General features: G+C 43.6%; 1 protein-coding gene across 1 annotated transcript; it reads left to right on the top strand.

Annotated features, from left to right (window-relative positions):
* Nucleotides 1-34,411: 34,411 nt before the first annotated feature.
* On the top strand, nt 34,412-62,285 carry zc3h15 (zinc finger CCCH-type containing 15). Its single transcript, XM_055637835.1, has 10 exons — nt 34,412-34,732; nt 47,574-47,675; nt 47,973-48,081; nt 50,874-51,026; nt 54,885-54,970; nt 57,602-57,781; nt 58,722-58,868; nt 58,960-59,058; nt 59,131-59,284; nt 61,527-62,285. The coding sequence occupies exons 1-10, from the start codon at nt 34,661-34,663 to the stop codon at nt 61,697-61,699; spliced, it is 1,275 nt and encodes a 424-aa protein (XP_055493810.1). The 5' UTR covers nt 34,412-34,660; the 3' UTR covers nt 61,700-62,285.
* Nucleotides 62,286-72,089: the final 9,804 nt, after the last annotated feature.

Below are 72,089 nucleotides of genomic sequence, written 5' to 3'. Positions count from 1 at the left end.
CAATTCACTGGATGTTTTCAAGAGTTAGATATCGCTCTTAGGGCTAACGGAATCAAGGGATAAGGGGAGAAAGCAGGAACGGGGTATGGATTTTGGAAGATCAGCCATGATCATATTGAATGGCGGTGCTAGCTCGAATGACCTATTTTCTATGTGTTTCTGAAACATTGCACTATATCAGAGAGTTCAAGTTCTTGATCTCAGAAAAGCAGCCCAAACAAGGTTTTTAACAGAGTTGGAACGTTGTTCATAGGAATAACGGAGGACATACAAATATGCCGGATTAGATCTTTGTTGCACCTCCTATCAGTAGTTCACTTCCAGAAAATAATTTATTCTGTGCCATAGAGGATCTAATTATATTAAAAAAAAAAGCATATTCAATTCTAATTGTCAAAAAAGAATTGGAAATGCACCTAAAAATAAAACAGGATTGAAGAAATAGACAGATGGTGCAGGGTGGAACTAATTGGATAGCTCATTCAAAAGGCACTTATAGGCATCATGGACTGAATTAGCTGGTGCAATTTTAATAGAAATAAAATGAAGGTATATAGAAAATACTGTGCTTTGAAAGCAATTATAACACTGATTTTTGAAACAAAAATATATACTATATAATTTCTCCACTGACAGGAAAATGTTACTGCAATCAACATTTTAGACTTTAAAAGCATAAACTGCTACAGTGGAAGAATTTTTTTTTTAGGGGGGGAATTAATTATTTAGTAGGAACTGCAAACCAATCTAAATTTATAACTTGAAGTGATGTGAATTATGTGACATGTCAAATTAATCAACTCCTAGCTAATATTCGGCCAATTTAGACCACTCTGTGTGTGACTGCCCCTTAAAATGAGAACATTAATGCAGATTGACATGGAATGTCCTTTCAAATATACAAAACTTGATGTCCTCTATGCTTCCATGTATTTCGTCTTACAATTAATGGTGAATAGCCACTGTATTCCAAAATCAAGGATAATGATTCATAACCGAGGCAAAAAAAAACTACATTTCCATCCCAATGCCAACCTATTTCTTCAGATCATCAGGTTTGGAGGGATATAGCCAATGGGACTAGTGTAGCTGGGACAAGTTGGGCCAAAGGGCCTGTTTCCACGCTGTATCACCTTATCATGGCATATCAACGTACAGACTCAATGCAGACTCAGCTTCTTGCCACTACAACGTGTAAACAATGCTATTAGATCCGAGGGAAGTGGGGAAGTACAGTTGACCGTGCTGGCGAATCACTCGTGTCCAAAATGGAGAAAACAGGATTAAAACAGGACCACAACTCCCCCCCCCCCCCCCCCCCCTCATCCCCACCTTGCCCCCCCAATAATGCCTATGAACCGCAGTTCATTATGTTGGATCATATACAATGGTGAGGGGGATGTTAAAATGTCCCTTCCTTCCACTTAGATATGTGGACACTTCCTGGAACATCTTGATGACATATCAGGCCAATTTAAAAATGGCCTTTTGTCTAAGAGAAAACACCTGCTCAGAGACTAGGACTTGCTGCCATCAACCTACCCTTACACTCCAATTGCCATTTTAAGATTAACGACCAGGAAGGATAATTTATGAGATGATTCTTCCAGGGTGATGAGACAGTGGTCGATTCATGTTTGTCATTGTTTGCCACCATCCAGCACAATTTTGGCCAGTTCTATCGAAATAAATTCTGATTGATGGAAACTGCATTCTTTAAATTTCTGTATTTCTTTTGACTGAAAGCCAGCAAGTAATAAAACTTGCTATATGCTAACAGTGTCATCAAGATCCTATCTATGATTCAAGTCAGGATAACCTTGCTCACTTGGAATGTACTAGACATTTTCTGTGGGCAGATAATAACAATTAAATCAGTCCGTCTTAGCGAAGTGACATATTATGTATTTTCCTGAATTCAAATGTGAACTTTTCATCTGTCGTTCTGACACCTAATTTATTTTTAATGCATTGGTGGAAGATGTTTACTTTCTTACTTCATGGAGTCGATCGTGTAGATTGTTTATGTAAAGTAACAATTAAAATGAAACTTTATTTCATATTTCACATTTGACTCCTTGCTACAATTGAAGGAAGTTTGGAAAATTGTTTCTGAATGTTTCTTGCCTTTGCTCTACAGGATATGACAGGTTTGAAGAATAGGTTTCTTCCATATACCCACCTTTCTAGCACTAGAGGCAAGCGAGAGCAGTAATAAGTGACAGGGAAGAAAAATGCCCCACTGCTTCTGGGCTGAGAGAATTTGACAGGTTTACAGTTTTGACAGTGTGTGTTGGCGGCAAAGGGAATTAAAGGTGAAGTATGACAAACATTTGCTGGTCTTGAAAAGAAAACAGATGCTGAGAGTCTGAGTTTCTGAAGTAAAGCAAAATATTTAACGAGAAGCCATGCAACAATTAATACTTCAGAGAATCGATCACCAAATTGAGATATAAATGTCTTTGCAACTACCTTTGATTCGTCAGTACTTTCTTAAAGATGCTAAGAATGTTGTTGTGTTTATGCCTGCTTTTATTGTGAAAAATAAGTATAGCTTGTCTTGAATACAGTCAGTTTCACAATGGAACAATGAATAATTTATGTTGCAAAATAAGCAGAGAATTTATAGTTTATATATTTGGCTTTAGAAGGGGAGACTGTTGAGAATTGTGATTTTTATTGTTGTTGTTGATCAAGAATCATGTTTTACCGTCAAGTATATGTGGAACAGTTATAGAAAGTCTTCAGCTTCAAACATTTATCCTTTAGGCATATCTGGGGCACCCAAAATAGTAATTAAAAGTTACGATTTTAAACAAAACCTTAATTAAATTAGCCAACAGGGGATATTGTTAAGGATGATTCATTCTTGCAGGTTCATCCGAAGAACCAATTCACTTAAAAGCCGCTAATGTTTAATATTTGATTTGTGTAGTATGAAAGTAAAGCTAATGTTTCAAGGAAAATGCTGAACAAGGTATTTTGCACCAACTGAGTTTGAGTGGAAGTAGATTAGTGCTTACATTAATGCATAAAGTGACCTGTGTCACCCAGCACTTGGCCAAACTGGAAAATAAACCTTCTCAGAAAGAGTCTGTAAGTGGTTAGAAGATCGATTGGAAGATGACATGCAGACTTCAGCCTTTCAGTTTCATTTTTCTATTTTTTTCCAAAGAGCTTCACGTTTCTAGTGAACTCTTCTCCAGAAAAAGATTTGTTGGAACAAAACCCAGCCCCCTCCCAATAAATGCCCTCCTTTTGGGAAGACTGTAGCTGCATGACTGAACACTTCCAAAAAAGATAACCAACAAAGCACTTCTCATATAATTGGAACATAGTTAATGACCTATTTTCTTCAGAAAGTCACGTGCCGTCCATATTTGCTCTGTTAGAAAAATAAATGAAGCAAATATCAATTTGTAAAAAAAAAAAATATCTCATGCTTTTGGATTCTGATTTTTAAAATATGATAAAAGGCCCCACTGTTGCAGTTAGACACAAACTCAGTAACTCAGCAGGGCAGGCAGCATATCTGTCCCACTGAGTTACTCTAGCTTTCTGTGTCTATCTTCGGTTTAAACCAGCATCTGCAGTTCCTTCCTACCCACTGTTGCAGTTATTCTTTTTGGTTCATCTTTTATTCCTTAGAAATTCAAGGGTTTTTAACTACTTTGTGTGATGGAGATTTATGGGATCCTTTAAGGTTTAAACTGACAATTAAGTTTTAATTGACACATATAAATACCTTTTATGCAGAGTGGGTGGGGAATTTGCCCTAAGAGAAAAAAGGGATGCATTGCCACAAATTATAAACTTGCACCTTCCAACCATGCCTAGTGACTCGTGTTGTATCTATCCAATTGAACTGTGAGATAGAAACAATTAATAACATTGCACCTTCATGGTTTCCTTTCTACCTCTCTACACATACATTTTCGCCATGGTAGGTCCAAACTTTCCTCTAGATTTCACTGCCATGTATTTCTTCTCCTCTCTGTTAAAGGCATTATCTTGTAAGTCTCTTACGACAGTGTGCCACCCAGTGGTTATGGTGTTAAAGTGGGTGATGTACTAACAGTTATCAGTTAGCAACAAATTAAATAATAGGTTCATGAGTATAATTTGCCCATATCAAAAATGTATGGAGAAATGCTTGATCTTTATCATGTGGGTCCTTCTGTTTACACGCAGATCAATGAAGAAAGAACCCTTGTTTGTAAGAGCTTTTGACTGTGTGGCCATTTTAAAAGGTACTCAAATGTAGTTCACAGAGTTGGTCAACAATTATTGGAAATGGAATAAAACATAAAATGTTATAAATACACAAATCAAATTGAGTTCATCAGACCATAAGACATAGGAGCAGAAGTAGGCCATTTGGCCCATTTAGTTTAATCTGTTGGTACAAAAAAATGCTGGAGAAACTCAGCGGGTGCAGCAGCATCTATGGAGCGAAGGATATAGGTAACATTTCGGGCCGAAACCCTTCTTCAGACGGAGGTCTGAATAGTTTAATCTGTTATTTGATGATGGCTGATCTATATTTCCTTCTCAACCCCATTCTGCTGCCTTCTCCCCATTACCTATGACACCCTTACTAACCACTCTCCGTTTAAAAATACCCAATGTCTAGGCCTCCAAAGCAGTCTTGTGACAATGAATTCCACAGGTTCACAACCCTCTGGCTATAGAAATTCCTCCTCATATCCTTTTTATTCTGAGGCTGTGCCCTCTGGTTCTAGATTCTCCCATTACTGAAAATATCCTTTCCATGTCCCCTCTATCTCAGCCCCTCATTGCCCCATGCGCAAGCACGGTGAGGTACAGATACAATGAAAGATCCTTGCTTGCAGCAGCATCACGGGCATATAGACGCAGCCAAACATACAAATGTAAATTATAGATCAAAATTAAATTATATATAAAATTTCAGTGTAAAATATTCTTTTGGATCAAGCAACATTTGTGAAAATGTTTTCTAGCTCTGATGAAACTTCAAGTTTAAAGGAAGAAGTGTCTCGACCCGAAACGTCACCTATTCCTTCGCTCCATAGATACTACCTCACCCGCTGAGTTTCTCCAGCATTTCTATTTACCAAAGGAAGCAGAAATGTTTGTTTCTTAGCAAAATTAGTCATACAACTCTTAAAAAAGGAAGTTTAGGCTGTGTATATTTTTCTAACCGATCTTGACAAGTCAAAATGGTTTCCACATGGTGCTGTGGATTATGAATCTGACCAACACTGCAAGAAAAGATTGGACACGTTTGACATGGCACCTTTCGAGACTTTGGGTGTTGGTAAATACCCAATAGAGTACTATATTAAAGTGTAAGTACCACTGAAACAATTGCTTTCAAATTTACTCACAGCCACTTCCTACAGAGAATCATCTTTAGTGATGCTGACAGTGGAATAAATATTGGCCAGAACACCAGCTGTAAGTCAAAATTGGGTTATGGCATTTTTATATCCACCAAGCATCTTGACCTCATCGTGTTTCTCTTTACAGCATGCCTGTGCTCAGCGGAGAGATGAAGCTGGATTAATTTTTAAGATACGCTGACTCCGGCAGGTTTGTGAAGGAGTGTTTTGTTGAAATTTCCCATTACTGTGTAGCCACTGCTCTCTGCTGGAATGTCATATCAGTTGCACTATTCAAAGATGCTTTTTGTGCTCCGTGTTTGATTAGTAGCAAGAAGCTGAGAAACCGTTGGATAAAGATTGCCTTCATTTTGTTTAATCATTAGGGAGGTTGGAATTAGCAAAGTCATTCATTTTTAATTCACTGAAATAGAGTGGTGTCACCTTGTCAATAGCCAATTGAAAACAATTCATTAAGAACACGTTTTAAGAAGCCGTTAAACCAGAATGTCTTGACAAGCTATTCAGTGTGGAAATTGCTGCTATTGAAACTTCTTCAACAGTAAGCATTCTGGTCTTGGTGTGAGATTTGAGTGCCTGATTTTAATTTGAATCAGAGAGCTTATGGGGATGGGAAAGCATTGTGAGCTGAGGGCCAGGGTCTGACAGCAGGATGATTCTGCACCATCTGCTTACTGCTATTACACTGTGCTGCTGCCACAGTCTTGGACAAATCAAGGTCACAGATGCTGATGCAGGAAAGGTTAAGGGGTGAAATTAGAGAGTCTCAAAATGATCAAACGGGGGACAAAGACTCAGCTCCTCATTGCAATCATCAGATCCAGCATATCACACAGAACATAACTTGAACTGTAAAGTTGAGCTGTCGCACTTTACAACATGGCATCTGAACTTGCAACCTGTCAGAAACTGGCACCACCAGACTGCCTCATCCTGGGAGGAACTGCTTTATTGGTTAATCCCACTGCAGCATGATTTATTCTCAATTCTAATGCACTGCTATACTCCAAGGTCTCCTCACAAAACCAAATGGGGCTAATCTACTGCCAAGATCCAAAGTGGGGGCAATTCCTGAGGAAATGGCTGTCAGGAAGCATCTGCTCACTAGATATTGTTAATCACCAGTCAATGTGACATTTTTGTAATTAATCAGAATAAACTTTAATTCAGAATAAAAAGAACTGTTCAAAAATTCTTCCGACATTCTCAAAGGCTATACATACATTCATTGGCATTGTATCATAGTGTTCACTGAAATATCATTTTACTTCAGAGTCACATGAGTGACTATGTGAAGAAGCCCCGCCAGTTCGCATGCGCGTCATTATCGTCATTCGCATGGCGAAGCTCCGCACTGGCAGACACCTCGCTCCTGCCAGCGGTAAGTTTAAACTTCAGGTAAGTTTACTATTTCTTACCTGGTTTTGATCCCGTGCAGGAACCTCTCTTTACAGAGGTTTCCTGTTGGTAGTTCGCGAAGCCAACAAGGGAACCAGCTACGGGCTGTGGGGAGACCCCGGTTCCGACCGCGGAAGCGGGTAGCTGGAGAAGTCGGGTTCATGATCCCAGTCACTGACAACATGGTCAGTGACTTCCAAACGCTGGGGAAATATCCCAGTTGGGTGGCAGTGCAGAACAGCATTAGAGTTGCTGCCTTGCAGTGCCAGAGACCCTGGTTCAATCCTATCTACGGGTACTGTTTGTACAGGATTTTTACGTTCTCAGAGGACAATGTGGATTGCCTCTGAATGCTCTGTTTTAGAACGGTTAGCCCTATTGCCGGGAAGGTTCCCCTCCAGTAATATATACAGATGCTGGGGTTCTCCGCAGTGGTAGGGTAAAACCGATTAGAACGGTTAGCCCTAGTGCCGGGAGGGTTCCCCTCCGGTAATATATACAGATGCTGGGGTTCCCGGGGAAGGGAAATCCAGCAGCAATGCGGCTCCCAGGATATGGGGTAAAACTAACCAAAAGGGTCAGCCCTAGTGCCGGGAGGGTTCCCCTCCGGTAAGGTATAAAAATTTGAGGGTGGCCAGGATGGAGCTCCTAATGGAGAGGATGCTCCATCTAGACACACTAGGGAGTTGTGTCAGTGCAGGCCTATGGGAGAGCCCGCGCCAGCAGCGCCTAGGACAGGGCTGCTTCATGTTGATGCCTAGTCTATGGCAGCGCCGGCCTATGGGAGAGCTCGCGCCAGCAGCGCCTTGTAACAGGGCTGCTTAATGTCTCCCTCTGGGAGGAGGAGAGCACAGCGGGTCAGTATAAGTCTGATGCCGAGTCTATGGCAGCGCTGGCCTATGGGAGAGCCCGCGCCAGCAGCTCCTTGTAACAGGGCTGCTTAATGCTTTCCTTTTTGGAGGAGGGAGCATGCTGAGTCAGTATAAATCTGACGCCGAGTTTGAGGGTAGAGCTGTGGAGCATACCCCAAGGGATGAAGGGCACGTGTCAGAAGTACCATTCCTGGCAGCAAGGTTTGCCATCCCAACACAATGCAGTGAACACTGCTCAGGGGGACATTAGAGACTGCCGCCGAATCTTCTATTCAGGTAAGACCTATTCAACACCTGGAGGACGAAGCACAAGCTGTTGGACCAATCAAGGCCAAACAATGAGCAAAGCTTGATCGTTTCGGCGACAACGCACCCCACGTCTTCATTGACAGTAAGCGGTTCACTGAAGCTGATGGCAGCAGGAAAGCGGGCCAAAAGCTCCACGCACTCTGCCAGTTCTACTCTACAACTAAGGACCACTTACAAGTTGGTAAGATTTACACTTGGTTGCACAATACACAAAGGATTATGACATTATCATCTCCTAAGAGGCATCTAACCATGTAAAAACTGGACATTACTAGCATTCCAAGCAGGTTGGAATTCGGCCAGAATTGTGTTTTGAGGCTCATTATTTTTGGCCAGGATTGCCTTCGAAACAGGCTCGGGAAAATGGGCAGAGTTGTCTTTTCAAGGCAGGTCCAGAATTGGGGCCAGAATTGTCTTTCGACACAGGTCCAGAATTATGGCCAGAGTTTTCTTTTAAGATAGGGCAGAATTATCAGATAGGCTCAATATTATGGCCAGGATTGTCTTCCAAGACAGGCTCGGAAATCGGGCCAGAGTTGTTGTTTAAGGCAGGCACAAAATGATGGCAGGCGTGGCCTGTTCATTATGAAAGATGGCTGATTAACAACTGATTTTCATAGGATGTTCCCATTTACAGGGATCATCGGAGATATTTGGAGGAGTCAATTGCTATGATGAGGCAATAATACCAGTATGATGACAATAAGCATTCAAAGCGGACTAATCAGAGTTCAAAAACACTGTTATGTCTTGTCTGGATGATATTTTAACGCTGTATTTTTGCTAAAATCTAGTTTCAGTCTCAAAATATATTTAAGAAATTGGGCTCCTCTATCCAGACAGATTGGAGTTAATAGAAACCTGTAACAGCCTTGTTGTTATAATCAGCCTCTATTCATTAAGGCTAATTGGCAATATAATAGCTGTGATTCAGCTGTGCAAGTGGAAGAACTGACATCATGCTAAATGGGAAACTCTAAAAATGCCATGTAGGTCATTGTTAATACACCTATGCTATTACTAGCTGAAGCTACCAAAGTCACAATGATGGACAAAAAGTATTCAGAATTGTTCCAGCAGTTGGTCAGTAAATATTTCAGTTATATCGCAAAATAATGCTAATGGCCTTAACGTGGGAAATTGCTGAATGGTATCTCCAGTTTGGAGGTGGACGAGATTTGCATGAGTTACCAATTCTTCAGTTATTGGTATCAACTATCTATAGACCCTACATGCATTCTATAGGTTAAAGAATGAGCGAATATGCATAATCTGCATGCTCAACTACAGGTTGATACACTATGATGGTGACATATGTTAGTCACATGAGTGCAATCAAATAAAAGTATCCTGTAATAGTTTACCTAATCTCATTTGCCACTGGTGTATCATCAAATACAGATCAATGACAACACAGAATGGGTGTTGGATCACACAGTATTTATGAATTTCTGATTCAATGGAACACTGAGTGTCGATATGTTGCTTTCATGCTTGTTCACAGGTTGCAAAAATATGTGGCATAACAGTGGCGAAAGATACATTCTCGCTACAAGGAGGAGAAATGGTCTTTTATATCTTCCTCCATTTTGCCTCATCAGTCGGGTCTTCAAATAATGTCATCAAGATCCCGCTTTAGGTTTTTCCTACTGTCTGATTGGCCTATGCAGCTTAGATTCCCAATTTGTCTGGAATAATAATACAACCTTATACGGTTATGCTAAACGTAAATTTTTGCTGGTTCAGGCTGTGGCTCGGGGAAAATCAGCCGTTGCATGATAAAATCAATTTATGCTCTGCAGATTCTGAATAGACTGCCCTACGACTTGGGTTGTCACACTTATCCAGGTATGTGTTCACCCCAGAGTGCTGAGATAGCACCAAAAAAGGAAAAAGCAATAAATTTCTTTTTCAGGAGATGGGAAGTGTTGTTTAATGCTAATGTTACATTTAAAATGGTACAGATTACTGACGTCTTACAGTTCATTTTAAATGGTCCCTTGACAATAATTGAGTTATAGGGCCATTAACTGTGCCAACGTGCTTTCGCATCATATTTGCTGCAGCAAACGGGACCCACTCTGTCGGGTTCACCCCGGATATCGAGTTGTAAAGGATACCTTTAACACAAGTTCTCCCAGGACACGTACAATGCAGTATGGGATATTGACATTGTGTTAACACTATTACACGAGGGGGCTTCAATTACATCCTTAGTTTTGGCCGGCTCTCATAGGGTAGTTATCCCACTGGCGCTGGTTTAGCGCAACAGGTTCAGTCGCTACATATTGCAAAGGGACAGGATGATTACATCTGTAATAATATATATAATAATTTATGTTTATAATTACTTAAGCACAGCAGAAGGGGTGTCAGGTCTCAAAATAGTTCAAGGCATACCCAGGGACCTTTGGCTATGTGAGGGCCCCACATAAACAACAATACATCAAGGTCAGCAAGAGCCTTCAAGGCTCTGAATTTGCAATGCTTGTTAGTACAAAACTTTATAAAAAAGTATCCGGTCAGACCATTTCCAGGTGATAAAACAGGGCTGATTTATGCAGGAGTAGATACTGATTCCAGATCTCACTGCACCAGGGCTGCTACAACATCAGCAGCAAGGGTTATTTACGTTCCGCTGGGCCACATCCTAACGGCTGCAGCATGGTCAAACGAACGATTTTCCAAACGTTTTATAATAACCCATTGCCAGACCAGGGGTATTTGTCAACTCTATTTTACGTTTTATTTATAGTTTCTAACTAGATGGGAGGTGTTACTATTATTATTACTTCATTGAACAGCATCAGCACGTTTTAAATCTATGTCATGACTGTATGCATTATGAATGTTTCCCTCTTTTGTCAATGAAGCAGTTGTGGTTGTGTAGACTCGTTTCTCATGGCATGAAATCACAGAGCTTTGAAATCTTCACATAGTCACTCACGTGACTCCGAAGTAAAATAGTAAAATTGAACGAGAACTTACCAGTTTAAAGTTTGATCTTTATTTTATGAGGAGTTACGATGAGGGATTACGTGCCCTCCGCTCCCACCCTCATGAAGGTAATCTGGTAGTTCTAGTCTTCTCTAATCTTACTATGTCACTTCAATTATTGTTATCTGTGATTTCACACCGCTGCTTTGAAGATTGACGCGCATGCGAACTGGCGGGGCTTCTTCACGTAATCCCTCTTCGTAACTCCTCATAAAATAAAGATCAAACTTCAAACTGGTAAGTTCTCATTTAATCTTACTATTCTATCTGGCACCCTTGTCACCTATGTGGCCCCCTTGGTGATATCCCTTCCCGTCTTTGAAGGGCGTCTCCACCACGCCCGCAATGTCCAGCAGCCCTCGACTGTGGTTCTCCCCCACAGAGTCTGGAGCGGGCTAGTCAGTAACTTTCCCCAACGGACATCTCACTCAGTTGGGAGGTCAACAAGTTTCGGGCAGACCAAAGAGTGACTTTCACCGAGTTGATAACCTTCCAGTAGTACTTGACGTCTGTTTCCGAATGTGTTTCTGGCTCAGATTTAACAGTTTCCAAGATGGGAATTCCACTTGCTGAAACTGTGCCAAGTTGACCTGGTAAAACCACAGTTAGCCGGTTGAAATAAAAGGGAGAAATAGGCTGCTGGTGTAAAGGTAAGCAAAGCATTGGATTTAATTTAATAAGGGTTATTTTAATACTTCTAAGTGTTGTGTGTATATGTGCCTGTGCGTGTGTGTCTGTGGTATGTAGGTGGGAACATGTGTTTGTTAATGTCTTCAGTGATTCAACACAATGTGGTTATGAATAACATTCAATTTAGATGCAATCCCTAGAGATTGATTATGACTCACTTCTGCTGCAATTTTGTGGGCCTTGAAGTAGCTAATGAGGCAACTGCAGGCTCGTCCACAAATAAGGCAGATGGTGAATGACGGGATGGGCAGGTGGCTTGTTTGTGAGGCGGTGCAATCCTTCCATCACTGACGCAGAGCCCCTGTGAACTCCTGAAGCATGAATTCATTCTGCACGGTGAGAGACGTTGTGACTGTAGACCAGCTGGTTCTTGTTGATGGCGTTCTGTAAAGACAGCGTCCTTCTTTAGGTTTTCCCCTGAAGGTGCTCTCACCTCCTTATTCTGCAAATTGGCCTTCACCTGTCAGGTCTCACTCAGTGTGATGATGTCAATGTCGGCCCATCCAGGTTCTGGAGCTATAACTGAGCAGCGTTCAAATCTTTGGGAATGTCCATAAAGATCCTGACATTTCAGGTCATGAACATATATTGTGGAGTGTAACTTGTCCATGCATGATTTGTTTTAACATGAGGTGGCCACTGCATATCAGCTACCACACTGGCCTCACAGATCTAGTGGTAAAGAATGTTTTGATAGGACGCTCTGTGTGGGCATTATTGTTCATACATCAGTGGGCAAATGTACAGGTGTTGCCCAACATGGGCATATTCATACACATGCACAAGTATACGGATCATGCATGAGAGCCCATGCCAACTGCCTCCCTCCTAGCTCCTCAACCACCTTTTACTCATGACTGATTAATTAATTCAAAGATTAATTGAAAGATACAGTTAAGGAAACAGGGTCTGCAGCCCCTGAGATCAGCTGTTTGATCTGATTGAATAGCATGCAAAACAAAGCTTTCCACTGTATCTTGGTTCACGTGACAATAATAAACCACACATGTTCTATGTTATCCCACTTTTGCATCTACTCCCTACACTTTTGGGGAAATTTACAGAAGCAAATAAATCTACAAACCTGCACGGCTTTGGAATTTGGGAGAAACCGATGCACCCAGAGGAAACCCACACAGTCACAGGGAGGAGGTGCAATCCAAACCCAGGTTTCTGGCAGAGTAGGGGAGCATCTCCACCAGCTGTGCCACCGTGCTGCCCCCTCCCAATACCATGGTCCTGTCGCCAGCTCAGGGTACCAGCTCCTGATTCCAGTGGCATACCAAGTCCTGATTGCAGCCTCTGCTTCCTAACCCCATCCACAACAGGCCTGCTCTGACTGCTCACCTAACTATGCAGCCTGTCCCGCCTCTGGTCACATACCTAATCCATTCCCCATCCCTGCCTTCTCCCCATAATCCTTGACATCCTTACTAATTAAGAATCTGTCAATCTCCATCTTAAAAATACCTAATTACTTGGCCACAGCCATCTGTGACAATTAATTTCACAGGTTCACTCTCTGACTGAAGAAATTCCTCCTTATCTCCTTTCAAAAGGTACCTTATTTTATTCTGAGGCTGTGCCCTCTGGTCCTAGACTCTCCCACTACGGAAACATCATCTCCACATCCACTCTATCCAGGCCTATCACTATTTGGTAAGTTTAAAGGTCCCCCCTCTTCGTTCTAAACACCAGCGAGTACAGGCCCATACCTGTCAAACACTGTCAAGATCATTTAGCAGTAATCGCTCAACCTGAAATGTCACCCATTCCTTCTCTCCAGAGATGCTGCCTGTCCCATTGAGTTCCTCCAGCATATTGTGTCTATCTTTGGTGTAAACCAGCTTCTGCAGTTCCTTCCTACACAAAAAATAGACCGTAAGAAATATCTGCTCCTTTACAAATTTAAACATACAGGAGCTCCTTTCAAAATTACAAACTTATTTACAAATTGGACTAAAACTATCAGTATCTGGTTGTGACTGGTTAAAATCTAACCTATCTCAGGGTATGGTTCTCAAAAATGATTACTGTCACAGTATCATAGGGTTGTACAGCACAGAAACAGCCCCTTCAGCACACGCAGTCCATGCCAACCATCAAGTATACATTGAAACTAATCCCATTTACTGGAACATCGTCCAAAGCTTTGGGTTGCCAACTTGGCCCTCCATGTGAAAGAATTTGCATCAGTGTGTAAGGGTAAATAGTGCATTATATAGAACATAGAACAGTACAGCACTGGATGATCAGCCAACATAGAACAGTACAGCACAGGAAACAGGCACAAACATGATGCCAAATTAAACTGATCACATCTGCCTGTGCGTGATCCATATGCCTCTATTCCATGCAACTTCATGTACTTATCTAACCATCTCTTTAATGCCACTATCATATCAGCCTCCATCACCACCCCTGGCAATGTGTTCCAGGTCCCCACCACTATGTAAAAAACTTGCCCTGCACAGTTTTGGTTTAAAACTGCAGCTGAAATACGGCACTTCTGATGGTACAGACTGCGCATGTACTAGACAGGACGGTTACCCTGGAATTTCCATCTTAGGTCTCTGATATGGTACTTGAATCGACATCTTCTGTCTCAGACTTATGAGTGCAAACACCTGGGTCACACTTACATGCTATAAATATCATAGAAAAACATATCCAGTTGTGGTGTATGTACATTCAAATGATTATAGTGTGAACACAACATGCAATTAATAAATCGTTAAGCCTATTGAGGACATTCTGGCAAAATGAGAAATGTTTTCTTGAGAGTGTATGTGAGAAACTAAACAAACACACCACATGGTTTTTCTCCTTCATCAGGCATGGTAGGGTGATGAAGTTCATTGCTCACTATGATAGACTTTCCAATGAGGACCGTTATAAACTAGGAAGAGAGTTACGAGTTATCTTATACTTAAGTGACTACTTGCACAGTTAATAGCATTTTTGCTGTTGAACGAGATGGTATACATTCAAAGTACTTTACAGGAACTGAAAGCATAATTAATGATAGCAAGTTGACAATAATGTAATAGTAAAAGTTCCCAATTAAGTTCTCATTAATGAGAGTGCTATTTCTTTGCAGGCAGTTTTCTTGAAGCCAACTGTGCAGGAGACAACATTACATAAAAGTTAGTTTCCATCCCTCTTGCCAAGACCTGACTGCCCCCAGCCACTCTCTCCACCCCCTGACTCACCACTTCATTCCTCCCCATCAAAGCCAGCAGGGAGATTGGATTCCTGCTCTGGATTTTCTGCATTTTGCCTGGCGGGTTGCCATAAAACATAAAGCAAATAGTGAAGCTAGAATAATTCTGAAATGTTCCGCCACCATATACAACTGAAGGATAAATATAAATCACAAATTAAGGCCCATAGAAAAACTTTGTAAGAAAGCAGACAAACGAATACTGACTATGTGTTGTCATAAGATCATAAGTGATGGGAGCAGAATTAGGCCATTCGGCCCATCAATTCTACTCCACCATTCAATCATGGCTGATCTATCTCTCCCTCCTAAACCCATTCTCCTGCCTTCTCCCCATAATGTCTGACACCCGTTTTTTACTTCTGCCTTCAGTATTTACATTGACCATCACTGATCTTGGGAAATGCATTATACACTAATTTGTCCTATTTTATGAAAAGAAAATTGTACCAACATTTCATATTCCTGTCCTGCTTAGCACCAGCCCTCACTGGCAGCTTCTCCAAGTCAAGTCATGTGTGATCCATTGTTGGGTTTGCATTAAGATCCCGGCACGGCGGCAGCGTGGAGTGGAAAGGGTCCACACCAGGTTCCTGGTGCAGCATCAGTGGCAAGGAGGGGAGGGGGTCCACAGCAGGTTTCCTGTCAAGCAGCAGAGCAGAGTGGAGGGGAAGAGGTCCACAGTAGGTCACTGCCACGCAGCAGTGTGGTGGAGAGGAGATCCACAATAGGCTCCCTGTCAAGCAGCCGCAAGGAGGGAAAAGGGCTCTCGGCTTTGTTGACTGAACATAAGAATCTCCACATCACTAAAAGTTTCCTAATGGTGACTTGGTATGTACCAGCAATTGATGGAAGTAAAACTCCAACAATTATTTCTTGGAAATATGACATGTAGCAACATCAGTAGGATTTTATTACTGCTGAATTTGTGTGAAAATCTGTGGACATACTTTCACACGTCAGAGAAACCTGTGTTTTAGACCAATTGTTATCAATGCTCTGGTGGATGAGCGCACTGCATTTTTAACACAGACCTCACATGTTTGCGAACTGCTGAATCATGACCATTGTTTTGTATTGCTTTGGTGATGAACAAAAACAAAACTAATCAGGATGTTACCTAGGGCAAATGCTGAGAATAAAATATTCTTGATTAGTAAAGGTGTCAATGGTTACAGGGAGAAGGCAGTAGACTGTAGTTGAGAGGGAAAAATAGATCAGCCGTGAAATGGCAGAACAGACTCGATGGGCCAAATGGCCTAATTCTGCTCCTTTCCCTTATGGTTTAAAGTGACATTGAATAATAGGCATAAAAAATAGAAACAGGGCTTTCAGTCCACCAAACATGCATCAACCATTTACAACAAACTTACACTTGTCCAATTTTATTCTTTCCACATTCTATTTAACTCCTTTTAAATTCAATCCACTCATCATCACACTAGGGGCAATTTACAGGGGCAAGATACAGAGGCAATTAACCTGCTAACCTACACATCTTTTGGATATGGCAATTAACCAGGCTCCTGGAGTAAACCTACACAGTCCCAGGAAGAATGTAGAAATTCCATACAGGTAACGCCCGAGGTCAGGATTGAACCTAAGTCAATGAAGCTGTGTTACATTACCGCTCCACTGTACTGAAGCTCAATGTGATTTTCTGGAGTTCTTTCTCTAGAGCTGTGGAGCTGCATGTCAAGTTGTATTATATTGATTTTGTTATTAAATTAGTTGTGCCATGTCAAGGTGGAGTCATTGCCTTGTGTTTAAAAACACGTAGGAATGATATTGTGATACAAAGGGAAGAAAAATCCTCTCAGGTTGAAGAGATTTTGTTAAGGAGTTCCTGAATATAGACATAGAAACAATGATGAAAGGTGATATATTTCTCGATAGATGGCATTCAACTTGTACGGAAACATGCAGGTTGGGTAGAGAAACATAGCAAACAAAACCAGGAGTAACCGTAAGATATGTAAAACTTGCTCCTGAATTCAATTTAATCATGGCCAATTATCTAAGTTAATACCATATTCCCACTCTCTCTCCCTTGATGCCTCTTGTGTCTAGAAATTAATGTAGCTCTTTCCTAAATATTTCCTCAATTTCAGCAGCTTCCACAGTGCGCCATGGTAGCAAAGCCATTGACTCGTATCCTCAGAATGAAGAAAATTCTCTTCTCATACCAACGATCTTCAATGATTCAATTCAATGAATCAATGCTACTTTATTGTACCTAGATACAGTGAAATTCTTTTCTTTTTTGACACAATCCGGTAAAATAATACAGCAGACTTCACCTAGGCAGTACACAAGAGTCACCACATTTCTGGTGCTGACAAAGATTCAAAGGTTTTTAGTGAAGTCTTATCTTTACACAGCCTTCGCCTTACCTGCAGCCTGGACTCAGCACCGGGCCTGAAGTTTCCACGCTGCAGACTCCCACTACCCTGGGTTTGACTGCACTGGGTCCCAGTGCCAGTCCCCCAACCCTGGTAACCCCAGTGGCTGTTCCACTGGGTCAGTTCCCCCCCTCAACCCATGTAACCCCAGTGGCCTCACCCCACTGGGTCCTCATCCCCCCTACCCCTGACTCACCCAACCCCTCCCCCACATCGCCTTGGCCCAGTCCACTCACCTGCCTTCCCGGCCCCACCCCCACGCTACAGTCCCATCCCCCCTGACCCCCCCTCTCACCTGTCCTCAGCAGAGGTCCACCTTTGTCCCCCCCTTCCTGACCTCAGACCGCACCGCTGCGATTTGGCCTCCGTCCACCTCCTCACCCGTTCTTCCATGGGAAGGAGTCCTCGCCCCCATTGATGATCCCTTTTCCCGTCTCCAACGGACCCCCTCCTCTTGGACCCCCCTCATGGCCATTTGTACAATGAAATTTGGGGTCACCATCCGACGTCGGAACGGGAGAACATTCTCAGCAGCTTAGACTTCCGAATCGGCCACTTCCTACCGGAGACCATGGCTCCCGAAGTCCACAGGCTGAGCTGGGTGGAGATTTACTCTGGCGGCCCTCGGCAAAGGGTCCCCAGGGCTCTGCGATATTAAAAACCAGCGCGGCCCGAGGCTGGGAGCTCCGCAAACCACAGCTCCATGATGTTGAAGCAGCAGGCCCAACACTCCAGAGCTTCAAACGGCAATCCAGGTAAAGCATCGCCCGCTCCGCGGTGAATCCAATATGCATTTAAAATGTTATTTAAATACTGTTTAATGACAACATATAGTAGATCTAAAAGTGTCACACTGTCACTGTCGGGTCCATCCAGTCGTGGGGGATGGGGGGGGGGGGGGGGGGGCCTCACAAGTGAAATAGCTTAGGGCCTCTCTTCATCTAAATCCGGCCCTGCTTGCCATTACAAAGTTCTGTCTTGTGAACCTCTGTCACTCCATCCATGGCAAGAATATCCTTTCTTAGAAAATGAGACGAAAATTCAACTAACACTCAACTGTGATTCACCCAAGGCCCAATGTAATTTTATCAAGTCATCCTTGTTCCTGCATGCAAATCATCTTGCTGAGAAGAGCAACATGCCACTTCCCAAACCAAAACAACATAAATATTATGATGTCTTTGTTTTTCCTACCAATGGAGATAACCTCACAGTTCTGCAATACCTCTCCTGTATTGACCAGTTATTCAATGTATCTAAGTGGCTGTGAAATTTCTTTGCATTTCTCCCTGTCCACAGTCCCAGTTTAGTGTTATCACAAATTTTTAAATATTGTATTATTTTCCTTCATCCAATCATGAATATATATGGAGTAATTGAAGCCCCTGCACACGCCTCGACTTCTTACAGACCGCCACATGAAAAATATCTATTTTCCCTACTATTTCCTAACTGTCGGCCAGTTTTCATTATCCATAACACCCAATGCCATGTATTTTAACACATTCATATTTTTGAAAGGGACTTTCTAAGAGGTTTTCTAAAAATCCGAGCACTGTACATCAAATCCACTGGTTTTCCCCTTATCTATTCTACCAGTTACATCCTCAAAGTGCTCCAGTTGCTTTGCCAAACTTAATTTCCGTTCATGAAATCCACACAGATGTCTCATACCATTGATATTTTCCAAGTGTTATCTCTTGCTTTATTATAACCACTAGCATTTTCCCCACTAACGTTAAGCTAACCCCTGTAGTTTCACGTATATTTTTCACTCATTTTTTCAAATAAAGTAAACGTAACTCGATTTCCTATCCACCAAACTGCAGAAACGATTCCATAAGCTTTAGAAACTTGGATGATGATTTACTATTTCCACAACCCCCTTTAGTAATCTGGGATGCCAGGTATCAGTATCTGAGGATTTACTGTTTCAGCTCTTAGTGTCACCAATTTCCACAGCTCAATTTTCTTCCTAATTCTAATTTCCTTTACATCCTCACCCTCATTGCATTCTTGCTTCCTTAACATTTCTAGAAAATTACGTGTGAAGGCAGGACCACAGTATTTGTGTAATTGCTCTGTGCATGCCCTGCCCTTCTGGGAGTCATAGAATGATACAGTGTTGAAGCAGGCCCTTCGGCCCAACTTGCCCACACCGGCCAACATGTCCCAGCTACACTAGTCGGACATGCCAGCATTTGGTCCATATCCCTCCAAACTTGTCCTATCCATGTACCTGTCTGTTTCTAAATCTTGGGATAGTCCCTGCCTCAACTACATCATCTGGCAGCTTGTTTCATACACCCACCACCCTTTGTGTGAAGAACACAGACCCAATGGTAAAGAACACAGTTTTCGGAAGTGATGTCAGATCAACCTCAGTTAGTGCATTAATTGCTATTGATTTTGGTTTATTCTTGTCACGTGTGCAATGAAAAATTGTATGTGCTATCCACTTAAATTATATCGTGCACGAGTATAATCAAGTCATACACAAGCGTACGGGAAGAGCAAAGAGAAAAATAACCAGAGTGCAGAATATAGTGTTACAGCCACAGAGAAAGTGCAGATACAAAATAATTAATAGTAGGTACGTACAGCAGCTACAGTGCACCAGTGATAGAATGAGTACATGTTAAAGGTAGTGGATGGGATGCCAATTAGGCAGGCTGCTTTGTCTGAAAAAGGGTCCCAAACTGAAACGTCACCCATTCCTTCTCTCCATAGATGCTGCCTCACCCGCTGAGTTACTCCAGCATTTTGTGTCTACCCTGCTCTGTCCTGTTTGGTATCAAGCTTAATGTAATAACAAGGAACTGCTGATACCAAAGACACAAAATGCCTATCAGTGGGTCAGACAGCATCTCTGTAGACATGAACAGGTGACGTTTCAGGTCAGAATGCTTCTTCAGACTTGGTATCAAGCTTGCTGTGTGCTGTTAACAGTTGCCCTCATACACGTGTGGAAAGTTTGATCCCACACTCCCACCTTGTTCCCTCATAGAGGTGTGGAATGTATTGCATCACTCTCCTGACTTGTGTGCTGTTGCTGGTAGAAAGCCTGGGATGTCAAAAGGTGAATCATTACAGAATACCCGTCCTCTTGCCTACTCTTCAACCATGTGTTTGATCTGGTTGAATCTTTCGGGAAACGCATCGTGATGGCAATGTCATTGAATGGTTAGAATTTCTCTTGTTTTGAGATGGTCATTCCATGCACTTTTAAGTCACTTGCCATAATCAGCCATGCCTTGATAGACTACTGACCGACATCCACTATAAACCCACTCCCATGGATATCTGCACTACACTCCATCCCCTGCTCCTAATTCCTCCGTCTACGCCACATCTGCACCCAGGATGAGATGTTCCACACCAGGGCATCGGAGATGTCCTCATTCTTCAGGGAACGGGGGTTCTCCTCTTTTACTATAGATGAGGCTCTCACCAGGGTCTCTTCTACACTCCGTGATTCTGCTCTCACTCCCCATCCACCCACTCGTAATAAGAGTAGAGTCCCCCTTGTCCTCTACTTCCACTTTACCAGCCGTCACATACAACAAATAATCCTCTGACATTTTTGCGACCTCCAACGTGATCCCACCACTTGCCACATCTTCCCATCTCCTCTCGTCTGCTTTCCAGAGACCACTCCCTCCGTAACTCCCTGGTCAATTTGTCCCTTCCCACCCGAACCACCCCCTCTCCGAGCACTTTCCCTTGCAACCGCAAGAAATGCTACACTTGTCGCTTTACCTCCCTCCTTGACTCCATTCAAGCACCCAAGCAGTCTTTCCAGGTGCGACAGAGGTTCACCTGCACCTCCTCCAACCTCATCAATTGCATCCGCTGCTCTACATCGGTGAGACCAAGTGTAGGTTTTCTTTCTTCTTCCCGCCCTCCCCATCCTCACATCAGTCTGAAGAAGGGTTTCGACCCGAAACGTTGCCTATTTCCTTCGCTCCATAGATGCTGCCTCACCCGCTGAGTTTCTCCAGCATTTTCTTTTACCTTCGATTTTCCAGCATCTGCAGTTCCTTCTTAAACAGCCATGCCTTAATGTTGTCTTGCCTTCCTGTATATGGGTATGGTCTGCTGGATTTACTGAGGAGTTATTAGTGCAATTAAATATTTACAATATCAGCAAATAGCTAAATTTTGACTCTAATGGAAGGAAAATAATTGATGAACCCGCTTCGGATGAGTTTCGAACACTACACTGTAGCATATCTGCAGTGTTTTGGGGCTGGTCTGACTGAACTAAAATCGATAGACTCCGTGACACTATAACTACAAAAACAGCTTCCATTATACATTGCATGACTCCATATTCAGGGGTGTCTTTCTTTGGTGTCTATTTTAATTTTCTTGAGGCCCCACTCATCAAATGCTGCTTTGATGTCACTTTAATCTCACGACTCTTTAGAAGTAAGCTCTTTGATGCATAATTTGGCCAAGCTGTGACAATGTCTGGAACCAGATGGTCCCACTAGATACATCAGTGAGCAATTTATGGGAGAAGACGTGCTGCTTGACAGCACTGTTGACACCCTCCGTTGCTTTCCTGGTGAATGAAAATAAATCATTTGGACTGTAATTACTGTATTTGTCCTGATTTTTGTGAATAAAATTAGATGGTTTTCCATTTATTGGGTAGATTGCAGTGTTATAGTTGTAATGGAAAAGCTTCGCCATAATTGCGGCCAATTTTGGAGCACGTTCTCGACACTTCAGTTCTGATGTTGCATTAACAAATTCAGTGATTTCAGGTGGTTCTTGATGTCATGTGGAGTGAATAGAATTGGCTTAAAACTGTTATCTGTGACAGTAAAGAGCCCAGAAGGAAGCCAAAATAGATGTCAAAAATGTATGCATCACGGAAACAGGCATTTGGGCCTAACTTGCTGTTTCAAGGGAACAGGTTCAAGGATCTGACGAGCAGAACAGAAAAAGGCTCACTCGTCTGTTTAGTTACAAATCAGTTTTATTGGCAAGAGAACAAAAATACTTGTATTGGTATACGTGGGGTCCGTTTTACAGCAGCTCTCTCTCTCTCAGCCCATCGGTGAACTCCTCTTGTACATAAACTAACTTATGGCTTCTTGGCGCCTGCCTTTATACAGGTAAGAAATCAGCCGTTGAAATAACCGCCGGTAAGTCCTGGCCAATAGTGCTGCTCCCAAATTCAAACTATAATCAATGTCAGGGGACTGCATTGAGCGAGCCCCCCCCCCCCCCCCCCCCCCCCCCCCCCCCCCCCCCCCCCCGGGATCAAAGCGCTATCAGCCGTAGATTGGCGCATAAACCAAACATTGTTACAGACTTGGCGTGCAAATAAATACACACAGCACTGCAGACTTGGCGCGCAAAGCAATACACACAATGCTGCCGGTTTGGCATGCAAAGGTTTAAAAAGAGCGCTGTCGGCATAGAACATGGGAATTTAAACAAAGAGCTTTCGGCCGTAGCGCTATGGGCCTTAAATATAGTGCTACCGGCCACAGCGCTATGGGCTTTAAACATAGCGCTATGGCCTCAAACGCAGCGACCGGCCGTAGCGCTATGGCCTCAAACACAGCGCTATGGCCACAGCGCTATGGGTCACAGACTGTTCGGGCAAAATTCTCGTATAACACTTGCCTATGCCAACCACGATGTCTTCCTGAGTTGATCTAATTTGTTTCCTATCCCTCTGAACATTTCCTATCCTCAACCAATCCAAAAACCTATTAAAAGATGTCATTGTACATGCCTCTACCATTTCCACAGACAGTTTGCATCTATTACCCACCGTTCTGTATGAAGAAACTGCGTCTCTGCTCCCGTTTAAACTTTTCCCCTCAATTTAAACTTATGCCCTCTCTTTTCAGATCCCCTAGCCTGGGAAAATGACTGTGGCCATGCTCATATCTATGCTCCTTATGAATCAAGAGTCAAGAGTGTTTTATTGACATATGTCCCACAATGAAATTCTTACTTGCAGCAGCACAACAAAATATGTAAACATAGTATATTGTAAACAATATAATAAAAGAAAAAAAGTTCATTGCGTGTATATCAATACTCACCAATACACATCTATCTTTATACTTATAAAACTCTGATCTTGGATAGAGATGTACGCCATGATGTCAAAACTCGCCTTATCTGAAAGTTTCATGCATTATATCTCGAGTTATTTATGAAAATGTTCACAAATCTCAAATAACTTAGAAAATAAATGAGATGGTCTCGCTGATGACGTCACAATGGATCTGACTGCCTGCCGTTGCTCGTGCTGCGAGTGACATCACCCTTGTTCTGCCTTCTGTACTTCTTGGCTGGTGGGTCTTCAGGTTAGAAGATTGAGTGAATTTCTTCCCACACTCAGAGCAGGTGAATGGCCTCTCCCCAGAGTGAATTATCTGGTGTATCAGTAACACAGATGACTGGGAGAATCCCTTCCCACACTCAGAGCAGGTGAACGGTCTCTTCCCAGGGTGAACGTTGAGATGTTTTCGTAAAGTTGATGATTGAGCGAATTCCTTCCCACAATCAGGACAAATGGTTTCTCCGCAGTGTGAACTCGCTGGTGGATGGGTGAATCCCATCCCGCACTCGGAGCAGGAGAACGGCCTCTCCCCGGTATGACGGTGGTGGTGGCGGCGGCGGCAGCGGTGGTGGTGTGTGTCCGTCCCCCACAACTAGTATACTTATGAAACTCTCATCTTGTCCTCTTCCGGTTTGCGTTGTTTATAAATCTGCGCAAAAACGGTACCCGATAGCGCTATGATGTTTTTCCCACCGTACTCGCCATTCTCCTGTGCTGCAAGTGCATCAAGTTTTATTCCAATCGGAGAAATATTACAAAAGTTATCGGTCTGTTGTTCGCCAGGACGGCGACGCCCCTTCCGGCACCCGCTGTTAATCACCAGCGGCGAGAATAAAGCTGAAGGAGCGGAGTGAGGAGGGTGCGAGCGGTTGTGTTCACGGGCGGGAGCTGTGTTTGCGGGCATGGGCTGTGTTTGCGGGCGGGGTCGGTTTTCGTGGGCGGGGGCTGTGTTCGCGGGCGGGCACTGTGAACACCACGAGCCGGGAGCCGATGTGTGCAGCCGGGGCTGGGTGAGTCCGGAGCCGGGTCCTGGAGCCGGTGAGTGCGGTCAGAGCCAGGGCCAAGAGCCGCTGAGCCCACATAGCCCCTCCCTCCCACTTCCCCCTCCCACATCCCCTCCATCCCCCACATGCCCCCCGCACCCCCCTCCACACACACACACACCCCCACTTCCCCACCCACCCCTTCCACACCCCCCCCCGTTCCCCACACACACCATCCCTCTCCTCCCACACAGGCTCCACCTGAACACACCCCCCCCCCACCCCCGACAGGCCCCACCGGAAGCCGTCCCCCTCCCCTGGCTGCAGGACGCTCCCTGCCTGAAGCCGTCTAGTATATATATATATATGGATACACGCACACATACGTCCCCGCAAAAAACAAACAATAATAGTACAATAATAGTCTAAGTAGTTCAGAGCTTATTTGAGGTTGTAGTGTTTAATAGTCGAATGGCTGTAGGGAAGAAGTTGTTCCTGAACCTGGACGTTAGTTTTCAGGCTTGTCTACCTTCTTCCCGGTGGCAGGGGTGAAATGAGTGTGTGACCAGGGTGGTGTGTGTCCCTGATTATGCTGACTGCCTTTTTGAGGCAGCGACTCCAGTAAATCCCTTCGATGGTGGGGAGGTCAGAGCCGGTGATGGACTGGGCAATGTTCACAATTTTTTGTGGTATTCTTCGTTCCTGGGCGCTCAAGTTGCCGAACCAGGCCATGATGCAACCAGTCAAAATGCTCTCGACTGTGCACCTGTAGAAGTTCAAGAGTATCCTCTCTGACATACCAAATCTCCAAAATATTCTCAGGAAGTAGAGTCATTGATGTGCTTTCTTTATAATTGCATCAGTGTGCTGGATCCATGAAAGATTTGAAGTTTTTGACTCTCTCCACCATCGTTCCGTTGATATATACAGGATTGTAATCCCAGTGTTTCCAGTACTGTACTCACTGTTCCTGCGATCCTCTACGAAGACGGGGATTCCCCTGTGATCAGGAATTCTCTTAGTCGGTAGCTCCGTCGCTGTCGGTAGATCGCAATAGCGTTGATGCCTTGAAATGCATGAGCAGCTTGTCAGTTACAGCGCTGATTTCTGCTGTTTCTTTTAAACAGTTACGCTCAGAACTACTATATTTGATGATTTTCTGCTGTGCTGCTTGCAACATGTTGCCACAGACAGGCACCATTTTAGAACTTTTATTATAAATCTAGATAAGGTCATCCCTCAGCTTTCTTCACTCCAGAGAAAACAGTCCCAACTTATCCAGTCTATTCTTATAACTCGTCCATCAGTCCCAGCAAGATCCCAGTAAAACTTTCTACACCCACTCTACCTTAATGACAACCCTCCTAGGGTATGGCGATTAGAACTGCACATATTATTCCAGGTTCAACCTCACCAACATCCTGTACAGCAGTGACATGACTTCCCAATCCTCTTACTCAACCCTGGCCCCTCCACCTTTAGGGAGTGATGTACTTGTACCCTAAGCTTCCATGTTCCACAACATCCCCTGGGCCCTTAGTAACTGTGTATGTCCTGTCCTGTTTTTAATTTCACAGAATGTATCGGCTTGCACTTTTCTGCGTTAAATTCTATCTGCAATTCCTTCGCCTACTTTCCCGGTCGATCAACATTCTGTTTTAACCTCAGATAACCTTACATTGTCTATACCAGCACCAATTTTTGCTGTCACCTGCAAATTTACCAACCATGCCAGCCCCATTCCAATCCAAATCATTAATATTTACGACATTTGAGGCTCCAGCCCCACTGGTCACAGGCCTTCAATCTAAAAAAAAAAAACACTCCTGACTCCGACCAAGCTATATTTGTATCCACTAGCTAAGTCACCCTAGATCCTATGCTATCTCACCTTCAGACAACCTGGTCAAGTCCATGCTCAAGTCCAACTAGGCAACGTCAACCTCACAGCCCTTGTCAACCTTCTTCAACTCCTCAAAAAAATAGATCAAATTTGTGAGATATGATTTCTCACATACAAAATCATTCTGACTATCCCTAATCAGACCTTGCTTTTCCAAAGGCAGACAGATTAATCTCTCAGCAACTTTGCCACTCCTGATATTGGTCTCACTAGCCTGTAGTTCCCAGGCTTGTCTGTAGCCCTTCATAAAGAAAGATACATTAGCCATCATCCAGTCTTCTCATCTCACTTGCAGCGAAGGTAGATACAAAATCTCTGCCGCACCGAGCATGTTCTAGCCATGTTTCCCACAATGTCCTACACCTGATCAGTAATTTATTCATCATTACTCACCCAAGAATCGGCAACACCTCCTCTTTTCTAATACCAAACTCATTTTTCTTTTGTCTGAATTCCCCAGCTCCCATGAATTTCTTAGAGGGTATTAGCTCTAAGGAGGGTTGGACAAACTTGGATTGTTTTCTCTGGAGCGGTGGAGGCTGAGGGTGCGAATGGAAATCCTGAATCAACGCTGTAAGATTGTTCTGTAAAGGTAAAATGGTTGGCCAGGTAGACTGAAATAAAGAGCATAAAATGGCTGCTGACCAGGCTTGCTGGAACTGAGGCTGCAGGTTTCAGGAGGGGAATACACATTATCTTAGTTACTGCATAGTCGTGAATAGTGGATCACCCGCCCCATCTGACAAGATTGAGGCATATACAATCCCCCTCGCCGGGAAGACTAAGGAATGCACTGGTCTGACCTCTAGTGTGGTTCCTCTAACATCTCCTTATATGTACATACCTGTTGTCCTGTATTTTGCGTACGTGTCGGTTCTTTGATTGGGGAATGTGGGAGGTGCTAAACAGTGGTATTAAAATATAAAAGGCATTGCAATTAAGGTCAGAGAGCTTGACTCTTTGCTAGGTTGTTAACCTGTGTGAAGACTCCTGCTCAATAAACGTACGTTTAAAGCAACCCTGGTGCCTGGTCGATTATTGTCGAAACAACCGATGTGAGAGAAAAACGTGAATCAACATTTGGTGTCAGAAGTGGGATGTCAACCAGCAACTGATCGAGCCGGCGAGTGAATCCACTGGGCGACGGGATCGATGTGAAGGTTGCGCCGTCAAGTGAGTAGATTTAGTTAAATCACCTCTTGGTCCTTCCTTGTATCCCGGCGCAGCAGGGTAATTCGCTGACTTGCTTCAGTTGGTTTGGTCAACATCCGAACGTTCCGGTTGTGGGCACGGGGATATGGCCGTCTCGAGGATTGTCCTAGTCTGATCGAGTGGATAAAACACCCCGTAGACGGTATATAAGAGGAGTGCACTGGGGATAGGATGGGAATGTGATGGTTATTGAATCGTCAGATTAACAAGTATTGAAACGTTAACCGAGACCAAGGTACCCCCGTATCTCACAGAAGGTCCGCCGTAGACTGGCGAAGGTCAGGAATTGAAGTGACACAATGAAATACGGCGGAACCAAGGACTCACGGTTAACCCTGAAATATTGGTGTGTAATAGCATAAGTATATACTGAATCGTTGGATTAATAAGTATTGAGACGTTAACCGAGACCAAGGTACCCCCGTATCTCACAGAAAGTCCGCCTTAGCCTGGTTGTTAACAGAGGAAATCCTCCACGCGAAGGTCAGGAATTGAAGTGACAGAGTGAGATACGGCGGAACCAAGGACTCACGGTTAACCCTGAAATATTAGTGTGTAATAGTATGTATAAAAAATGGGTAATGGTATGGACACCAGTTGTCACCCGGACCGGCCATTACATCAGCTATGTTTCTTGCATTCAGAAATGGAGGAGACCTTCAGGCGTATGTCGGGAGGACTCATTCATAAACTGGGGAAGGATGAATGGCCTGAAGGGGGTTCCAAGGATATGGGTATGTTATCAAGGGCCCAGAGTGTAATATGGAAAAAGGATAAAAAAATAAATTATAAAAAGGCCATTCAGTTGTGGATCGATCATTGTAACGAAGAAAAGGCACGGTCTTTAACGGCCAGTTGGGAGAGTAATGCCTTGAAACTAGGAATACCCCTGACCAAGGGGGGTCAGGAGAAGTCGGTGACCGTATTAAAACAGGAATGTAGGCATGCTAAAGAAAGTAAGGATCGTCAGGAGAGAGAGAGACAAAATAAGGCCGAGGTAGATAAAGACTTACGTAAGTCGGTGGCTGGCATAGATTTGGGAGGTGACGAGGAGGAGGAGGTAGAGTAGTATCATTGGGGAGTCCGTGGAGCACCCCTGCTGAACCAGTCTGCCCCCGTTGCCAGTCCCTCTGCCCCCATTGCCAGTCCCGTGTCCATTCCTCCAAATCCCGCTACCTGATCCAAGATTAAAACTCGCCCTTCACAGATACCAGTTTCCAAATCTCCCGTACCCTCGCTGAACCCCAGAAGAAGACGGTCCCATTCAGGGGGGACCGCAGGGAAGACAGTTGCCTCTAGTGCCCCTCCACCAGACCAACCTCCTCCGTATTCTCCTGCTGCCCTACAATCTATCGACTCCGTGGGAGGTAGAACTAATCTGAACCCCCGGACCAAAACCAGAAAGAATATGGCACAGCAGCGAACTCAATCCCTCTCCTACACTAAACATGGACCAGATTGCCACAGGGCTTTGTAAACTCGCCGACCCTATTTTCTCGTTGTCTGCAACAGCAATTACAAAACTTGCAGTTAACTGAGGGGTCTGCATTGATCCAGTACGTCGATGAACTTTTAGTGGCCAATGAAACGGAGGAGCAGAATAGGGAAGCTATAATTTTGTTGTTGAACTCTGTAAAGGCATTGGGGTACGTTGTGTCCCCCTCCAAAGTATATGTCGGACACAAGGAGGTGAAATTCCTCAGAGTCATAATCTCAGCAGATGGCCGTCGGTTGGACGAGAGCCGCACAGACCCCATTTACAGAACAGCACCACCCACGTCAGCCAGGGGAATGTGACAGTGGTTGGGAATGATCAACTACTGCCGTCAGTGGATTCCGAATGTGGCCCTGGACATAAAGCACCTGACCCCTTACACCAGCCAGGAAGGTACCTTTGTAGGACATGACTTCAGAATTAAGGACTAGAAGTTTAGGGGTAACATGAGGGGGAACTTCTTTACTCAGAGAGTGGTAGCGGTGTGGAATGAGCTTCCAGTGGAAGTGGTGGAGGCAGGTTCGTTGGTATAATTTAAAAATAAATTGGATAGGCACATGGATGAGAAGGGAATGGAGGGTTATGGTATGAGTGCAGCTAGGTGGAACTAAGGGAAAATAATTGTTCGGCACGGACTTGTAGGGTCGAGATGGCCTGTTTCCGTGCTGTAATTGTTATATGGTTATATGGTTATGTGGTATTGTCAGATGAATAATTCAATAATTCAATAGCCTTCAATAATCTACGAGAGGCCCCGCAGAAGGCTCCTGCGCTGGGGCGACCCCTGTATGATAGACGTTTTCAGCTCTATTGTACCATCCTGGGCGAATGTGCCACTGCGGTTTTGACCCAGCTGCATGGGGATAAGCACCGACCAGTGGCGTATTATTCATCCATGTTAGACCCCGTGGCACTGGGGTATCCCCATTGTACACAGATTTTGACAGCGGTATACAATAGTCTTCAGTCGGCCGCCAACCTGACTCTCCAGCAGGACATTACCGTATATTCCTCCCACTCCGTGACCGCCCTACTGGGACAGCTCCAGACCCAGCATTTGACTTCAGCCAGACAAAATAAGTAGGAGATCTACCTGTTGAATAATCCCAAGCTACAGTTCCGGCACTGCACCACTATCAACCCTGCTGCGTTTCTCTGCTCTCCTCCTGATCCCCTCGCTCCATGCAACCATAATTGCTTGGAGGCTATTCTCGCGGATACCAGTCCACACCCTGACCTTAGCGATCAACCTCTAGCCTCTCCAGATTTGATCCTCTATACCGATGGAAGTTCGTCCATCGACGAGCATGGACGCCGTCTGTCAGGCGTTGCGGTAGTTAAGCAAGATGGAACCTTGCTGGATTGTGGCAGTTTTGACCCACCTTTTTCAGCTCAGCAGGCCGAGTTGTTTTTGTCACCCGAGCCTGTGTCCTCGCGGAGGGGCACTCCGTCAATATTTACACCGACTCCTGATACGCATTTGGAGTCGTTCACGATTTCGGACAGTTATGGAAAAATAGGGGATTCCTCACCTCGACGGGCCATAAGATTACCAATCAGATCCTGGTCTCTGACCTGTTGAATGCTATCCTTCTGCCCTCTGTGGTAGCCGCAATCAAATGTGCGGCCCACACGACAGGAGATTCCCCGGTCCAAATCGGTAACAGGTTGGCTGACGAAGCGGCTAAGTTGCTTCACGCGGTAGATTTAAAGTGGTGGGTAGTATGATGAGGCAGGTGAAAAGCCTTTATATGGGCTCATCTGAATCTGAGAAACCTATACCAACCATGAATGATGCATTGCACTTACAGGGGGACGCCTCTGTTGATGTTATAATGGAATGGGAGCAGCTGGGCTGTCGGAAGGCTGACTCCGGATTGTGGCTCATGCCGGCCGGACAGACTTGTATGACAGACCAGTTAGCGACCTGGGTCGTTGATTGCCTACATCTAGCCACTCAGTGTGGGGCCACCTTGCTAGTAGACGCTCTCTTACAGGCATGGTGGCATCCTCGACTTAAGGTTTTGGCAGCCCAAACTAGTGCACGGTGCCTCACCTGTGCTACACACAACCCTGGTAAAGGAGTTGTCTGCCAGACGGGTCGTACTCCATTACCTATTGCTCCATTTGAAACCTTACAGATGGATTTTATTGATTTGCCTAAGTGTCAGTGTTATAAACATGTGCTTGTTATTGTTGATGTGTTTTCTAGGTGGATTGAAGCCTTTCCAACCACTGATTGCACTGCCCTTACGGTGGTGTCTATTTTATTACGGCAGTTTGTTCCTCACTTTGGGGTTCCAAATACCATCAGTTCGGATAACGGCCCTCACTTTATTGCCGCTATCAATAAAGAATTGTACCGACAGCTGGGCGTAACCCAGCTGCTACATTGTGCTTATCGCCCACAGGCTGCAGGAATGGTGGAACGCTTGAACCAGACCCTGAAGACCAAGCTTGCCAAGCTGGTGGACCAATCGGGCTCCACATGGGTTAAAATGTTGCCTGTTGCTTTGTTTCTGATCAGAGTCCTTCCAGCAGGGAAAACAAGGTTGTCTCCTGCAGAGATCATCTATGGCCGGCCCCTACGCACCCCCTGGACAGACATTATCCCGGCCACAACGACATTGCATCATATGACGGAGGAGATGGTCTCTTACATCCTTGCCCTTACAAGGGCCCTGCGTGAGATTCATGGGAAGGTCAAGGCCGCTTATGTGGGCGACATAGATTTTCCCGTTGATGGACGGATCACCCCAGGTTCTTATGTGTTGATTATGAATTGGGTTCGTAAAGGACACCCATTCTCCTCGATGGTTGTGCCCCTTCCAGGTTCTCCTCACCACCCCCACTGCGATAAAGGTAGAAGGACGATCGGCATGGGTGCATTTGCACCATTGTAAAGTGGTTGGTGACACCAAGCAAAGGGGGAAGGTCGAGGTCAGGGAGGGGGATCCAGTCCACGTAAAGCAGGGCACAAATTAATTTTGCTATGAAATTGCACGTTCTTTTCTTTTTTTTCCCTCCCTTGTCTTTGCAGATACGAAATAAATTGCTAAGATGAGGGTCTTCGTGGCATTAATATGTGTGGCGACCACAGCAGAGTGGGTACCTGTATCACACTGCCTGGGTGGTGGTGGAGGCAGCTACAATTGCCCCTATCTAAGAGGCTTTTAAAGAAGCACATAGATATGTCGGAAGTGGATGGATATGGATTGTGTATGGATGTCTGAAGAATGGCCCTGACCAAACATGGACAGTGATGAGTTACACATTGAGTTACTCCTGCACTTTGTGTTTGTTTAATTGTAACACAGCATCGGCAATCCCTTGTGTCCACATGGGATTAGTTTAACTTGGCATCATGAGAAAACAACAAGTGCTAGAGTAACTCCAGGCGTCTCTGGAGAACATGAACATAGACGAGATACCCGCTGAGTTACCCCAGCACATTGTGTCTTTTTATTACAATGCAGCATCTGCAGTTCCTTGTGTCTACATTAAATTAATTTAACTTGGCATCATAAAAAGATACAAAGTGCCAGAGTAACTCAGCGCCTCAAGCAACTCTGGCGAACATGAACAGAAATAAGTTACACGCTGAGTTACTCTGGCAATTTGAGTCTTTTAAATGTAAACCAGCATTTGCAGTCCCTCGCATCTACATGAAATTAGTTTAACTTGAGATCATGAGAAGACACAGATGTTGTGGGCCAAAGGGCCTGTCCCTGTGCTGTACTGCTCTACGCTCTCCCTGGTAAATACAGACCAGCATTCAGTTAAGGCCTTACCCATCTCCCGTAGTTCCAGGTACAGACGGCTACACACTGGTAGTTTAGGTTGCCTACTCTCTCCACAGGCGCCTTTTATTGCTTTGTGTACAGTTCTATAATCTCTGCTTAATCTGCCTGGGCCTACACATTCTCCTGGTTGCTAAACACTTTAACTTCCCTTCCTATTCCCTCACTGATCTTTCTGTCCTTGGCCTCCACTATCAGAGTTAATCCAATGTAAATTTTAGGAACAGCATCTCATATTTCGCTTTGGCAGCTTACAATCCAGCAGTATGAAAATAGATTTAACTTCAAGTAACCCTTGGCTACCCTCGCTTTCTCTCTCTCTCTCTCTCCGTTTTAGTTCAGTTTTTAGTTCAGTGATACAGCACAGAAACAGGCCCTTCGGCCCACTGGGTCTGCATCGACCAGCAATCCCCGCACATTAACACTATCCTACATACACTAGGGACAATTTATATTTATACCAGACCAATTAACTTCAAACCTGTACTCTTTGGTGTGTGGGAGGAACCCGAAGATCTCGGGGTGAACGTACAAGCTCCATACAGTACAGCAAACGTAGTCGGAATTTGTAAGGCAGCAACTTTACTGCTGCGCCACTTTGCCGCCCTTCTCCAACATAGTTCTCGGACTAGTTTCACTGTCCTGATTAATTTTACTGTTTGCATGCCTCCTTGTCACCTTACCCTCAGCCACCAATGAACCATTCTAGATACAAAATGCTGTAATAACTCAGCTGGACAGGCAGCATTTCTGGAGAAAAAGAGGTGACGTTTCAAGACCCTTCTTCAGACCCTTCTCAATCCAAAACGTCACCCATTCCTTATCTCCAGAGATGCTGACTGTCCCGCTGAGTTACTCCAGCTTTTAGTGTCTATCTTTGGTTTAAACCAGCATCTGTAATTCCTTCGCTGCCGCACACATAGAACCATTGTATATTTCCTTCTGCCTCATCCCCATTGATGTCTCGTTTTCACACCTTACCCTTCCACATCTCTAGTCTCCTTCTCCGTCTGAAGAAGGGTCTCGACCCGAAACATCACCCATTCCCTCTCTCCAGATATGCTGCCTGTCCCGCTGAATTACTCCAGCTTTTATAGAAACAGTAAAATAGGTGCAGGAATAGGCCTATCGAGCCAGCACCGCCATTCAATATGATCATGGCTGGTCATCCACAATCTGGACCCCGTTCCTGCTTCCACCCCATATACTCTTGATTCCGTTGGCCCTGAGCTACAGTTAACTCTCTCTCTTTTTACCCAGTGATGTCGTGGCTGATCTCACCGTCGCGAAACACAGTCTATAACCAATTTGATTCACCCCATGTAATCCCAAGAAACAACTCACTGAATGTGAGAACGACTCCGAGGGCGGACAACATCCGATTGTTTGTGGCGATGAACGCGCTTGCTTGCGTGCGCGCCTCCGCCCGATCAAACGCCAGTCCCAGTGTGTGCTTGCGTGCGCGCTCCCGCCCGATCAATCACCAGTCACAGGGTGTGCTTGCGTGCGCGCTCCCGCCCGATCAATCACCAGTCACAGGGTGTGCTTGCGTGCGCGCCTCCGCCCGATCAATCACCAGTCACAGTGTGCGCTTGCGTGCGCGCCCCCGCCCGATCAACCGCCAGCAAAGATGATAAAGCGTAGTCTTTGACGGCCGGTCACAGCGTGCGCGTGCGTGTGCGCGTGCGCCGAGCCTCCCCCACCCCACCCCATTGTGGTTGCCAGGGCGGCCGCTGAGCTCGAGCCGGCATTACCCAGCGGACGGCGCGGCGGCGGCCTGGCGCCTGAGCGCGGCATCGAGGTTTGACGGCGGCGACGACGGCGGAGGCGGAGGAGCAGGAGGAGAGAGGGAAGGAAGCGGCGGCAGCGGCGGCGGCAGACACGGCAGACACAGTGACATGCCCCCCAAGAAAACGTCCAGCCAGCCCAGCAAGAAGAACGAGCAGAAGAAGAAGGAGAAGGTTATCGAGGTGAGCGAGCAGCCGGCACACGTAGAGTGTAGGCCCCGGGTCTGGGTCAGGCATGGTGGGCCGGGGATGAATCCGCGCATGGCCGCCTCTTGCTGCTCTGAGTATCCCCGGCTCGGCGATGGAAGGCAACGCCGCACCGGCCATGGGCCATGCGGTAGGGTAGGGCCCCCCACCTCTTCTCACCGTGTCCTCTTCCGTCCACGCACCCTTCCCTTACGGGCCACCCTCCTCCCTCTACCCGGCCTTGCAGTAACTCGGGCAGATACTGTGCAAAGTGCCACTGCCCATCCTGATCCGATTTCTAATTTGGCTCTTCCGATTTGGCGTGCATTGATTTACACCCCCCTTCTTGCTGACCTGTTCCCAACTTCTGGATGTAATACGCTGAAAAGCTCTAGGTAGAGCATCACTCAGCAATATGATGGTGGTGGACGTGCTAGTCTGAAGAAGGGTTTCGATCCAAAACATCACCTTTTCCTTTAAAGTGCAAGTGAAATGAATTTGCCAGCAGCGGTACTATGAAAAAAAAACACACAAAAACACAATAAATAAATCTAACACAAACATCCACCACAGCATTGGCCAGTCCTCCTCCTATTTCCCCCCGTGGTCGGGACCTCAACCCTCCGCAGCCGCCACTGCGGGCGTCCAGATGTGCAGACAGGTAAAAGTCCAGGTAACTCGTGAATCAGCGCCTCCCCCCCGGAGACCGCGGCTTCAGGTTGGTGTAGGCCGACGGTCGAAGATTTAAAGTTCCCGCCGCGTCGCAGCCAGAAGCAGGGCCCGCAGTCGGAGATCAATAGATGCTGCCTCACCCGCTGAATTTCTCCAGCTTTTTTGTCTATAGTCGAGATGGAGATGCTTTTGGAGTGCATCTTTGTATGTGTTGATGTTTTGGAGATCTCTGATACTGGCTGGTAGGGTATTCCAATCCCTTGGTGTCCTGAAGGAAAACGAGTTAGAAAGTGCCATGCGGAATGAAATAATTTCCAGGTTGGTAGCTTCTGGTTGACCGGCCTATGTGCTTGGATTAACTGGATGTGGTCCTCCATCTATAAATCAATAGTGGTATTCTTGATCTTGTGGAATGTTGTCAGTCTGATGAACTTGCGACGAGTAGTAGGTGGATGAAATTTAAGGTACTTTATCATACTGGAGACTGAGCTCTGCCACTTGTAGTTGTTAAATATGAAGAAGCGTTTCAGCCCAAAACGTTGCCTATTTCTTGGTCTGAAGAAGGGTTTCGGCCTGAAACGTTGCCTATTTCCTTCGCTCCATAGATGCTGCCTCACCCACTGAGTTTCTCCAGCATTTTAGTCTACCTTCGATTTTCTAGCATCTGCAGTTCCTTCTTAAACATATAGGAATGATGGATTGGTTTAGATTTCCTAGTAAAATGCACAATATTAAATTTTTCTGGTTTGAACATCATTTGCCATTTCTTCTCCCATCTCTCCAATGAGCGCGGATAAGTGTCAAATTAATGTGTAGGAAGGAACTGCAGCTGCCGGTTTCAGTCTGAAGAAGGGTCTTGACCCAAAACGTCACCCATCTCTCCAGAGACGCTGCCTGTCCTGCTAAGTTACTCCAGCATTTTGTGTCTATCATCTGTCCCCCAGCTTAAGTTCAATACGTTTCCTTCTGCCTCCTTTCGAGAGATGAAAGAGGAACTTGTTTCGTCATTGTAGTTGAAAGAGTGTTCACTTGACAACCTAGCAATTTCCTTTTGATCCACTAATCTAGATTTGGAAAGAATTATATAATTTAGAAAAGAAAATGATTTATCATTTTGTCCTTGACATCGGAGCACCAGCAGACTGAGGTGTGAATTGGGAATGAATTAATACTTTGCACATGTGACAAGTCGCATTGAAATTCTTTGCTTGCATACCCAAGGTATCCAAATAATCAATAGACAATAGGTGCAGAAGTAGGCCATTCGGCCCTTCAAACCAGCACCGCCATTCAATGTGATCATGGCTTATCATCCCCAATCATTTCCCCGTTCCTGCCTTCTCCCCATATCCCCCGACTCCATATTCTTTAAGAGCCCTATCTAGCTCTCTCTTGATAGTATCCAGAGACCGGCCTCCACCGCCCTCGGAGGCAGAATTCCACAAACTCACAACTCGGGGTGAAAAAGTGTTTCCTCATCTCTGTTGTAAATGGCTTGCCTCTTATTCTTAAACTGTGGCCCCTGGTTCTGGACTCCCCCAACTTCGGGAACATGTTTCCTGCCTCTAACGTGTCCAAACCCTTTATAATCTTATATGTTTCAATAAGATTCCCTCTCATCCTTCTAAATTCCAGAGTATACAAGTCCAGCCGCTCCATTCTCTCAGCATATGACAGTCATCCCAGGAAATAACCTTCTAAACCTACGTTGCACTCACTAAGTAGCAAGAATGTTCTCCCTCAAATTAGGAGTCCAAAACTGCACACAATACTCCAGATGTGGTCGCACTAGGGCCCTGTACAACTGCAGAAGCACCTCGTTGCTCCTATACTCAACTCATCTTGTTATGAAGGCCAAAATGCCATTCGCTTTCTTCACTGCCTGCTGTACCTGCATGCTTATTTTCATTGACTGATGGTCAAGGACCCCCAGATCCTGTTGTACTTCCCCTTTTCCCCAACTTGACACCATTTAGATAATAATCTGCCTTCCTGTTTTTGCAACCTCATATTTATCCACATTAAGCTGCATCTGCCCACTCGCCCAACCTGTCCAAGTCACCCTGCATTCTCATAGCATCACAGTTCACAATGCCACCCAGCTTTGTGTCATTAACTTATAAGAACAAATCTGATTATAACTACATAACTGCAGAATGGATGATATGTCATTTAAATGCAATTGTTTTCAGGGGTGGGGAGAGATATGTATATTGAAGATGCATTTTTCCTCTAATAGGTCAATTTATGCCTACTGAATAAGTTCTCTATTCATGCCTACTATATTCTATTGTGCTGAAGCAAAGCAAGAATTTCATTGTCCTATCTGGGACACATGTCAATAAACTCTCTTGACTTGGTTTATCTTAAATTAGAAGAGCTTACAATACCATGCATGCCCTACAACAAGAACAAAACCAAAAATGTACAACAGTGTACACATTGATACCTTTATTATTGTTTAAGAAGGAACTGCAGATGCTGAGAAATCGAAGGTAGACAAAAATGCTGGAGAAATTCTCCAGCATTTTTGTCTACCTGTATTATTGTGTTAAGTCTAGATTTATAAAATAAGACTTTCTAATAACTTGCTTGTGTACCACATCTTATATAATACATTGTCGGGATCATAGGAATAGAATTATATATGTTACTAGACCAAGTGCAGACCCGTTGGGTCTGTCCCCCCAACATGCGGTTGTGGGGGGGGCGGCATGCAGCGTCACACACACTAACTATCTCCCCCCCGCCCCGCACTCACGCTAATTAACCCCCTTGACATTATATTCATATTATTAATTCGCTCCTTTTACCCCATAACCACCTTATCTACTGACGCATATGCCCCAACTTGCAGTCACATCTAGAGAGGGGGGGGGGGGGGGGGTAGAGAGTTAGGGCAGATAGAGAAGGGGCAGAGACACAGAGAGAGGGGCAAGAGGGAGGTGGAGAGGAGGAGAAGAGGGAGGGTGGGTGAGGGGGGAAAGGTGGGGGGGGGGGAGAGAGAGAGAGGTGAAAGTGAGGGGGAGAGAGAGGAGGTGCTCAGAGGGTGAGGAGCAGGGAGGGGGAGGGTGGAGGGAAAGGGGTGTGGAAGGGGAGGGACGGTGGGAGAGGGGGGGGATAGTGGAGGGGGGAGAGAGGTGGGGAGAGAGAGGAACCCAAACCCCCCAAACAACCATTTGCAGGCAGTGCTTTTTTATTTCAAACTAACCATATTTTATTTTCAAACCACATTAAGGGTACTTACTCACAGGTGTGAAGAAATTTGTTCAGTGTCATTCAGAGCTCAGAGTGCCCTCCATGTTACAGAGTGATTGAGGCACACCACTTGCAGAGACTGATTGAGGCACACCACTTGCAGACTGATTGAGGCACACCACTTCCTGGTTTTATAGTCTCTCCATCTCCCTCCAGCAGGGGCAGCAGAGAGAATGGGGAATGTTGTAAAAACATTAATATCTCTGTCAATTTTCATAGACGGGAAAAATCCTCGGCACACACGCGGTGGAGGGGGACTGAGCGAGGTGGCCAAAAATGACGGCCGTAGGTGGCGGCGTACTCTCGGAAACCACAGCACAGAAAGCCGAAACCGGTCAAGAACAGAGCTTTAGTAATATATAATAGATAGACAGTCATCATACATTGGGAAGGAAATTAAGGCTTTAATGTGTGCTCCTCGTGGCATGTTGTTGTTCCCTATAACTCCATTTATCATGTATTTTAAACACCATTGATCCGTGTACATTGTGTATATTTAACACCATTTATCGTTTATTTTAAACCACTGATCCGTGTACATTGTATATATTTAACACAATTTATCCTGTATTTTAAACACTATTTCAAACCGGCTTAAACACAAGCCGATTCGGGATCTCCGCGGCTTGGAGGTCCCGAATCGGCCGCCTCCTACCGGAGACCAGGGCTTCATGGTGTTATAGGCCGCGGGCCGGCGGTCGGAGCCTTTCTCCGGCGAGGAATTCCAGACTCCGCGAGGGAAAGTGCACGCTGCACCCGCAACTAGAAGTTCCACACACCGCGGCTTCAGGGTGTTATAGTCCGCTGGCCAGCGATCAGAGCAATTCTTCTGGCTACCCCCTGTTCCGCGATCTGAGCTACAGGAAGACATCGAGCAGGCCTCATGACAGAAAGTTATATATTTTTCTTACCCTCATCTTTAGTGGGGAACTTGAAGAAAGACTGCTATAAAGTGCTCGAATCGGTTACATTGACGATTCGAGCACGATAGCAGAACGGCTCGCTATGCTGGCAGATGTGGACGCCATGACAGAAGCACATTTAAAAAAAAAAAACCCCTCATAAATTTGATTCCCAAAATGGCTCCAAAAAAATTACCCATGAGCCCATGACCGTACTGCGGCTTTTTCGTCGAGTGGTCTATCTTGCTCCTCTAGTATCTTTGCTCTCCGCGAGACTGATGATCGAGGGCGCCGATTGGACGAGAGGGACGTCGGTCAGCGGGCATTAGGGGCGGGGTTGGGCATGATGATTCAGCACGGTGATTGAAGGAGAGAGGCGTCGGTCTGGGGCGAAAGTAGGGGGCGGGACTGAGGATAGAGCGTGGTGATTGGAGGAGGGAGACATCCAGGGGGCGCCAGACAAGTTAGCCTGGTGGAGCGAGGCGCCGGGGGAGGGCAGAGGGAGAGTGGGCACTGGGTTGGGAAAGGCTGGGGCGCGGCTGCAGGGCCGGGGCCTTGTCGGTATGAATAAATGTTTTAAAGCAAGTAGAGATAGTGTGTGTGCCCCTGGTGAGCAGAGGGGGGAATCTCTGAGCGTGAGTAAAGGTGAGGACGTCCCTGTGAGTGAGAGTAGTGAGAGGATCCCTGTGAGTGAGCAAAGGTGAGGAGTTTCCTGTGAGTGTGAGGAGGTGCCTGTGAGTGTGATCAAAGGTAAGGGAGGTTGTTGCTGTGAGTGAGCAATGAGGGGTTCCCTGTGTGTGAGTGGGGAAGACCCTGCGAGAAATTAAGGGTAAACAGGCAAGAAAACGGTGTCATTTCAAGGTACAATTATTATTTAACTCCACCAGGGGCATTGCCCCTTGGAATCCTACCAGGGGGCAATGCCCCCTGGACCCCCATCTCACTTCCTCTTTTTTCCTGTCTCATGCCTGAGTCTAATTAGTGGTTGCCGAGTGGCATTGATGTGCATGTTACATAGAGCGACAAGATGGTTAGGTGTACTGATCAAGAAGATCGGTGAGAGAAGAATGTTCATTGGTAGTTGTTCATTGGAGCCTTCAGAAAGTGAAAAAATTAACATGGTGCTTTTCGTGGCAATTATTATGGATTGATGCAGCCAATTTACACACACACACAAAGCTCTTGACGTGATAATGACCAGATACAGGTTTTTTTTTTATTTTGGTAATTGACAAGGGTGTTTTTTGATTTTCAGAATAGTGCTGTAGGATCTTTTAAATACATGTGAGAATGCTGAGAGGGCCTTCCTTAGCTTGCTATTTCATCTAAAGGAGGTTGTTGAGTGCATCTTAGATTCTTATGTTCAAGGTTTTTGGGGATGGTTAGATTGTTTCTTTATTGTCACGTATAGCAAGTACAGTGAATTTTTATTTGCATTCAGCTCTGCAAGACTACAATCGACCTCGGTCAGTACTGAATGTACATAGCAGCCTACTGAGTTCATTTGCAAGAGGTGCCATTTTAGCACCGTTTTATAGCCACAAAGATCCATTGCAGTCGTCTCCATTCATTTTGATTTGTATTTCGCCGAGTATTTTCTTTGTTACAGATATGCTTGATGTTTGAAATTTTGTCTTTGCGTGACATATTCTGTTATTTGTGACATATTCAATTTGCAGCCTACCTCTTAATATTTTTTTTAATTCAGCTATGTATATTAAAATGGATTATAAGTTCATGGCTCTTAAAATAGAATCTCAGTTACACATTCCATCTTCTAAGAAGTTGGTATACAGTGCCCTCCATAATGTTTGGGACAAAGGCCAATCATTTATTTATTTGCCTCTGTACTCCACAATTTGAGATTTTGTAATAGAAAAAAATCACATGTGGTTAATTTGCACTGTCAGATTTTAATAAAGGCCATTTTTATACATTTTGGTTTCACCGTGTAGAAATTACAGCAGTGTTTATACATAGTCCCCCCCCACCCATATCAAGGCACCATAATGTTTGGGACACAGCAAAGCCTTGTAAATGAAAGTAGTCATGTTTAATATTTTATTGCATATCCTTTGTATGCAATGGCTGCTTGAAGTCTGCGATTCATGGACATCACCAGTTGCTGGGTGTCTTCATTGGTGATGCTCTGCCAGGCCTGTTATGCAGCTATCTTTAGCTTATGCTTGTTTTGGGGGCTAGTCCCCTTCAGTTTTCTCTTCAGCATATAAACTGTTTTACTGTTGTGATGTTATTTTTACAAACCATGTTTCTCGGGGTATCTATATCTAAATCTAAATTTTATTAGTTATTTAAGTATGACATCGGATGGAAGATGCAAACCCAAATCTCGTTGCACTTATGTGCAATGATAATAAAATTTATTATTATTATTATTATTAACAGCATTTTCAATTGGGTTCAGATCGGGAGATTGACTTGGCCACTCAACAATTGACCGTTTTTTAGTTTTGAAAAACTCCTTTGTTGCTTTAGCAGTATGCTTGGGAAATGCTTGGGATCATTGTCTTGCTGTGGAATGAACCGTCGGCCAATGAGTTTTGAGGCATTTGTTTGAATTTGAGCAGATAGGATGTTTCTATACACTTCAGAATTCATTATGCGACTACCATCAGCAGTTGTATCGTCAATGAAGATAAGTGAGCCAGTACCTTCAACGGCCATCAATGCCCAGGCTATAACACCCCCACCACCGTGTTTCACAGTTGAGGTGGTATGTTTTGGGTCTTGGGCAGTTCCTTCTCTCCTCCATACTTTGCTCTTGCCATCACAAGATATAAGTTAATCTTTGTCTCGTCTGTCCACAAGACCTTTTTTTCCAGAACTGTCGTTGCTCTTTTATGTACTGTAACTTGGCCATCCTATTTTTGCAGCTAACCAGTGGTTCGCATCTTGCAGTGTAGCCTCTGTATTTATGTTCATTCAGTCTTCAGGGGACAGTGGTCAGTGACAAATCCACACCTGACTCCTGAAGAGTGTTTCTGATCTGTAGGACAGGTGTTTGGGGATTTTTCTTTATTATAGAGAGAATTTGGGTGAGTGGGCAGATGCAGTTTTATGTGGATAAATGTGAGGTTATCCACTTGGGTAGCAAAAACAGGAAGGCAGATTATTATCTAAGTGGTGTCAAGTTGGGAAAAGGGGAAGGACAACGGGATCTGGGGGGGGTCCTTGTTAATCAGTCAATGAAAGTAAGCATGCAGGTGCAGCAGGCAGTGAAGAAAGCGAATGGCATGTTGGCCTTAATAACAAGAGGAGTTGAGTATAGGAGCAAAGAGGTCCTTCTGCAGTTGTATAGGGCCCTAGTGATACCACACCTGGAGTATTGTGTGCAGTTTTGGTCTCCTAATTTGAGGAAGGACATTCTTGCTATTGAGGGATTGCAGCATAGGTTTAATGGTTAATTCCCCGGATGGTGGGACTGTCATATGTTGAGAGAATGGAGTGGTTGGGCTTGTATACTCTGGAGTTTAGAAGGATGAGAAGGGATCTTATTGAAACATATAAGATTATTAAGGGTTTGGTCACGTTAGAGGCAGGAAACATGTTCCCGATGTTGGGGGAGTCCAGAACCAGGGGCCACAGTTTAAGAATAAGGGATAAGCCATTTAGAACGGTGACGAGGAAACACTTTTTGTCACAGAGAGTGGTGAGTCTGGAATTCTCTGCCTCAGAGGACGGTGGAGACCGGTTCTCTGGATACTTTCAAGAGCGAGCTAGATAGGGCTCTTAAATATAGCAGAGTCAGGGGATATGGGGAGAAGGCAGGAACGGGGTACTGATTGGGGATGACCAGCCATGATCACATTGAATGGTGGTGCTGGCTCGAAGGGGCGAATGGCCTACTCCTGCACCTATTGTCTAGTGTTGGGGCACTGTGGGGTAATTGAGTGCATAAAAACAAATATCACCTATAAAACAAGTTTTAGTAGACGGCAAAGTCAGGATGGCACTTTTGCTATCAGTTAAAGTTATATTCTGGGTCATTCGAAAAATAAACTTTTAAAAATTTTAAATATTTTTTTAATCAACCTGATGCAAGATAGTTTCAACAAATAAAAATGTAACTTGTCCTTGACTTTCACAAAAATACATGAGCTTCTGGACCTCATGCCATATCTAACTTGCTCAGGATCCGTGAACAGATTTTGTCACATAATCAGTAGGGAATTCTATCAAATTTGTACTGCACTGCTAGACTCCATGTGCTGTGCAGTGACAGTCTGATTTGTCTGTGAAATTGTCAGCGAGTTTTCATGCCTGTGAACTTGGCAGTATAATGCAGACATTATTTCGGGTGGATGACTTTTTATCATAACTGGATGACTTTTTGTTTTTGTCTAAATACTACAATTGTGACCTTTTCAGATTCAGATTCAATTTTAATTGTCATTGTCAGTGTACAGTACAGAGACAACGAAATGCATTTAGCATCTCCCTTGAAGAGCGACATAGCAAACGATTTGAATAAAAAATAAATAATAAGTGTCCGGGGGGGGGGGGGGGGTGATTGGCAGTCACCGAGGTACGTTGTTTAGTAGAGTGACAGCCGCCGGAAAGAAGCTGTTCCTCGACCTGCTGGTTCGGCAACGGAGAGACCTGTAGCGCCTCCCGGATGGTAGGAGGGTAAACAGTCCATGGTTGGGGTGAGAGCAGTCCTTGGCGATGCTGAGCGCCCTCCGCAGACAGCGCTTGCTTTGGACAGACTCAATGGAGGGGAGCGTGGAACCGGTGATGCGTTGGTCAATTTTCACCACCCTCTGCAGTGCCTTCCGGTCGGAGACAGAGCAGTTGCCATACCATACTGTGATGCAGTTACTACAATTGTGACCTTATGATGTCCCTTTATGAGTGTTGATTCATTACTGTGGTGTTCATCCATTAATATTTGCTTTTGATGTTTGTGCTGAATTTAATCAAACTGCTGGTGTAGCTAAATTGGCCAAGCAGCACTGTAGAAGCAAAGGGATAGTCAACATTTTGGGTGAAGACCCTGCATCAGGGCCAGTTAACATTTATGTTCCTTGTCTTAACCATGATGATAAGTTGTGATACTTGGCACATTTTTAGTGGAGCTACCAGTTTTGCAAAAGCTAAGCTAATTTGATTCAGTATTGATACAGACCCCTGAAGTTAGGACTGTATAAACGCTTGTACCTGTCGGGAACCTGAAGCACATGTTTGTGAAAATTTGCTGATTGTTCCGTGGATTGGCATGAATACAATAAGAACAAGTTCAGAAATTACACTTCAAACCCCTTGCTGTTTTCTAAAAAAATTGACTTTTATGAATCTTGCTATGTATTTGTGCCTTTTGGAACATTATCAACAAATAAGATTTGCACATCTACCACTGGCATGAATACGCGGTAGAAATTCTAAACAGTTTCAAAACAATTATTGTTCATTTAATAACAGAAAATTTCACACGGCTTTTGATAAAGTCATTGACGTATACAAAATTAAAGCACATTTGAGGGTATTCTGCTGGCGGATTATGAATTAGTTGACAAGCAGGAAACTGCAGCAATAGACAGTAATTTTTCTCATTAGTAGGCAGTAACTAGTTGAATGCTGCAGGGATTGATGCCTGAATTCCATCTATTCACACAGACATTTTCAAGTTTGCAGATGAGACCTATATTGTGACCGAAAATGAGGGCTGTGATGATGATGCAAAGATTATAGTGAAGTTGAGTGTGCACAAATGTATCGCACATTCAGCATGACCTGGATACAGTGATTCATTTTGGTTCTAAAATACAAGTTCAGATTATTATCTGAATTAACATAAAGGCATAGATACTGTGTGCCTTGAGCTTCCTTGCACACCACTTGTTGAAAGCGAGGGTCTTGGTCCTGCAAATAGTTGGGAAGGCAAACTGTTGTATACTGCCTTTGCAAGAGGAAATGAATATTTGAGCAAGGATGCTGTATATTAACATCTTGATGAGATCCCACCTGGATGTTTGTGTGCAGTTTTGACCATGTCTGAGTTTGGATGCAGAGAAGAATTGCGTGGGGGCCTGAGCTCTCAGGAGTGATTGCGCAGGCTGGGACTATCCCTTTGAGGCTGAGGGGTGATCTTGTTGGAGGGGTTGTATGGAATTATAAGGAGGATAGATAGGATTAATGCAGTCTTTTACCCTGAATAAGGGGAATCAACAGGAACATCAGAGGCAACTTTCTCAGAGGGTGGTAGGTATATGTAATGAGCTGCCCGAGGAGATAGTTGAGCTGAGTACAATAATAACATTTAAAAGACATTTGGACAGATACATGGATAGGAAAGATTTGGAGGAATATGGTCCAAAGTAGACATGAGGCACTAGGGTAGATAGAGCATCTTGATCAGCATGGGCAAGTTTTGCCAAAGTGACTTTTTCCGTGTTGTATGGCTCTTAATTTGCTATTGCAAAGCTGTGCTACCATAACTCTTTGCATTTGTATTGGAGAACCAGTAACAACAAGGTTAATGCTGGATCCATTGTCATCACCTCAGCAAACCATAAGTTCTCGGAGCAGAACGGGCCATTTGGCCCATCAAGTCTTCTCCGCCATTCAGTCACAGCTGATTCACCTTTTCGTCAACCCCATTCTCCTGCCTTCTCCCCATAACACCTGATGCCATTACTAATCAAGAAAATGTCAATCTCCTCCTTAAAAATATCCATTGACTTGACCTCCACAGCCATTTATGGCAATGAATTCCAGTTTCAACTAAAGAAGTTCCTTCATCTCATTTTAAAGGTATCTCCTGTTATTCTGGTCCTATACTCTCCCACTAGTGGAAACATCTTCTCCACATTCACTCTATCCAGGCCTGTCACTATTTGGTAAGTTTCAAAGAGGTCCTCCCTCATCCTTCTAAACTGAGTACAGGTCCTGTACCTTCAAATGCTCATTATATGTTAACCCAATCATTCAATACAATACAATTTATTTGTTGTCATTTGAACCCAGAGGTTCAAACAAAATTTGGTTTCTGCAGTCATACAAACAAGAAGAAGAACCACGACACAACACAATTTACACGAACATCCATCACAGTGAATCTCCTCCTCACTGTGATGGAAGGCAAAGTCTTATCTCTCCCCTGCAAACCTCGTTCTGGTCCCGATGTCAGAGTCAAAGCCCCCTGCGGGCAATGGTAAATAAGTCCCGCGGCAATTATAAAGCCGCGCTGGTGATGCAAGGCCGCACTCCAGGTCTTGGCGTTGGAGCCCCCGGCATGCGCTAACAAGTCCCGCGGCCATTTAAAGCCGCGCCGGGCGATGTAAGGTCCCGCTCCAGGTCATCCTCAACCCCGCAACTCGGGCGAAAGAAGTCGCCGTTGCGGAAGCCCCGAAAAGCGGTCTCCCGGCAGGGACCCGCGGGCTCCCGGGTGTCACCGTCCACCGGGCCGGCGGCTGAAGCCCCCGAATCTCCTGGGTCGGGCCGCAGCAGCGCGCCACCACCGCTTCTCCCGCTCCGAACTCGGCCAGCTCCATGATGGTAAATAGGTCCGCAGCTCCGCGACTGGATCCCCAGGTCGTTCCGGTTGGAGGCCGCTCCACTGTGCTCGGCCCCAACGACAACGGAGACCCGACAGAGAAAAGGTCGGGTTCTCCGTGCAGGGGAAAGATTTTAAAAAAGTTTACCCACCCCCCTGGGATTCCTGGGATCATTCTTGGAAACCTCCGTGCCCTCTCCAATGCCAGCACATCCTTCCTCAGATACAAGACCCAAAACTGCTCACAATACTCTAAATGCAGTCTGACCAGTGCATTTTAAAGCCTCAGCATTACATCCCTGTTTTTTTTTTTGCATTGTACCCCTCTCAAAATGCTAGCATTGCATGTGCCTTCCTTACTATCGATCAATGGTATAGAGTATACCAAGAATAGGGAGAGACTAAATTGCATGGTTTGACACACATTGTGGGCAAATGAGTGATAGGTTGTTATCTAAGTGTAGTTTACTTAATTTTTTTTATGCTGTTCTAGGATAAGACCTTTGGTCTGAAGAACAAAAAAGGAGCAAAGCAGCAAAAATTCATCAAAACTGTCACAAATCAAGTCAAGCATGGGCAAGCAGGTGGAAAACAGGTACAGTGAATTAAAGGCTGGAGCCTGCATGATGTGAAGCAGAATGAGCCAAGTCATAGGGAAACCCTTTAAATGTATTTACTAATGTTGCCCCAAGGAATGCCTCAAGCTCTGGAGTAATTAAATTTGAATAACATTGTATTAATAAATGAGAAGTATGAAAAAAAAAATTGAATCGAGAAACACTTGACTTTACTGATCTCTCACTTAGAATTTAAAAAGTTTTAAATATTTTTAGTGCCAATTAATATTTAAAGCATCAGGCTTGCTTGTTTACAATGTGTTTATGCTCTTCAGGTACCTTTTGGTGATGAAAAGAAATCTAAGAAGGATGATAAAAAGAAAGAGCTCCAAGAGCTTAATGAACTTTTTAGACCAGTCGTAGTTGCTCAGAAGATCAGCAAAGGTATTTTTTATTTTACAACGGTCAACTCTGACCTTTGAAATTAACCTAAAATATGGTATTGATAATGATCTCTGTCAGTTCTTAGAATATTGTTTTCCTTAAAATGATTTGATGCCCTTCAATTTGACAGTGTTTAACTAAAATGTAGTGAAGTAGTCATGGTTTAATATTGATTCTGCTAATAGTCAAACCATACACTGTGGCAGACATCTTGACATAGTAAATCATTTACCTGCTAGATATGGCTTATCAATTTACAACCTCAATGCAACTTGTGGAAATAGACAAGAAAGAGCAGAGACCAATAATATTCTAAGCTGTAATTATCAATATTATCTCCAAACATACAGAATATAATATGCCTGAACCATTCCTTTAAAATCTACAGTGAACAAAAATAGCATGTAAAAGAAAATATCCAAATTCTTCTCTCCACACTTGACCACCGCCTGTTTGAATTAATAAGATCTTGTGCTTCATATCTTCTTTGTCTTTCCTCATCTGTTGATCAGATTCTGACTTCCCTTTCTCACTTTAGTCTAAACTTTAGATTTGGCCTTATTTCATTCCCAATTATTACATGATCTTCCACTGTCTATCTCCCACATTGTTTTTTTTTTCTCCTATTACAGCAGCATCTCCAATACAGCATCGCAAGACATTGGGCCAACAGGAATAGTCCAACATATCAGTCTCGCAGATCCTTCAGTTCTTCATAGACCTGCAGAGACTTTGGTAGGGAGAGAGATGTACTTAAAATCAGCTGGTGCAATTAACTACATTGGCTGCATTGACATCCAGTATCTTCTCACCGCCACTCCATCCCCCCCCCTCCACCCCACTCCTCTCCCATTGCCTCATTCCCAGCTGCACCCCAAACCTAACTTCTGTAGCCCAACCTATGCTGTATGTTTGTGGTAATGCTGAGAATTATAGTGGCAAAGTTAAAAAGTTTAGCAATAAATCAAACCAGGAGTAGGTTGTTTAGCATTTTCGTGTCTGCTTTGTCAATCCATAAGATCTGAGCGGGTCTGTTTAACTTAGTGTTACTTTCGTGCACTCATCCCAAATTCCATGATTCCCCTAATAACCGCAAATCTATTGATCTACGCTCGATGACTGAGACTGTATAGGCGCTTGGGTAGAGAATTCCATAGACTCGCTGCCCTTTTTTCTCATATCAATGGTGCTTTTATTGGCATGTGCGAAGTACAAACGCACAGTGAAATTATTTTCTTACGAACCGTCCATACACAAGTACATCTCCAATTAGCAAATTGTACAGGAATAGTCTACTGATCCCGTGTGCAAGAGGCACCCTGTTTTGGCACTGTTTTTGAAGGCCAGTCCACACTCTAGGTTTTATGAGCAGTACTCGTTCCAGGAAAGCTCCAGGCGTTGCCTTCCCTTAGCGAACTGATATCCTCTCCTCGCCCATCCATCTTTGTTTCCCCGGGCAGCCTCCTGCAGTTGACCTCTGGTGTGCTAGGGCAAACCCTGGTTCCCTCTCCTCTCCTATCAGCCTCTCTTCGGCAGTCATGCACATCATCGTCACCAGCTCCATCCTCCCAGTCTCTGGTCTTCGGGGGGACGAGCAGGGGGGCAGGAACCCCCTTCCAGGCTGTGGTCTGCTGAGTCTTGCGTTCAGGGAGTTTCAGCCACCCGCCGCTATCCTTAATGGTCGACCCTATGTTTTGAGGCTTTTTACACCCCCACCGGGGGAGCATCATCTCTGCATCTACCCTATCTAGTCCTGGAAAGATTTTGTATCTATCCTTGAGATTACCTCTCATAGAAAGATGGTCAATAATTTAAATGTAACCAGCATAGATGTTATTGTTCTCATAATTGTGTGCAAGAGAATTGTATTTTTATCACTAATATTGACTTTGTGCTGTACATTTCCTGGGAGGTTCAAGTCTAGCATTTTGTTTCTGGATAGAAGAAGTTGATGATAGCATTAGAAAGTTCTACTTGCATTGAGCTGAAGTAGAAATAAAAGAGGCTATTGTAAAGGGAATCAGAAGCAGGATATACGATGATGAGAGGACGAAGCAATTTTAATGGCAGTCCAAAAACACTTTTTTTAACATATTTGTACCATCAACCAGTTTTTGCAGAAATTAAGGATTAATCTAAATTACTGTATTATTTCAATCCTGTATTGTTCAATGCGAGTTCAACCTTAATGGAACAATTTGTTTAGAATAAACCGCTGAAAGAGAATGGTGGGTTAGTTATCACAATTGCAGTCCTTTGTGTGACACCCTGAAAGCAGTTTTTCCCCCAGCATCTTAATTACCTGGGAATAACATCAATGGAACAGCTCATGGGTTAATTTAAAACTGCATCGCTGATTTGTATTGGGGACACTGATTTTTTTGTTGAAACAGTATAAAATAGGGGTCTTGCTTCAGAACCGTATGTTGCTGGCGTTTAACATTTCTTTGCTAATCCTGCCGTATAGTGTTTCTCGCTTTATACCGGCGAGAAGTGCATTTCAAACAAATGGGTATTTTGTCTGCCCTCCCTCTGCTGCTTCGAGCTGCTCTTAGCCAGAGTAGCAATCACTCCTTTTGACATTTTCTCCCAGCTTTTTGGGCTGCAAATTACATATTTTGGTTGTAATTGTATTTCTTTAACTTTTTTCAATCACAAATCCCCCAGTGACATTTTTTGTAATATCATCCAACATTTGTACAGTGAGCACAAAAAGTCAGCACCAAAGTAAGTTTTTAAAAGCCAAGTGAGAATAAAGGTTATGGCAAATATTACTTTTTTTTCCCTTCTAGGAGCAGATCCCAAATCTGTGGTCTGTGCATTTTACAAACAAGGTCAGTGTACCAAAGGTGACAAATGCAAGTTTTCACATGACCTGACCCTTGAAAGAAAAAGTGAAAAACGCAGTATGTATGTAGATGCCAGAGATGAAGAGCTTGAGAAAGGTAAGACATCTTTAATCTTAAATTTATTGAGGTTTTCTTCATTTAATCTTAATTCATCTTTATCAAGTTTGACACCATTGATTTCTTGTCTGGTGTTTCATCATGACATTCACTAATGCATATCTGGGCCAAATATTATTGATTAACATATAACTGTTCAAACAATCCTTGTGAAGTTCTCCCTGCCAGGTTTTTTCTGCTCCTTTTGTTTCCACGTGAGGCTTGTTTGCCATGTTGTAAATTACTTTAACCATTACAAAGGTACAGTGCACACAGAAAGTATTCAGACCACTTCACCTTTTCCACATTTTGTTACGTTACAGCCTTATTTGAAAATGGATTAAATTATTTTATTATTATCATCAATCTAGACACAATACCCCAGAATGAAGAAGCGGAAAATGTAGAAATTTTTGCAAAGTAATTAAAAATAAATAACTGAAATATCACATTTGCATAAGTATTCAGACCCTTTGCTATGACTCTCAAAATTGAGCTTAGGTTCATCCTGTTTCCAATTGATTATTCTTGAGATGTTTCTACAACTTGATTGAAGTCCATGTGGTAAATTAAATTGATTGTACATGATTTTGGAAAAGCACACACCTGTCTATATAAGGTCCCACAGTTGACAGTGCATGTCAGAGCAAAAACCAAGCCACGAAGATGAACGAATTGTCTGTAGACCTCCGAGACAAGATTGTGTGGAGAAACAGATCTGGGGGAGGGTATAAAACAATTTCTGCAGCATTGCAGGTCCCGAAGAGCACAGTGGCCTCTGACGTTTTTAAATGGAAGAACTTTGGAACCACCAGAACTCCTCTCAGAGCTGGCCGCTAGGCCAAACTGAGCAATTGGGGGAGAAGGGCCTTGGTCAGGGAGGTGACCAAGAACCCGATGGTCACTCTGACAGAGCTCCAGAGTTCCTCTATGGAGATGGGAGAACCTTCCAGAAGGACAACTATATCTGCAGCAGTCCACCAATCAGGCCTTTATGGTAGAGTCGCCAGACGGAAGTCACTCCTCAGTAAAAGGCACATGACAGCCCGCTTGGAGTTTGCCAAAAAGCACCCAAAGGACTCTCAGACCATGAGAGACAAGATACTCTGGTCTGATGAAACCAAGATTGAAGCCTTTGGCCTGAATGCCAAGTGTCACGACTGGAGGAAACCAGGCACTGCTCATCATCTGGCCAATACCATACCTACGGTGAAGCATGGTGGTGGCAACATCATGCTGTGGGGATGTTTTTCAGCGGCAGGAACTGGGAGGACTAGTCAGGATTGAGGGAAAGATGAGCGGAGCAAAGTACAGAGGGATCCTTGATGAAAACCTGCTCCAGAGCGTTCTGGACCTCAGACTGGGGCGGAGGTTCACCTTCCAACAGGACAACGACCCGACGCACACAGCCAAGACAACGCAGGAGTGGCTTCGTGACAAGTCTGTGAATGACCTTGAGTCAGAGCCTGGACTTGAACCTGATCGAACATCTCTGGAGGGACCTGAAAATAGCTGTGCATCGACGCTCCCCATCCAACCTGACAGAGCTTGAGAGGATCTGCAGAGAAGAATGGGAGAAATTACCCAAATACAGGTGTGCCAAGCTTGTAGTGTCATAGGCTGTAGTCGCTGCCAAAGATGCCTCAACAAAGTACTGAGTAAAGGGTCCGAATACTTATGTAAATGTGATATTTCAGTTATTTTTAATTACTTTGCAAACATTTCTAAACACCTGTTTTCACTTTTTTATTATGGGGTATTATGTGTAGATTGATGATTAAAAAAAAAATTTTAATCCATTTTAGAATAAGGCTGTAACATAACAAAATGTGGAAAAAGTGAAGGGCTCTGAATACACTATGTTTCAACTTTTGAGTAAATCCTGAATTCACCAAATTATGACCAGTCATGTGTGAATACATCTGGCAATTTGTAAACTTATTTGGAATTTTTAAAGTAGTAACTTGGCTCTAGTCATCAGTTCAATGGGAAGTTTAAATTTCAACAGTTCTGATGAAAGATCATCAACCTAAAATGTTAGCAAACCATAACAGTTGGAGGAACTCAGCTGGTCATGTAGCATTTGCTTGACCCACTTAATTGCTCCAGCAGTTTGTTTTGATCCAAATTCCAACATCTGCTGAATTTAGTCTCCGACAAGATCTTTCCCTATATTGTGCGTATTTCTTACATTTTATGTGCCTCCATGTTCATTGAAGGATAAACAAATAATTATTGGGCAGCGGCACTGGTTGTAGAGCTGTTGCCCACCAGCTTTACCAACCCGGTTCAATCTTGACCTGGGTACTGTCTGTGGTTTGGCTATTCTTTCTTTGACCATAATCCAAAAATGTGCAAAATTTGTATGGTTAATTGGCTGTTGGCAGCAACGCTTTGTGTGCAAGCGACTGATAGAATCTGGGATCAGTGGAGGGAATAGGAAAGAATAGGTTACAGAGAAAATTAATGGGAGGGGTGTTTAGTGAGTCAGCATGAATTGATGAGCTGAAATATTCTACCACCTCTTAAGGAAATATGGTCACATTCAAATGTAATATTGGTCTATAGTCTACTATATTTTCCGATCCTATACGTTGCTTTGCACTGTGCAATTTTTTTAAATTTAAACTAGGGTTCAGCCCCAGATAAATTTCACACACAATTCACTAAAACACCTTTGTTTTGAAATGCGTCACCATTCCAGGCTTAGAGAAATGCACATACTAGTACTGCACTGTAGATGGCTAATTCATAAAGTGCTGTTGGTCCTCGAGATTGACCACTCACGGTTGTGTATCCCTGTGCTTTAAAACTGATATCCACACGTACTAAGCATTGGTGAACTCTGCCTCTCATAGCATGCATTGGTGAAACATCACTGAGCCACTGAGGTGATTTGAAGATGTGCTGGGCTGGGGCGAGCTGCTAACTATAGTGGGAGCAAACCATTGCTAGTGACTAGCAGCACCTTGTTTGGATATTGCCTCAATGCAGATCCCACAGTCTCTCGTCGCTACCTGTTGGATGTAATGGAAGTTTGTGTTGATATTTTTCTCTCTTTGGCGGCACAGGTCTGGAGATTTGTTTGAACAAGCTCAATGGTGATCAGGGGCCATTGAAATTGTTATCATAGTGCTATCTCCAGGCTGGGGAGAGCTATGCGGTCAAAAATCGGGTGGTTGAGGGGAAAGAGAAAACTTCTGTCGCATCAGACTGAAGCTCTATGTTAACACATGGACCCCAGCAATGTCCTATATAACAGCCATGCTGTTTTAACATTTTGTGCCTTGGAAAGTTTTAAATAAGGTCTGGCTACTTTTAGGGGTCGGCAACCAAATGAGGCCCGTTACCCGAAATCATTCAGCCCGCACGCGTATTTTTTTCCCCCGTAATCATCTGGCTCGCCCCGAGCACGGCCGAGCTCTGGCTGTATCGCATCCTGCGCAAAGCCACCGGCACGGCCGCGCACCTTCTGTGAACATGTTTAAGAAAGAACTGCAGATGCTGGAAAAAACGAAGGTAGACAAAAATGCTGGCGTAACTCAGCGGGTGAGACATGCAAGGATTGCATGAGGCTGCCTCACCCGCTGAGTTTCCACAGTATTTTTCTTTTACCTTGTGTGAACACGTGATTTGATGCCTGCCATCCGGAACAGGATGGGGGCGGGACCCATGTGTACACGTGATAGATGTGGCCCGATATCCGCTCACAGACATGCGTCCCGGCCCCTATGTAGAACAAGGTTGCCAACCCCTGGTCTGAACAATTCCAATTATGTCTTTACGCACACTTTTGATGCTGATAAAGTACTTAAATGCTAATTGTTCTTGGCCAGCTAAACATACTTTTCCCCTTAGACACGATGGAAAATTGGGATGTTAAAAAACTGGAGGAAGTGGTCAATAAAAAACATGGTGATGCAGAACAGAAGCAAACCGCAATAGTAAGTAAATTTCAACGATGAAGTGTGTTAATTTTGTGCGGAAAATAGGCATGCGAGCATACGCGTTTAGGCATAAGCTCATTTTTGACACAGCAAAGAGTAGGTATGTTGCAAAGCCTACCTGAATCGTGGCTGAGAATCTGCCCCACCCCGTGTGCGCGATTTTGGCGCTGTTTAGAGGGGGCGGGTTTAAAACGCGATTTTTACTAGGCTGTTGCAATCGAAAATGTTCAGCCTAGTAAATCATTAACGAAAAATCGCTGAAAGACCCCGTCGCAAAAGGTATTATTAGTTTTTATGGCCTTGTATAATAGTTATAGTAGTTTAAAAATCACTCTCTAAACCCGCGACCTCTCGCAGCCCCAGGGTTTTATAAAGCAAACAATTAAAGGTATGTACCTTATTTTTACATTAAAAGGGGCTTCTTAAGAACCCTTTATATAAAGTTTTCTATAGCGAGTAGCTCATTTTGGGCTCTTTATATCCCGCAGTATTTTTCTGGGCATTTGAGGGCACAAATCCACTGCAATGTGAACGTTCTAAACCAGCGCGTTCACAGGAACCCACTAGAAAGCCGATTTAAAATGGACTTTAATTTACAGCAATTGAACACTAAATTCCTTCCATTTGGCCTATAAATTAATGTAAATGAGATTTTAAAATAATGTTTTATTGTGAATTATTTATGAATATTATTTGGACACTTGTGCTATTTAAAAACGTTAATCATTTATTAAGAAATGGATAGATGTTTAGATCTAGTAATTGAAGTTTGAAATTTGCTACACTTGGGTAACTAACTAATTATATGCTTTAATTTCAGGTCATCCAAGTTAGATTATTTTATGTTTGTTTCAGAATGGTTCAATCTACGATAACTGAAAATTTCATTCAGTTCTCTTAATTTTTAAGAAGGTTATGGCCTTTTGACAGCACGCGATCACAGCTTTTTTGTTATGGCCATAGAAAATCAATAGGGAACAAGATGCTAATTTCCGAGTATGAAAATGGCCATAACTTTTTAAATACTTGAGATATGAAAGTGAATTAGGTGTCAAATTAAACTTATTTTTATGCTTTATCTGATGGGATAAATTACAGGCTTGATTTTTTAAATCTCAACATTTTGTAACATTGCTACAAAGAGGCAGTGGTCTGCAAATGTTTGCTCTTTAATTGCTGATTTTTGCAATGTGTTGAAGGATGGTCACTGGCTGCCAACCTGTAATAAGGAGCAAATCCTCTAGGTTCAGAGTATAAATATGAATGTAACTAAGTTACCAGCTATTTGCCAAAACATAATGGTGACTTTCTCCAATAAACATGAATAACCTTTGTTGAATCTGTTTCTTTTCCTCTGACTCTCCGTATTCGCAGCCACTTTATTCCAACATGCAGAGCTGGTCCACATTTAATGAAAAACTGCATTTTAATTCATACTTGGGTCCCAGCTTCACACGGGAGGGCTGGTCCCCCAAACGCAACACACACTCTCACACACACACACACCCTCCACCTCACACACACATAGACTCACACACATGCACACGCACACTCGCTCTCGCACACTCACACACATACACTCACGGATTCTCATACACTCACACACACATACACTCACACGCGCATACACTCTCACTCACCGACTCGCACGCCATATATATGACAGTAAACCTTCTTGAATCTACTCACACGGCTGAGCGCGGCCTCCACTGTGGGGCTTCCGCAATAAGCGTGACCTCTGCAATTACCGGAAATTACGCAATCAGGGCGACCTCTGCAGTCACCAGAAATTACGCAGTCAGCGGGGCCGGCCACTAAGCAGAAGTCACGAAATGAGCGGGACTTTTGGACTAAACACAGTCGGACCTAATAAAGCATTTATTCCTTCCAAACACAGTCGGACCTAATAAAACATCTATTCCTTCCAAAATAGTCGGACCTAATAAAGCATTGCAGTTTCAAGCACAGGCAGGGCAGCAGGCCAAACAACTCAATGACATTGTCATTTCATTTCATTTCCAATTAAGCATTGCACTTTCAAGCACAGGCAGGGCAGCAGGCCAGACAACTCATGGCATTGTCATTAAGGGCTAACAAATCATTTATTGCGCAAGTACATTGCATATTCACAGTTCAGTTGATTCACAGCTTAGAATGATAGTCGTGGCCTCTCCCTCGCGATCTTGCAGAGTGACTGACTCCCGTCCCGTCATCCAGGGTTTTATAGCCCCCCCCCCCCCCCCCCGGAAGGGGCGTTATCTTCATTGCGGTGATTGACAGGCAAGAGGACCAATCAGCTGATCTCAAGGTTTTTTTAAACACTCATAACTTTTTTAGTTTTCATCAATGGGAAATATCCTCGGGGCTGGCTCAGCGGAGGAGGACTGAGTAAGATGGCCAAAAATCACAGCGATACAGGGTAGCGTTTCTTCTAAAATCAATATATAGAGCAAACAGGAAGTGGTCAAGATGAGACTTTCGATTATACAGATTATTGCTTTTTATTTAATTGGAATAATGGAATAATAACTTTTTTGTAGGATTTACTACATTTTAATATGGTGGGCTGCAGTGAATTAGGGTTTTTCCAGAAATGTTTGAATGAGTTTTTTTTTATTCCCGGATTAGGTTTGCAGACATTTTCTTGAAGCCATAGAGAATAACAAGTACGGCTGGTTTTGGATATGTCCAGGGGGAGGAGACGTCTGTATGTACCGTCATGCCTTGCCGCCGGGCTTTGTTTTGAAGAAAAGCCTGAAGAAAGAAATAAAAGAAGAAATTTCATTGGAAGACTTAATCGAAATAGAGGTAGAGAGGGCATTTTATGTTAATTAATCTCACCATTACTAATTGCTTTGAGTTGTCCGTGGCTAAAACATTTTTTTGTAGAAGGTGGTACAGTGATGAAGTTGTTGCCTTACAGCACCGGAGACGGGGTAGGAGATTGCAACCTTCACGTGGTCCGCCCTGTTTCGACGAATGCAATCAACCTGGCGTGCACAATCAGTTAAGATTAAATAGAACAAGTTGTCCTACAACTTTAGGCTGTGCACGCCATACGCAAGAAGAAGAAGCACCGGAGACCTGGGTTTGATCTTTACTGTGGGTGCTGGTGTTTGTACGTTCTTCCAGTGACTTGTGTGGTTTTCTCTGGGTGCTCCAGTTTTTGCCCACACTCCAAAGATGAACAGTTTTGAGGCTAATTGGCTTGGTAAAATTGTGAATTGTCCCTGGTGTGTGTAGGATAGTGTTAGTGTGCGGGTATTGCTGGTCGGCACGGACCCAGTGGGCCAAAGGGCCTGTTTTCGCTATATCTTTAACCTAAACTAAAAAGGAACTAATTATAAGGTTCAGGAAAACAAACAAAGCTGTTTGCATTCGCATTCAATCAACCAACAAATTGGCTTGAAATAAAAAATCTTAACATCGCATTGTCTGCAATACATGTTCTATCCACATGGTGACGCTAAATATTAAAAGATCTAATGTGCTAGTGGTATACAAAGTGAATTTCCTCTCTGCTGCTCCATGGATGGCTTCAACTAAGTATCTGCTTTGTAGTTTTAGTATATTTTGAATCATTGATTACATGGGATACATTCAGCAGTTACACAGTAGCAATTTAAGATCATCTTAAATTGATCTTAAATTTAAGATAAACTACAGTTGAAGCTCCTTTATGAAGTGATGTCATAAATAAAACTCTTCATCAAAATAAAGTAAGTTAAGTTTTGTCTTTAAATTTTAGAGAGCTGCCTTAGGACCAGACGTAACTAGGATCACTCTTGAAACCTTTTTGGAATGGAAAAAAAGGAAAAGACTTGAGAAAATTGAGAAATCTCTAGAAGATCTGGAAAAGAGGAAAGCAGATTTCAATGCTGGCAAAGCTTTTGGCGTATGTATAATTTGATGTTTCCATCACATATTGAATTGATGCTATTTAATATTTATTCAAAGACTGATTTGAAATAATTCTTCACAACCAGGTGAGTGGACGAGAAGTATTTGAATTCCGGCCTGAATTGATCAATGCTGATGATGAGGAAGCAGATGACACCCAATATTCACAAGAAGAAGACGAAGAGGTAACTCACTACACAATGCCTTTGAATGCTTTCCTGTCATATTTGGCTTTTAACTGATTCTCTTCATTCCAGGTTGAAGAAGCAGAAGAGTTCAGCGACATTGATGCTTCACGATTTGTCCCATTAGAGATAGATAAGACTGGCATTACAGTCTCAACTGGATTTGACCGGAAAGGAGAAACACATTCTGCAAGTATACCCAAAGAAATGTCAAATTATACAGATGGTGAGTAGATTCAATTGTAAGTTTCTTGCAAGGTCCTGGTGATCTATCTGCACTCGTCCAAATAAAGTATTTACAGTCACAGATTTCACCAGCTCTTATTCCATTATATGGTGTGATCTTGGCTCGCTAACAGTGGTGTTTGTGATTTAAAAATTTGGTATCTTCATGCTGGTCACCAAATGCTAAGTGGAATATTCCATCCACTTTTCTACTTTAGTTTAGATTCTTCAAGGCTGAAATTCTCATCTTATTCCAGAGAACAGATAATAAGAAATGGAATTAATTATTCTTTGTACCTTCATTGCTCATCTCAATGCCACTTCAGTAATCATGTTCTCGCAACCCAGAAGTAGCCTATTAGTCACTTGGTTTTGGTGTGTTAATTATTCCTTAATCCATTCAATATTGTGTTCCAATATCTTGTGTGTTGTATTTTCAAAGACCTATCGATAATGAAGATACATTGCATTTGATTGTTCTCCTTTAATCTGCTAGGTGCAAACTCAATCCTTGGATTTGTCAAACAAGATATCCATTTCATGACTGAATATAACTGCTTAATCGTAGTGACTTAATTTTCCAAATGACGTTTCCACTTCCTTAATTAATTCCAACCTATTTCAAATTACTGTTGTCAAGCTAACTAGCCCAAAATTTGCAATTCCATCTGTTTCATCAAGTAATAAGATTACATTTCATCCCTTTCAATTTGCAAACCGATATAATGTTAGCTAGCAAAGAGTGCTTATGCTATTTTAACTCCCAAGGCCACCACCTTAAAAAGTCTATGGTGAAGTTCATTGGGCCCTGGCAATTAATCCTGTTTGAATCCCATTAATTATGCCAATACTAATTGTTTTTTGCTAACTATCTTGTTGCTTTTTTTGTATGACAAATCAAATTCCATGTATGTTTACATACTTGGCTAATAAATTGCAATTACAAACTCACCCTTGGAGCTCTTGCTCATTATAAACCCGTACTCCATTTATTTTTGGGAGGTGTTTGTGTCCATGAGGGCAAACTGCCATAAGTACATACAATCGATTCTAATATCTGAAATTGTAGCAAATACCTTCGCAGAACCACGTTTGCCTTAAAATAACATATTGTAAGCTAAATATGTTTACTATTTATTGTAGTTTTCCAATCTATCACAGCCAGCTCTTATGTCTTTGGAGTTTCTTGTAATCAGGTTGATGAGTTTTGTTTCAGACTGAAGAAAATCCTTTTATATAAAAATATAATTCTTTCACTTCTATTTCTCAGCTACCGGATAATCAATTAACCCTTTCTCTTTGCACAATGCCAATTCAAATAAACTTTGCACAATGCACAATGCCTTATTGGTTTCTCTGCATTCTGATTTTTGAAACTATTTGTTATACACTCCCTGAAGTGCCTTAATCCTCCACGCCATTCCTGGATCACTTAGTTTGCTTAGTTTATTTGTAGTTTAAAAGTGTTGTAAATATTATAATATCCCATTCATATGAACCAATAGTTTACTGGTTTTATATTGAATCCTGCAATACAAGTGCTGTAGTTTAGTTCAGAGATAAAGCGTGAAAACAGGCTCTTCGGCCCATTGAGACTGTGCCGAGTAACGACCACCTGTACACTACACATTAGAGGCAATTAACCTAGAAACCTGTACGTCTTTGCAATATGGGGCTAAACTGGAGCCCCTGGAGAAAGCCCAAGGGAGAACATACAGAGACAGCACCAGCCGTCAGGGTCGAACCTGAGTCTCAGTTGCTTGTAAGGCAGCAACTCTACTGCTGTGCCGCCGTGCTGCCTTGGGTTGGGTGGTATATATGGTTTCTGCCTTTGCTGTTTCTGGGTTCCACCCAGATTGATTCTACAACTTGATCAGTTAGGTCAAACTTCTACCTCCTTCTCTTTGAAGTCCATAAAATCAGAGTCTTTCTTCCTCCTTTTCCATTTTGGTTGGCTTTTCTAAAAGGGAACAATCTTGGGTTGACTCACTTTGCATCACTGCAAATATACAGCAAATGAATTTCATGGTGAATATCCATTTATTTTACTTTATCAACGTGCCATTCCTGTGTTTTTTATATGTTAGTTAATGCAAATTTGCTAAATGGTGGCATATTTAAATGTTGTAGATGTGATCCGAAGTTTCTAATTCCTTTTTTATTGCATATGGAAATTGTGTGCTACATCCTTGTTTTCATTGGAGCTTCTCTCATTTTATGGTGCATTATTTAATTTATTACAGAATATAAATTGGACGAGGCTTCAGGAGGAGTTGATAATGAAAGCGTTGATATGGTGGATGGAGAATTGGCAGATGGTCACATTGATGGTGTCCCTGTAGATGAAAATCTCTTTACTGGAGAAGACCTTGATGAGCTGGACGATGAATTAGATGACTTGGATCTGGAAGATTAAGGAGGATGGAGTTAAGCATGTTGAATATAGACTTGGAGGTGGAAATTCAAAAGACTTCATGTTAAAGAAATCAGTCAGATGTTATTTAATGTTTGACCCCATAGGCCTCTCCTGTGCTGCTTTTGAAATATGCAGAGGTATGGTATCTATTGGCGTTTACCATGGTGTAATGTTGCCCTGTAAACCACCAGTAATGAAAATCTACCTTTCCAAATTGTCCAAAATCTGAGTATATTCTCTGACATTGCCAACTACAATAGCAAACGCCACACTTTACTCTGAGTTCCAGACAGTTAACTAATTTGGATATAATCAACTTGAAGATTAATAACAATATTCCCTTCAAACAATGTGCTTGAACTCATTCGTTTGGACAAAAAAAGATGCAGAACAATCTGAACATAGGATATGAAACTACTTACTTAAAAGGAGAGTGAACCGAAGTTAACCATTCTGATTAAATTATTCTGTAGATCATTACTTGAACAGTGTTGATCTAGGCTATCATAATGCCAGTTGCCACATTATGGAGTGTATCAAGCACAACTGCCGAACCCATAGGTTACAAATTCATCAAGATACAGAATATAAAATTGGCAGTGTTGAGTATTGAACTGCTTGAAACAAATGATGCAAGTGTCGAAATATTTTAAATTTTCCTTACCATTCATGTCTGTGCAAGTTGTAAATAAAATGTATTTGAAAAAAATGGCTGCTTTGCATATCTTCAGATTTGTTACAGTTTAAAACATGTTTTTTATTAAAGCTTATTTACTGACTTGTACTTATATATAAATGTACTTCACAAATCATTCTACTCTAACCATGGTTGATGCTGCTAATTTGCAACTTCTAGCATGTGTCCAGCTTGAGACACAAAGTAGACATCCAAGATGTCCTCATTCTTTAGGGAACAGGGATTCCCCCCTGCCATCATAGATGAGACTCTCACTCATGTCTCAGCAGTACCCCGCAGCTCCGGCCTTGCAACCCTCCCACATGTCGCGACAGTCACCCTAGTTCTTACCTTTCACCCCATCAGCTGTCACAACACATAATCCTCCAACATTATTGCCACCTCCAATGGGATCCCATCACTACTCGCATCTTCCCATCTCCACCCCTTTCCGCCGTCCGCAGAAACCGTTCCCTCCACAACTCCCTGGTTAAATCCTTTCCCACTGAAACAACCCCCTCCCAAGATATCTTTTGTGTTTAAGAAGGAACTGCAGATGCTGGAAAATTGAAGGTACACAAAAATGCTGGAGAAACTCAGCGGGTGCAGAAGCATCTATGGAGCGAAGGAAATGGGCAACGTTTCAGGCCTAAGCCCTTCTTCAGACTGATGTATAACCCCCATCAGTCTGAAGAAGGGTTTCAGCCCGAAACGTTGCCTATTTCCTTCGCTCCATAGATACTGCTGCACCCGCTGAGTTTCTCCAGCATTTTTGTGTACCCCCAAGATATCTTTTCCTGGGTAGTTTTCAAGAGAGAGTTAGCTTTGGAGCTTAGGGCTAATGGAATCAAGGGATATGGGGGAAAAAAGCAGGAACGGGGTACTGACTTTGGATGATCAGCCACGGTCATATTGCATGGTAGTGCTGGCACCAATGGCCTACTCCTGCACCTTCTTTCGATGTTCTATGGGCTCCAAGGTAGGCAATCAACAAGGGGGTGAGTGCAGAAATGGTAATAAGGAAGGAGTAGGGGTAAGGCAATGTATGGGTAACTTATACTGTATGTGTATAGTTCTAGGTGTGTATATGTCCTAAGTTTCATCAGTGCCTGATCTTTAGTCAGTTTGAGCCTGCCTGTTGGCCAAGGACCTTGTTTGTATAGAGCCCGTGTGGCAATGTGTAAAAGAGCCAGCCCGTGTAAAAATGATTCATGTTTGTGCATCATACTACTCTGCTGTCAAAAGACAGACCATCCAGCACCAGAGGGAATGGCTCAAATTTGTAACTCTTCCTGCCCTTGTATTTTCTGTTAAACATTGATTAGTTCAAAGAAACAAATATCTTTAATAACGCATTAAATCACAGTCCGCACTCTTCTGAGCAAGTATGTCTATTTGTGAGTAGTTTTGTAATGTGCATAAGACCAGACGTTGGGCTAGTCCTTACAAAGTGAACATGGGAGCTGGTGTATTTAAATTCTGTCAAGTTTTGAGATGAACAAGATAATTTCTAAATATAACACATTATCCTTTTTTCTTTGGAGCCTGGGTTTGGTTAATAAAACTTTGTGGTCACGGTGGCGCACATGGTAGAATTACTGCATTGCAGCACCAGAAGCCAGGGTTCGATCCTGACTACGGGTGCTGTTTGTACGTTCTCCCCGTGACCAGCGTGGGTTTTCTCCGAGATCTTAGGTTTCCTCCCACACTGCATAGACGTGCAGGTTTGGTAAATGCAAAAATTGTCCCCAGTGGGTGTAGGATAGTGTTAATGTGGGGATCGCTGGTCGGCGCTGTATCTCTAAACTAAACTAAAGACATTTGACCATTGGCAGACATGAAATGCTGGATTAAATGAATTCTTAAACTGATTTTGAAAAATTGAGGCAATGCCATTTATTAAGGCATATTTTCAATTTGTGGCATTGGATTTTTGCTTTGGGCTCTAAATGAAATGTGTGATCAAGTAAAGTATGATTAAGCAGAGCCGTTTGCGCAATTTCCTTTTTCGATTGTATTCTGCTGACTAAGAAATGTTGGCTTGGACTGTTCTAACAACTGTCTGACAAGACAATTTACTAAATATATTTTAAAAGGAAGTAGACTTTTAGACATGAAATGTCATCAATGGATATGAGGAGAGAGCACAAATATAGTAGATCAGACATGATATTACATAGTTGGGCTTGTTTTTTTTCCTTTTTAGTAGAGAACTGAGATTCTTTATTGGTTTAATAATTTCCACCACAGGCTATTCCCAGGATACAATAGGATTTTGATCCACTGTCTGAAGAAGGGTCTCGACGTGTGATGTCACTCATTCCTTCGCTCCAGAGATACAGCCTGTCCCTCTTGAGTTACTCCAGCATTTTGTGTTTGGCTTCTCATCCAGAGAACGGAATTGTTCGGCTGTAATTAAATGTCAGAGATAGATACAAACTGCTGGAGTAACTCAGCGGGTCAGGCGGCATCTCTGGAGAAAAAGGATGGGTGACATTTCACCCATTCTTTTACTCCAGAGATGCTGCCTGACCTCCCTGGGTTACTCCAGGGCTGTGTGTCTATCTTTGGTATAAGTATCTGCAGTTCTTTCATTGTTTCTTCATTAAATGCCAGAGCAACCCAAACTGTATGTAAGAAATGAGCAAAAATGTGTGGGAGAGGATCAAACACCTGTGACAGGAGCGTAAAGGGCCTGTCCCACTTTCCCGAGTTATTTACGAATTCTCCCGAATTTTCAAACTCGCAGAGTGTTCGTAACTAGTCTGTGGATATATCGTAGCGGCTCGTTACGCCAGCCGTAGGTACTCGGGGCATCAGGTAAGTCGGGACATTTTTTCGGCCTGATGAAAAATGTCCACAAGTAAAAAAAAATAGCCCTACGGCTGGCATAACGAGCCGCTACGATATATCCATGGACTCCTACAGCCTACGGACTCGTTACAAACATTCTGCGAGTTTGAAAACTTGGGAGAATTTGTGAATAACTCGGGAAAGTGGGACAGGCCCTTAAACAGGCTCGGGAAAAGTCAACTTCACGGACTTGGTGAGTGAGCGAACGGGTCTGCTCAGCTTTACCTGCTCTGCTCGGCCGACTCGGCCTCTGTGGTGACGGGGTGTGGAGAGGGAAGGCTCATGGTAATACCCCAGTCACACCCAGCAGACGATGCTTGCAGACCAACAGCAGCCTGCTGCTCTTAAAACTTGTTTGTATGTGTGGGTTGTCCCAAACATGCTGTAATTTGTCATCTGAAACTGAAATACAGTTAAATAATTTGGGGGAGAAATCAATTCTAGAAATAAGCTGCTGACAAACTGGTATTTATTAGAACTGGGGGGCGCCGTCCTGTATGGTATGGCTGCCCAGCCTGCAGCTGTTCGTTTTTCACTTTTTTTAATTTTTAGTTAGTTAAAAGTGTTTTTGTTGCGGCGTTTCCTGAGGGGACCGCCCAGAACCACGGCTTCGGCAGCGGCACAGCGCTGGAGTGCTGTCGCGGAGCGGGCGATGCCTTGCCCGGGTCGTCATGCTGGAGCTCCGGTGAGCTGAGACCGCCGAGAAAAACATCGCGGAGCTGCGGGTCTGTGGGTGGCTGCGCTGAACTTTTCACCGGGAGTCTGGGATCTCTCGATGAGATCGCCAGTAGTGGAGCTCCATGCGGCGCCGGCCTTGTTGGCTTCGGAAGCCGCGGTCTCGAGTAAGGGAGCGGCCGTTCCAGCCGCTGAGAAGATTCTCCCGACGCCGGAGCACCATCACCCGGCGAGAACAGCCTGGAACATCGGGCCTCCGTAGAGGCAACTGTGGAGGCCTCAATAGGCCCGACTATGGGTGGACATGGGGATCGGACTGGACTTAGTGCCTTCCCTCATAATGGAAACCATTGTGGGGGGATGTTTTTTATGTTAAAGTTCTTTATGATTGTCATGTTTGTATTTTTTTTATGTGCTGCACTGGCAACAAGAATTTCACTACACCTAGATGTATGTGACCAATAAAATAACCTTTGAACTTTTGATAAAATAGCTACAAGGTCGACTCATTTGCCTGCATTGGATATAAATTACAATTGAAACAAAGCTGATTACATCTGTTTGTTTGTGGATGTTTTATCTGGGTGCTATGGCTTCCAATTCCACGGCCAGCCTCTGGCAGCCTTCTCTATTGATTTAGAACAAGAACCCTGCCATATTTTACATCTGAACATCTGGAACAAGTGGGATAGGAATGAGAAACGCCCATTTCAATGGCTTACATGTGAGTCCAATGAGTAATAAATCACTCAGCCCCTTAAAATTGCTCTGGCATTTAATGAAGAAACAAAGAACTGCAGATGCTGATTTATACAAAAGATAGACACAAAGTCCTGGAGTAACCTAGTGGGTCAGGTGATTTCCTGCAACATCGCTCATCCTTTTTTTCCAGAGGTGCTGTCTGACCTGCTGAGTTATAGCCCTGTCCCACAGTACAAGTTCATTCCAAGAGCTCTCCCGAGTTTAAAAAAAATCAAACTAGGGGACGTCCCTTAGTGGCTCGTAACACTAACGGCAGGTACTCGGGAAGACTCGCTAACGGCAGATAAGCACGGGAAGACTCGTGAAGATTTTTGAAGGCCATTACCGAAATTCTCCGAGTTCGAATCAGGGCCAACTCGGGAGAGCTCTTGGAATGAACTCGTACCGTGGGACAGGGCTTTTACTCCAGCACCTTGAGTCTGTCTCTGACACTTAATGAGCTTTGGTCATCTAAATGCAACCTCTACTCTGAATTCCCATCGAGCTATGATGACATTTAGCCTCCTTATCAAGCATCTATTTACTTTTGCCTATCTGACTGTGTAATCTTGACAGGAACTTTATTAAAATGAGGAATTTTGAAAATGTTGGATATATAAAGCCAAGTAATATTCTAAATTACCACAAAATGCCTTTATATTTTAAAGGTATGAATTGTCAGATATATTACCAACCCTGGACAAATACTCTAAAGAGGAAATACATTTTCAGCAGGAATATTGCTCAGAAAGGGAAGTAAGAGATCTCACTCGTCCAAAACAGGCCTTGGTAAATATGGTCGGTGGGGGCGCTGCAAGCCGGCGCCCTGTCAACAGCGTGTCCGGTTTATTTTTACTTTTTTGTTTTTTTTAGTATGTTTTAATGTATGTTTTTAATGTTCCTCTGTGCGTTTTGTGTGTGGGGGGGGTGAGGGGGAAACCGCTTTGGTCGCCTCCTCCACGGAGAGGCGACTTTTTCCAGGTTGCCTTCCCCGTGGCCTAACCACAAGGATTGGCGCGGCCTTTCCCGGAGACGCGCCCTGGGCTTCAGTGGCGGGCGCAGCGTGGACTTGCGGCGTGGAGCGGGCGATCCCTCGCTGGGGCTCGCCGGAGGGGAGCGCTCCGTTTCGCTGGCCCATGGCAGCCGGCAGTCTGCAGAGCTCCAGATGGCGCATCGTCTACAGCCCGGGATCTCACGTTGGGGACCCGTGGAGTAGAAGAAGCTTCCACCGCCGGCCCACGGCCAACTTCAACCGCGGGCACGGTGGCGACTTACCATCGCCGGGGATCCCTGGAGGGGAGCTTTGACCACCGGTCCTGCAGTCTGCGGTGCTTCTGGCTGCGGCGCGAACTTTAAATCTTCGACCGCCGGCATGAAGCCTACACCAGCCTGAAGCCGCGGTCTCCGGTGGGGAAGAGCCGATCCTGGACTTGCCTTGACTTTTATCTTGTCCTTTTACCATCTGGACGCCCGCAGTGATGGCTGCGGAGGGTTGAGGTCCCGATCACGGGGGAAAATGGAGGAGGACTGGCCAATTTCTGTGCCTTCCACCACAGTGGTTAATGCTGTGGCGGATGTTTGTGTTAAATTTTTATTGTGTTTGTGTGTTCTTTATCATTGTACCGCTGCTAACAAATTCATTTCACTTGTACTTTATGTGCAATGTGATGAATAAAACTGATTGTATTGTATTGTATTATGACATTAATCAAGTAAGGACTGAATTAGCTTTTGACCTTGATGCCCAACGTTTCTGAATAAACCGTAAACTCTAATGAAGACATGCCTGTAGAAAGTATCTGTAGGGGCTTTGTGGTACACGGATGCAAATGAAGCACTCGATATATAGCCATTGTTACAATGCAGAAATTACAGCAGCTAATTTAGATGACGCTGAGCTCTTCAATGTGATAATCACGAGCTGTCTTTTCTAAAGTTGCAGAATAATGCAGCGTGGAATTCTTGCTGCCAAGCCCTTAGATAGAGCTCTAGGGGCTAGCGTAATCAAGGGATATGGGGAGAAGGCAGGCATGGGTTACAGATTGTGGATGATCACAATGAATGGCAGTGCTGGCTCAAAGGGTCAAATGGCCTCCTGCACATCTCTATATTACTAAAACTAAGATCTTGACCACTTTCTAATTTGCTGTTTCGTGATTTTTGTAAGAACGCCGCCACATACAGCTGTCATTTTTGGCCACCTCGCTCAGAGTCCGCCTCCGCTGAGCTGGACCAGAGTATTTTTCCAATCGATGAAACATAAAAGAGTTATTATTGTTTTAAAAATGTTGACATTCTCTCTGCTACCCCTGCTGGTGGGAGGGGGGAGGGACTATAAAACCCAGAAGTGTTGTGCCTCAGTCAGTCTCTGCAAGATGGGGGAAGTGAGAGGGTCATGTCTCTCAGTCTGAGCTGTGAATAACACTGAACACATGTCTACTAAACTGTGAGTATGGTTCTACTGACCTTGGGTGCCCTTAATGTGGTTTGAAAATGAAAAATGGTTTGGTTGAAGTAAAAAGCACTGCAAATGGTTGTTTGGGTGTTTTGGGTTGAAGTAAAAAGCACTGCAAATGGTTGGTTGGTCTAAACATGACAACTTCATGTTTGCAATCTATATTGAATTTAGATATAACGCTACCACTTACGGCTGTGATTTTTGGCCATCTTACTCGGTCCCCCTCCGCTCATCAGGTGCAGAGGATTCTTCCCATCAATGAAAAATAAAGGTGTTATTAGTGTTTCAAAACACAACACCCACCAATATAGGAATTGGTGGAGAGGTGGAATATTACGTCGGGGGACCAGCCCCCCCCAGAAAGCCCCCCCCCCCCCCCCCCCCACCCACCAATATAGTGAACATGGGGGGACCCAACGGGTCCCACCTCCCAGTCTAGTATTTTCTATGTTTTAAGCACCGGTTTAGATCTATTTATCCTTGACAGATTGTTATCAAATCCCCCCAGATTCTGTGACCTATCTACATACAGGGCCAATTTACAGTGGGAAAGTAACCCGCCAACACTCTCACTCTTAGCAAGTGGGAGGAAATCAGGGTAGCTTGGGGAAGCCCACACATTCAGTTAGTGAGAAAATTCTAGTCACAGTATTAGAGGTTGCGATTGAACCTGGGTCACTGGACCTGTGTTGCTAGCTATGCCACGGTCATCAATTTATTATCCCTTGAGGTGATGAGGACTTCAGGGGTAACTTGTTTATTCTTAGAACGTAGAACAGTACAGCACATAAACAGGCTCTTCACCCACAATGTCCATGCTGAACATGATGCCAAGTTACTTGTGTGCAGACACAAGACACTGCAGATGCTGAGCTCTCGAGCAATCAATAAACTGCTCGAGGATTTCAACAGGTCACTTCTCTGTACTTTACTTCTTTGAAACATGGCTCATATTTTAGGTGTAGGAAGGAACTGCAGATGCTGGTTTACACCGAAGATGGCACAAAAAGCTGGAGTAACTCATCGGGTCAGGCAGCATCTCTGGAGTAAAGGAATAGGTGACGTTTCGGATCGAGACCCTTCTTCAAACCTTTCATATTTCTACATGTTTTAGGATATTTTTCATTTGGATTAACAAAGCTGTAATTCAGCAAGATTTTAGCTTAATTTTAGCTTTTGGTTTTGAAACAAATTCAGGATAATATGTGAAATTCCTTCAACCTCAGAGTTTATTTGAGCATGTGGTTTCAATCTTCTCTGCCAAGTCTCCAGGTCAATGCACCTGACCTAAGCCAGCCAATGTGTTAATGGTTCTGGAACTCATTTGGGGGCAACATCCTGTGCAGGTTCATCTCGTGTTGAATCAGTTTTGAAGAGGTGACCAAAGCGGGAAAGGTGCCGTTTCCTGTCACTGACTGATCACATCATAAAAGTGTTGTCCAGTCAGACTTTTGAGTGATTTGCCTAGTTCACGTTTATAGCCCAGGTACTGCAATTCCTATCTTTGCGAGCTATATGCCAGGCATAACCAAACTTGAATGAAATATGTTTTTTTCTCATTTCATTTGTCCATTTACATTTAGAATACCCCACTGAATTTAGTCCTATAAGTACCTTACTTGAAAGTGCTTGAAAATCAGTACTATCTTGGGAAGAACATGCTAGGCGCCGGAGTTTGGGCCTGTTGTACTATTCAATACAATTGTAAACTGTCTGTTACCCGACTCCATATATCTACTATTTACCCATGCCCTTGGATACCCTTGGTCATCAAAAATCTATCAGCCTGATTTATTTTAATTAGCAGTGGATCCTGCATCAGTTGTCTTTTGTCAATAAGTTCCAAATTTCTAGCATTTTAGTTTTACAGCTGAGAGGGCTTGTTCTAATTTTTTTGAAAATGTTCCCTGTGGCTGGACCCCTCCAACCCATCTGCTTTCTCACTTCCCTTTTATCTTGTAGGGAGAAACACCCCACCAATATACAGCCAAGTACGACAATTACATTATAACTGAAGGCCTCTGTAGTTACAGGAATTTGATATTCATTCTGAGTTGGGGAATTCTTGAGAGTGAAACAAAATTTATGTTACCTATAAAGCTGTAACTTGCTGAGACAATAAACATTTGAGGGGTTCGAAAACTTCAACGTAAAATGCTTAAAAATAATAATTTGGCACAATTTCATCAACCAGCCATTTTTGGTGTCCAATTTCCTGTTGTATTAGTCTTTAGTAATGAAGTCCATTAGCAACATGCTTACATTACATTTAATGAATGTCTTTTACAATTGATGGAGTGATTGAAAATGTTTTAAAATCTGTGGATTATTTGAAGGATTCAGATGAATGTTATTAAACCAATCAGCAGCAATATTTTGGAATTAGAATCTTGCCTTTTTGTTCCCAGAAATTTGATATTTCTGCCTTGCCGCATGAGTACATTTCTCAACAATCTCTGGATGTTAGGATTTGGATTGAGATGTAAGAAGCCAGAGTGGAGCACCATTACATATCATCATGAGAAATAATGTTATAACAAAAAACTGCAGATACTGGTTTATGCCAAAGATAGACACAGAATGCTGGAGTAACACAGCAGGTAAAGCAGCTTCTCTAGAGAAAATGGATAAGATCGGAAGACGACCCTTCTGAAGGGTCACATCTATTTTCTCCAGAGATGCTGCTTTACCTGCTGTGTTACTCCAGCATTCTGTGTCTATCTTTGGCATAAACCAGCATCTGCAGTTCTTTGTTATTACATTATTTCTCATGATGACACAATATGGTGTTCCACTTTGTTCTTCTTCCAACCCTATCCATTTTCTCCAGAGATTCTGCCTGACCCGCTGAGTTACTCCAGCGTTATATGTCTATCGTGAAACAATGTGCGCTTCTTAATTTTCACAGGATCAGTCAATGACTTATTGCAAGTGTAAAATTTATCGTTTGACTTAAAGACTTTAGAAATCTTGCAACTCCAGAGGAG

Source organism: Leucoraja erinacea, chromosome 7 (genome assembly GCF_028641065.1).
Source record: "Leucoraja erinacea ecotype New England chromosome 7, Leri_hhj_1, whole genome shotgun sequence".
In the NCBI taxonomy this organism is placed as follows: domain Eukaryota; kingdom Metazoa; phylum Chordata; class Chondrichthyes; order Rajiformes; family Rajidae; genus Leucoraja; species Leucoraja erinaceus.
This window is presented reverse-complemented; position numbering and strand designations above follow the sequence as displayed.

Excerpts from the sequence above, each read along its gene's own strand:
- zc3h15 (XM_055637835.1), top strand. The coding sequence starts at position 34,661 with ATGCCCCCCAAGAAAACGTCCAGCCAGCCCAGCAAGAAGAACGAGCAG. Across the intron at positions 34,733-47,573 it reads AGAAGGAGAAGGTTATCGAG|GATAAGACCTTTGGTCTGAA; the intron begins GTGAGCGAGCAG and ends ATGCTGTTCTAG. Across the intron at positions 48,082-50,873 it reads TGCTCAGAAGATCAGCAAAG|GAGCAGATCCCAAATCTGTG; the intron begins GTATTTTTTATT and ends TTTCCCTTCTAG.